At 41.4% G+C, this 63,270-nt stretch overlaps 1 protein-coding gene across 1 annotated transcript; it reads left to right on the plus strand.

Moving 5' to 3' along the window:
• The first annotated feature begins 15,757 nt into the window (after positions 1-15,757).
• On the plus strand, positions 15,758-40,670 carry SLC46A3 (solute carrier family 46 member 3). Its single transcript, XM_004604552.2, has 6 exons — positions 15,758-16,198; positions 16,884-17,096; positions 25,759-26,629; positions 29,229-29,312; positions 35,955-36,111; positions 39,503-40,670. The coding sequence occupies exons 2-6, from the start codon at positions 16,908-16,910 to the stop codon at positions 39,585-39,587; spliced, it is 1,386 nt and encodes a 461-aa protein (XP_004604609.2). The 5' UTR covers positions 15,758-16,198; positions 16,884-16,907; the 3' UTR covers positions 39,588-40,670.
• The last annotated feature ends 22,600 nt before the right edge of the window (positions 40,671-63,270 follow it).

Consider the following 63,270-nt stretch of genomic DNA (forward strand, 5'->3'; position numbering starts at 1 on the left):
GAATGACCCAAAAGAACAGAAAACTCAGAGTGAAATGTCTTTGTGAATTTTTTCCAGGAGGAACAGATAGATCTCTTTCTCCCTCATTTTTTCCTTCCACATTTCTTCTTTTCTCTCACCTGCCTTCTCTTCCTGTCCCTGACTTCCCTTGTTCTCTCCCTCTCTGTGTACCTCTCTGTGTATTATCTGTACAGGTTAAATAATAGAATCTCCTTGTTTAATGTAAGAAATCTGAGTTTCCATCCAAAGATAATAAACTTAAATACCAAATAGCTACTGCCTCTCTATAAATGTTCATTGCCTTTTTTTGCTACAGTATTTGCACTGTGTCTCCTTGATAGGCAAATGTTTTGTTTTATTGTAGGTTCTTGCTTGCCACAATAACTATGAAATCCTTCCTGCGTCAGTCTATCTTGGAGTCTAATATTATAGACTTCGGCCAGTTTTCAGGCATCTTGACAAACATTCCTCCAAAATGAGAGAAGCACAGAGCTAATTGACCAAAAGTGGCAGATAACCCTGACTCAGAGACTTGACTAGTAATAAATGTGTTCTCTCTCACAACTCCAGAAGGAAAATAGCCCTCTCAAGGGAGAGAGAAAGAATTTTGCTAGATGAAATATGATCAAAGACCTGATAAGCTGGTAGCAAACACACAGAGCAAATGTGAGGGAAGTCCTGAGTGTAGCCAGTGAGGACAAAGATCCTTCATGGCATTTGCTGCCTTGTCCTCCTGGAGAAAAGAGAACTCAGGAATGTAAGAATTCAGGAAGCTGAATATTCTTGCTTACATTTCCCCTTTGCTTACTCACTGACTCCCAACTATCCCTTGACTTTAACCTGTTGTAACTAATTAGCCCTCTACATATCACACTAGTCAATGAGGCAAATTAAGTTCTCAGTGACTTAGTTCTTAGTTGTCACTTTTTGAAGAAAAGTTAAATTTGAAAACTTCTAATACCTATCCAATTCCAACATTGTATGACCCAGAATGATGTTTAGTAACAGAACCCAGGACTGAATTGTATCTCTTCCCATTCCCCCCTCTGCCAAATTCACATGTTGAAACTGTAACCCCAATATGACTGTATTTGGAGATAAGGTCTTCAAGGAGATGATTAAAGTGAAATGAGGTCATAAGATTGAGGAACAAGGTCAACAACTGGTATCCAATATAAGGGGAAGAGATGGCAGGGAAATGCATGCCCAAAGACAAGACTAGCGAAGATACAGCAAGAACACAACTGTCTTCAGACAAGGAGAGAGGTTCCAGCAGAAACCAATGTACTAACACTTTGATCTTCAAACACTGGCTTTCATACTGTGAAAAAATGTCTGTTGTTTAAGCCCCTCCTATCTGCAGCATTTTATTAAGATAGCCCTAGCACATTCACATACACACAAAGATGCATAAGCTCTTACTTCTTACTCATAGCTCAGTAACTAGTCATGATGCTCAAACACAGAAAAAAGGATGTGGTCAAGAAATATTTTTGGTCATTTGTACTTTCTTTGCTACAAAGCTTTCATCTTCTCTAAGGTTCTTTCCAGACCCCCTCTTGCCCGATATGGCCTACACAACTGTCATACGTGTTGGTTTTGTGCCTTTGCATTCCATAAGAATTAGTCAAGTGATTACCCTGAGGCAGACACCAACAGGCCCCTGTGAGCAAACCTCTGGGATTCCCCTTTAACTTCATCCAAATGAAACAACTCAAGCCCTAGTGGTCAGTTCTGTGGGTAAAGCTGAGAGACTTGCAAGGCCCTAAATTGCCCGGCTGCTGGCAGCACTGACATTCTCCCTCTGAAAAGAGCTGCCTCACGGGGAGTTACACCCTCACCCTCTCTCTGGGGGAAGCCCCTCCCTCTCTCCTTCCTGCTCACAGGCTCCCTGACCTCCTCAACAGGTTACATACACTGTCAAGAAGAGCTTTGCCTCAGCAGTCTGCTGGTTTTCACCTGTCCCCACACTAAATCCCCTGACTTCCTCCAAATCATGGTTCAAATTTCCCTTTCAGTGAGGTCAATGGGATTAACCTGACATGTGCCCTCTTGACTCCACCCTGGACACTTTCCTCAAAGTGCACGTACCCTGGTAACCCACTATATGCTTTCGTTTTGCTTTTCCTTTCCACTAACAGGTATGCACTCAGTTACAAGCAAAGTTTTTGTTTTACTCACAGCTGCTTTCCCCATGGTATGTTAAAAAAAATTATAAATTTTTTTCAATGGCCTGTGCATCCGCTTAAGTAAAAGAATGATTCCCTTACTAATCTGAACCAATATTTACATGCAAAAAGAATCACAGTGAAGAAAATTTCCTCTTGAAGAATTCGTACTGTCTCAACAGAATTCAAAATTTAGCACTATAAAGCAGTGGTATAATGCATAGAATATTTAACAGCCATGGTTTTTAACCAGCTTTCTCTCACTTCCTTAACTGCAAGTCACAAATTATTTTCAGTAATAGCCGAAGAAAATTTTATTTTTATACTTTACATTTGTTTTCTTGACTCCCTTTTAAGTTTTAGACCAACAAAAAATAAAAACAAATTTCCATTGGAAGAACTAAATTCTGTGAATCTACCATGTGGAAACTAATATTTGCCTATACCAAACAAAAAAGTCAAAACTGGGGAACTAACCCTTCCCCCCAAGGAAGAAGCACTGAAGAATTTGTGGACCTTTTTTTTTTTCCTTTTTTTTTTGGTGTTTGGCCAAACCTAGTGGTGCTTGAAGCACCAATTTGTTTGGGGGACCAAACCCACGTCTTCTGTATGCACTTCAACTCATGGAGTGATCTATCCAACGCTTATAGGCATATTACTATAACAACTACACATATCAATTCTTTAGAACAAATGCACAAGGGGTTTTGTTTAGGTTTTTTGGTGGAGGGAGAAGTAAGCAGTTAATGAAAAGAACTAATTAGTGTTGGCAAGTTTCAACTAATCTGGGTTATACATAATTAGTTACATATTTTATCCTCTGGTAAAAATCTTGTCAGTTTTATAGCTAAGATATCCCTTTTCTTTTCTCTTTTTTTTCTCATTTTTTTTCTTTTTAATTGGGTAAGTCACACCCAGAGATGCTCAGGGATTACACCAGGCTGTATATTCAGGTAACACTCCTACCAGTGTTCCAGTGATTATATGGAATGCTGAGGATTGAACTCGGGTTGGCTGTGTGCAAGGCAAAAACCCTACCCTCTATAGTATTACTCTGACCCCTATATCTCTTTCTTTGCTGGCTTCTCAAAGATAAATGAAACAATTATTGTTTAGTGAAGTCCAAAGACCTTTTTGATCCTCTAGAAAATGGCAGCAAGCAGTTTTTCCACAATGACTGTAAAAAATATAAGCGTGTGCATGGGGAAGGGTGATGTGTAATGTGTGTTTGCAGACTCTCAGGGTGGCTCTTTCTCTCTCTCTCTTTCTCTCCCCCCCCACCTCCCCGTTCGCATTTGGTGCTCTCGAGCCATTGTGTACGGACCAGATCGGGATGGCTCCTCCTTGTGCTCTGCTTCTGTATGTGCCGCTATGCTCTCTTCTATCTGTCTCTCTATCTCTGACTCTGTCTCTGTAGTCTCTCCCCTGGTCTCCTCCGACCTCTCTCTGTCTCTCTCATCTCTCCTCTGGTCTCCTCCAATCTCTCTTCTTCCGATCTCTCTCTCCGGATCCCTTCTGCTTCTCTCTCTGGAGCCCCACTCTCTATCATTTCTAACTCTGACCCTTACTTCTGACTCTGCCTCTATTCTCTCTCGCTCTCACTTCTGACTCTGTCTCTTACTTCTGACTCTGTCCCAACAGTATCAGTGATGGCAAACTCTTGGCCTTAAATTACAAAACTTGGATTACCAAGGAGGGAGGTGGTGGGGAGAGAGGATGGGAATGAAGAGACATACTAGAAGTAACATAAGGGCACTGGTGGAGGGTCTTGGGTACTTTGGTGGTGGTGAAGCATGGTAATTTTGTACATCACAACAAAAAATGTAAATATAATGTAAATATGTTACAGTAATAAATAACCTTATTGAGGTTAGGGCATTAGTGCACATGCTTTGCATGCCGGTGGGTCTGTGTTCAATTCCTCGGACTGCATGGTACTATTAGAGGAGGGAGAATATCTAAGCCAGAAGTGGCTCCTGTTGGGTATGGCCCCCAAATTTACAAAACTAAAAAAATAAAGACAAACAAAGCGACCCAATTTTAAAATGGACCCATTAGAATCAGAATATACCCATAGTACAGTGGATAGAACACTTACCTTTCACACAGTCAACTTAGATTCAAGGTCCAGCACCATCTGGTCCCCCAAGTCCCACCCAGAGTGATCCCTGAGTAGAAAACCAGAAATAAGCCCTGAGTACCACCAGGTGTGGCCCCAAAAGAAAAACAAACAAACAAAAAAGAAAAACAAACAAACAAACAAACAAAAAATTACCCACTAGACTCTCCCTCTGGAGAAGGCCAGGTTCTTCCTTGAATGTATAACACACTCTATTTTACTTCATAAATAAGTAAAATGACTCCACTGTTGACTGTTTTGCCAACTTGATCTTTTCCTGTCCTGTAAGCCTCCATTCATCATTTATTAATTCTGTCAAAGTAATAGGTACTTATAATAAGTATTCTGTTGACCTGGTTTTGCTCTTAAAGAAGCCAAAGTCTAGTTCTAGACAGAAAAGTAAAGAACAAAGAACATAGTGATGACACAGATTGGAAACTGCTCTAATAAACAAGGCATCTAAGAGTATGTTGGAGGAGCAAGGAAGTTTTCTTATGGCTATTGATCTTTGGTTGTGTCTGGCTCTGATTACACTGACTGACTGGGTAAGGTTAGAAAGGAATAATGAAAGCAACCATAGGTCAGAATGTTAGGTCATTGGATCAGAGTTCAATGTGTCTGCACATAAAATTCTAGGTTGAGAGTAGGGCAGGGAGTGGTTAAACCTCTGAAATTGAAAACTGAAGCTAAAGGTGTAGGAAGAGGTCAATGTTTTTCAACTGTCTTAGGAATTTTATCCTGACAGCAACCTAACTACCTGAGTGGAGAGGAAGTAACCGGTTCTACAACTGAGATGGATTGTTTTGGCACTGGTAAAAATTTGCTGAAAAAGGACAAGATTGAAAAGTTAGAAGGACCAGAAGTGGAACTGTTGGAGTAGTATGAGAGATTGTTTTTCAAAGCAGTGGGTAGGCCAGGCCTGGGAGTAGACAGTGGAGGGTGAAAAGACAGGACAGAGACAGACATGATATGCATGGAGGGATGTCGACTTCTCTGCTCAGTGATGAAGGAAGCAGCGCTGAGAGGACACAGGCTGATTTATGTTGCTCACTCATGCCCCTTGCAGTGCCTACATTACCTATTTGTTCTTGCAAGTTGTCTAATTTTCCCAAAGTAGTTTTTAAAGTATCAAACATTGTTTAAAAAATATTTCTAGTGCTTATTCATTAAGGTAAAATTAGTTTACAAGAGAGTAAATGTTTAAAGTGTTTTAGGGAGCCAGAGTGAAGGTACAGGGTTTAAAGTGCTTGCCTTGCATTCAGCAGACCCCCAGTTTGATCCCCAGCATGACATATGGTCCTGATGCTCTTCATATTGGTTTTTGCTTGGCATTTAGTATGTTTTATATTTTTGTTGTTAGAAGATTATTTGACAAGGCATGTAATGGTAATAAAGGTCTCTGTGCTCAGGAGTGACCCATTGATGGTGCTTGGAGGAGTAAATGTGGTGTTGGACCAAACTGGACCAGCTGCATATGAGGCCAGTGTTTAATCCTTATACTATCTCTTTGATGTTAATCTGGCTAAAATTTAGACTGTTACAGATGCAGTTAGTGGAGGCTTCTAAGTATACAGAGCCTGTGTCTTTAAAGCTCTTTGAACTGTAAACCACTGCTATTGTACTGGAGTTTTACTAATGGCACTAGATATGAGGGGAAGGAAAGAATTCTTATATATCTTGTGACTAAATGAGATTAGTGAATTTGTGTCCCCAAACTGCAACCTTCACAAGACAAGTATTTATTAGTTTTTATTTCCTCCTGTAGGTGAGGCAGGAAAAGACTAGAGGGTACTATAGTCAGGGAAATTTCTTCCCTAAGCAGAACAAGTCTTTTCCTTTTGTAATGGGAGGGCTCTAGGCCATTTTACAATGAGAAATATTAAGGTAGCATTCTTGATTATTCATCATAAGAATGTGGTAGTCCCTGGAATTAAAATCCACAAAAGCAAAAAGACTGTTTTCCTGCCCTCCCTCTGTGAAAACAGACTCTAGGAGTTTCTTACTCTTAGGCCAGCCTACACTCATTTCACCAGAGATTCACCAAAACTGCCATATAAATAATTTTGCCCATCTGTGACTTCAGCACCTTCTGTTCCTGTAACTCTGCAGTCACCTTTCTCCAGGCCATGGAGTTGTATGCTGAAATCTTTGATGGGTACAAGATAAGATACTGATTTTTCAGCGAGGTCAGCTTTTCTTCTTTTCTGTTAGGAATAACATTGTTCCAAGTTCTTTACACATAGAATCTGAAGCCAGAAGTCCTTCGGGACATTTCTATGAAATAATAAAGCATAATAAACAGGTCAGAATGAACTAGTGGAGAGAATGAAGCAGAAAGAGTCAAAGATGACAGAAGATGAATGTCAAATAGGGTTAAGGAATTGAGAGAAGGGAGAAGATTATTAGAGAATGAAATGATTTTTAAATTTTATTTATTTACTTTATTGGCTTTTGTGCCACACCTGGCAGAGCTCAGGGTTTACTCATGGTCCTGTGCTTAGGGATGGATCAATCCTGGCAGGGTTTAAAGTCCATTAATAGCAAGTGCTGCTTTATTTTCCGAATAAAGATTATGTTCTGATTATCTGAAAAATATTCTGCATGTTGCTAATTTGTTGTAAGACTTGCAAAGGGATAAAAGAAAGCAAACCACAATTAAACTGGTCAGAACCAGTGTGAATGCTGAGAAGATAAACTGGGACAGCAGCAGGTTAATTCCAAGGATTTACAGATCTCTGTGTGCACAAGACAGTAGAACGATAAACATGTTATTTAATCAGCATTATCTTTGATTTTTTATTTCACTTTTGGCTAAATGTAGGTGGCTGGATTAGAGGACAGCTATATTATTATAACCTTCACTGTTTTATGAGTCTGATTATGTATGTTTGTCTATTTGTCCTAAACTTTCTACAAGTTCCTCCCTTCATTTCCAAGAATCATTTCTCCACTCAAGATAACTTTTCCAAACAAAATATTCTTAATTGCTTGTAACAGCTGACTTCCATCTGTCTTATCTTATATCCTCTAGGACAGTTAAAGAATGTCAGGTTGCTATGTTGCTGCTGATTCAACACTAAAATTCACAGAATCTCTGGAAAATATTAATCTTTAAGAAGTCCTAAGGTCTTTTTTTTCCCTGGTTTTGTAATGAATAGGAATTGTTTTGCTCATAATTGCTTTTATCATTTTAATTTTATTTCTTTTTGAATAAGCTTTAAATTAATACATGCTCACTGTTAAAAATGTGGCAAATTACAGCAAAAATTTCTCAAATACTTGTTCACAGATGAGAAGTCTCTGGTGATCTTGGGAGGTGGATGGATCAACTTCCAACAAAGATCCTGGAGTCTCTCCCACACCTCAAAGACTCCACCATGCCTCCAGCCAGACTCCATCACCACAGGACTGAACTGCACAGAGAACCTAATCTGCTGAAAATTTCCGTTACATAGGGCTTTGCGGGGTGAGGGAGGCACTGAAAACTCCAGGCCTTCTCAGAGTCTAGATGGGTCACCTTCCTCACCTCCAGGAGCCCTGACGGACACACCCTGTTTCTGCCCAGTTAAATATTTTGTTTTTTTTTAAATAATATCGCCAAACTCTACAACACTGACATCCCAGTAGTAGTACACCAGATTGGATGGAATACAATGTAGAAGCCAATCAATCTTGAATATCAAATCATTAATACAGAAGGCTTAACTTGCAACAACAGCTTAGTAAACACTCAAACAAGGGCTTACTGTTCCCATTTTAAGATACAACAATTTCCACAAATTTTCTTCTATGGAAATATTTTTGATCATTCTGTTAGCCATTGGTAACAAGCAATATAAAATAAATTACTGTGGGTCCGCTATAGGGGCAGATTTGAGTGGTGGTTAGGAAAAGGGAGGTAAAGTGGCAGTGGTGGTGAGATTGGTGTTGGAATATCGAATGCCTGTAACAAATCATCATGAACAATTTTGTAAACCACAGTGTTTAAATAAAGTGAAATAATAATTTTAAAACATTATTTAACATTATTTTAAAACATCATTTTACATAAAGACATTAATAAAACAATCCTGTTCACAATTGTACATCAGAAAATCAAGCACCTCAGAATCAGCTTAACTAAAGAGGTGAAGGAACTATACAAGGAAAATTACAAAAGACTACTTCAAGAAATAAAAGAGGACACTAGGAAATGGAGACACATCCCCTCCTCATGATTAGGGAGGATTACCATTATCAAAATGGCAATACACCCCAAAGCACTATACAGATTTAATGTGGTCTCTATCATGATACCCATAACATTTTTCAAAGAAATAGACAAAACACTCCTGAAATTCATATGGAACAATAAACCCCCACGAATAGCTGAAGCAGTTCTTAGGGAAAAGAAGATGGGTGGCATCACCTTCCCCAACTTCAAGCTCTACTACAAAGCAGTAGTAATTAAAACAACATGGTATTGGGCTAGAAACAGACCCGTGGACCAATGGAACAGAGTTGAATATTCAATCACAGACTCTCAAATATATGACCACTTTATCTCTGATAAATAAGCAAGAAATGTGAAGTGGAACAAGGAAAAGTCTCTTCAACAAGTGGTGCTGGAAAAACTGGATGGCTACCTGCAAAATAATAAACTCTGATCTCTGTCTAATGGCAGGCACAGAAGTCAGATAAAGTGAATTAAAGACCTCAATATCAGACCTGAATCTAGAAGGTACATGGAGGAAAATGTAGGCAGAACCCTCCAAAACATTGAAGCTAAAATCATCTTTAAGGATGAAACACCAGGGGCTGGAGTGATAGCACAGAGGGTAGGGCGTTTGCCTTGCACGTGGCTGACCTGGGTTGATTCCCAGCATCCCATATGGTCCCCTGTGCACCGCCAGGAGTGATTCCTAAGTGCAAAGCCAGGAGTAACCCCTGTGCATTGCCAGGTGTGACCCAAAAAGCAAAAAAAAAAAAAAAAAAAAAAATGAAACACCACTGACCAAGCAAGTGGAAACAAACTAATGGTAATACATCAAACAAGAAGCTTCTGCATCTCAAAAGAAAGAGTGATCAAAATACAGGAATAGCCCACAGAATGGGAAAGAATATTTACCCAATACCCATCTGATAAGGGATTAATATCCAGGATATACAAAACACTAGTAGAATTGTACAAAAAAAACCTCCAGCACCATCAAAAAATGGGGAGAATAAATGAACAGAAGTTTTCTCAAAAAAGAAATACAAATGGCCAAAAGGCACATGAGAAAATGTTCCACATTGATAACCATCAGGGAGATGCAAATCAAAAAAATGAGATATCTCGCACCACAGAGACTGGCACACATTCAAAAGAACAAAAGCAACCAGTGCTGGCATGGATGTGGGGGGAAAGGGATGCTCTTTCACTGTTGGTAGAAATGCTGACTGGTCCAGCCTTTCTGGAAAACAATATGGACATTCCTTCAAAAATTAGAAATTGAGTTTCCATATGACACCACAATACCACTTCTGGGAATATATCCCAAGGGTACAAAAAAGCACAGTAGAAATGGCATTTGCACCTATGTGTTCATTGCAGCACTGCTCACAATAGCTAGAATCTGGAAACAACCCGAATGCCCGAGAACAGATGAGTGGTTAAAGAAACTTTGGTACATCTACACAATGGAATACTATGCAGCTGTAAGGAGAGATGAAGTCATGGAATTTGCTTATAAGTGGATGGACATGGAGAGTATTATGGTGATTCAATAAAAAAAAGAAAGAATAATTTTTAAATATAGCAAATACAGAGAACAATGCTGTCTGATATTTAATACACAAATAAAAAGTATTGACCTTACCACCCAGATATAATTGCTATTAACATTTAATAAGATACTTGGTGAACTATTTTCTATGCTCTCATATTTATAATGATATTTTAAAGTTGTGATATATCATATACTTCTTTTTTCACTTAATGTTGTGAAACTTTTTTCACATAATTACATATCTATGAAAATATAGTATAATAGCCTTTGTGAACATACTATTATGAATGTGTGCACTATTCCAATATATGTAACTATGGAATATGTGTAACTATATATTGGAATAGTGCACACATATATTCTAATACATATATAATTAAATTATTAACTATATTATTAATTTTTGTTATTATTAACTATACTATTAACTTTATTATTAACCCGCTCCTGGCTGTCTTCACCAGGCCCCTCGGAGGGGACAGGTTGCTTCCCCCTCCTCCCCCTCCGAGCAGAGCCTCTACAGTTGAAGACCTCCGGAAGCCAGTCACGGCTATGCTCAAGGCCACTCTCCACATGTTTGGACGAGCCTCATGCATGAAGGAACCGGCAGAGGAACCCAGGTGTGCAGGACCCGGGGCTGAGATCTCCAAGGTTGCTCGGATCAGGACAGGGCTTCTTCCACCCAGATTCCCCATTTTCCAGTCACACCCAGAAACTGCCCCCAGCGCTGTGTAATCCCATCAATGGCCAACATCCAGAGACTAGAAAACCAAGCTCCCAGAAGTGACATCTAATAGCCTAGTTCTCCCTCTTGGAAAACCTAACAAGCTACTAAGAGTTTATTGCCCGCACAGGAGAGCCTGGCAAGCTCCCCGTGGCGTATTTGAGATGCCAAAAACAGTAACGATTGATCTCATTCCCCTGATCCTGAAAGAGCCTCCAATCCCTTGGTAAAGACAAGTAAAGAGAGGCTGCTAAAAGCTCAGGGCTGTGTATAATTGAGACATTACTGGAGCCTGCTCGAGTAAATAGACAAACAATGGGATGACAGTGATAGTGATAGTTAAATTAGTATTATTTATTTAGTCCTTTTCAAGTCTGAACAACCTTATGATAACAGTAAAAGTAAATTTCTTATTAAATCACTATTATCTTTTTTTTTTTCTTTTTGGTTCACACCCGGCAAGGTACAGGGGTTACTCCTGGCTTATGCATTCAGGAATTACTCCTGTCGGTGCTCAGGGAACCATTCCTATAACTTCTCAAACACAGTGGTATGCATATTTGATCAAGTAAGATTTAATTAAAGCCTAAGAATAATTGGATACCAACCACGTGCCACACTAGGAACTTTCACATATATCCTATTTTACTGCTGTGATTGAAATAAAGTCGTATTTCTGTTACCGCAAAAATCAAATCATAGCTTCTATTCTGACTGAGTAATCTGTTCTTTATTCTATAGGTTCTCCTTTTATTATAAAGTAGGCCCTTTGAGGTGCTTTTTTGTTCAGATACATCAGTCTAGTTCCTTTCTGTTGTACAGAACAGAAAATGAGAAGTCTGATCTGACCACCTAAGTTTCCAACCTCTGCTTTGGTGAAACTGGTACAGAAAACAGAAGTTCAGCTCTCTCAGCTGTCAGAGAACAGCTCTCAGGTTACTGGTGACAGTAATACATATACTGGACCCTGGTTACCAACAGTTATGCTACACAATAGGAAATTAGTTTCTCAGTTTTGTCATCTATAGTGACACACTTTATTTCCAGTAAATTAACTATTTCTCTTAAAGAGAAATAGAAATCCTAGGTCAGGATGTGGTACAGCACTACGATTCTGTTCCTAATTGATGCTAAAACAATCCACCCTGGAATTGGGCCTGGTTTACAGGTTCAGGGCTTTTACTCCACCACTATCAATGCAATCACATCTCTCATGTTAGATGTCTTCTTTAGGACCATCATTCTTTTCTGACCTCTCAGCTTACTGAGAACCAACCCAGTTCACCAGAAGTATTAAAGTAACCTAAAAACCCAAGGACAAAGAGTCAGGATTCCTGATCTACCAAGAAAGTTCTCGTATCCTTTGCACACTGGCCTGCCTCTACTCCAGGAAACTCCAAATATCACACGCCAACACACTGATGACAGAGTCCTTGGCCTTAGCCAAGTCCTGAAGTGCATTTCGGCCCAACTATCTTGGGGGCCCACTTGTCTTGAAACCACACAACTATTAGGTCTAAATAAAACTACTATCTTAATGGCAGAGCGATGATAATATTTTGGTAACCAAAAACCAAATATGATACCTGGTCTGAATTTGTTGGATAGGTAATATCATTGACTAAAGCAGGGATTTATGAAGTAAATCAGAATTACACGAAGGATGGTAGCTGTTTGAGACATTTATAGCAGTATGTATTGGTTTGTAAAAATATTGAGGCAGAAACTATAGATGTTGAGTTCAAGAGAAGCAGGTAAATTTGAGGCTTGACTAATGACTACATATGTGTATATGTATATGTATATGTATACATGCATGTGGAATAAGTGAATCACAAGTTCCCAAGTGTTAATATACACACTTGTAAGTGTAAGTGTTATTGAATGGGGAGAAGAGGAGATAAAAGAGAAATTTAGGTACTTTTGAGAAACAATCCCTGGAAAAAAAACAAGAAGGAGTTCACAGAATTGTAGAGATTCAGAATCATGTCATGGGACCAAATGAAGATAACCTTACTAGGAGGAGGAATTTATTCAACTGTGTCCAAAGCAGTGGTGTGCAAAAAAGAGAGGAGTTGAAGCCCCAGCTCTGACTTTCCAGCTAAATAAATTCCCAGCTAAATGAATTTCCAGGCTAAATAAAACCTCCTTGTATCTGTTGGGGCATATTATCCACCAAGGTCATATGTTTCCTTTCAACAAATTGTGCTTGAACATGTATCATTAGACTCTTATCTGTGGGGTATAAACAATAACCTACTAAGCAATAACTGTTATTATGGGCCTTTTCATCACATTTTACTTTGTTGAATTCATCAAAAATGAAAAGGTCACTTTTTTTCTTTGAAACCAACAAAATTTAGAAGCTACTAATTTTGTTTTTACTTTGTTTTGCTTTAATTTCATTTATTACAGCACTGGCTATTTTGAGTCCAGTATGTTCATTCGTTTGTCAGATGAGACAATTCTTCTACAATCTTTATTGGAATTGTATTGTATCGCAAAAGATTTTACAATCTTTATCAAAATACTATTAAAACTTTTAGAGCAACATAATACAACCTGGCTTAGTCTTCACTTAGCTTGGGAATATCTTTGATATATTTAGTCTTTCCATTTTTTTTTCCTTTTTAGGGGCAAACATTCTTAAGGTATCTCTATTTGTAACTAATATAAGAAGAATATAATTACAAGCACCAGCATCAAGTACTACTACATGATAATTCATAATATGCTTACACTAAAATTTCTAGGTTATTAAAGTGGAAACATACAGTGTCAAAATCCTCCTGAGAATTCCTGGATAATACACTAATTCAGAAATGCTCCTCTGGAGATTGCTCCTAACTGTGCCCTCCTCCTTGCATTGCTAGGCTTTATTTTTAATGCCAAAGTCTGGGAATCATTGAAAAACAGCAATAGTCATTGGCAAAGGGCAGTTTCAGGTCAATGATGATCTCCATGAATTTTGTCTTAAAATAATTTTTATTTCCTTTATATATTTCCATTTTTAACAAAAGAAATGGGAAATTCTTTGGTAATTAATCATGGTATGTTAACTTATTCCATCCAAAAGGCCTAGTACAATAAAAGATTCTAATTGATTAATAGTTTATTAAGGATTTATTGATTTCATATTCAAGAAGCTGATATTACTTGGGCAAGGGGAGAAAAAGGAAGCAATAGTTCAGTGGGGAAGGCACTTGTTTCACATGTGGCTAACCTGGGTTCATTCCCCAGTACCTAATATGGTTCCCCCAGTCCCCATCAGATGTGATCCCTGAGTGCAGAACCAAGAATAAGCTCTGAGCAGAGGTAGGGCAGGTGTGGCCCCCACAACAAAGTAAAAGACTTGCATAAAGATCATTATCATCATATAGATATGCACTGGAATCAATTAAGAAGGCCTGGCTTTCTTCTTTCTTTGTGGAAGAGTAAGAACAACAAAACATGAGTGTAGATTGAACACTAATTTCTCCTGCCTTTAAGAAGGAATATTTTAGGCCAGGATGTGTCTCAGTGGTGGACTGTGTGCCATGAATACGCAAAACAGATTCCCAGTACCATGTTGAATGTTTTTGAGGTTTTTGTTGTTTTTTTTTCATTGCTGCTTTTTGTTCTGGTCCACATCCAGTGGTGTTCAGGGCCTACTATTGGCTTACACTCAGGAACCGCTGTTGGCAGGGCTCCAGGGACTATAAATGGTCAGCTGTGTATATAGCTGTACTACCACTTCAGCCCTATTGTTAAGGTTCTTGTAAAAAATATCTACTTTTTTAATGTGAGGGGAGGGGGGAACACATGACTGGCTGTAACTTGGACACAGCAAAAGTGACAAAAAAAAGTGACAAAAGATAGCATCTTGTAAATGCCTCTTCCTTTCTGTTTATTTTTGGGAGAAGATATGGTGTTGGGACAAAGAGACAGGAGTTATTTGCTAATATTTCTTTCTCTTTCTGACCATGTGATAGGATTGCACATTTCCTGATGGGCCTTTGCCTTGTTTGGCCTTTTCCAATCAGAGGTGAGCAGAAGTGTTTCAAATATTAGAGGGGGATGTCTTTCAAAGTTGGTGCCCTATTTTTCCTATTCTCTTCTGTCTGCCCCATGCTAGCAGTAATATTCAGATGAGAGCTCCATTCATCTATTCCTGAGTGATGGAATAGATAAAGAGGTGAATGAATAGATGAATGGATATAGGGTATAGTTGAACAAGACAAACAGGTATCTTGAGAGTTAAATAAACTTTTAGTGGTTGAAGGTAGGGAGATTTGGGGCATAATCTCAGCTTTCTGGATTCTGTTGGAGCCATTCACCTGAAGCAGTAGTTTTATTCCTGAGAGGATGATTACAAAGCCCACCCAAGGTATTTAGAAAGTAGATTCTGCTAGCACCAAATTAAAAACTATTTTAGTGGTAATAGGATTATGCAGGGACTTAGAACTCTCCAAAGCCTTTTTTTGGCATCGTTAATTTCACATATTCCTCCTTGTGTTCTTGTGGGAAAGTCAGACACCGCCTCTGCCTTCCACTCTTCCGATCAGAATTGGCTGCTCCCCCTGTCTCCACCCCACCTTGAATACACGCCAACCTACCACTCGGCACAACAGGCTGCAATTGAACTACATCACCGTCTCCCTAGAAGAGTGTGGCTCGTTCTTTCCTATATATCTTCTTTCCAGGCTCATACTAAATGACCTCCTCAACGCTCATTGAAGAAACGTTGAAGAAAGTGGAGTGGCACTTTCAAAGGTTACAAGCTACTAACCGGCCATCCAGATTCAAATCAAAGACTTTTGACCCCGGCGGTGACTTGACTACCCATTGCTCAGAGAGAGAGAGAGAGAGAGAGAGAGAGAGAGAAAGCAACAGGGCAGACGCCTCCAGAGGCGGGCACAGGAGTGACGTCCGGCCGGACCAATCAGCATGGGGGGGCAAGGGCCAGGCGGCCCAATCACGAGACGGCCGTGCTGCCACTGACAGTTTAGGCCGCGGCGGTACCGGCGCCCCGGCTACCCCGCCTTCTCCTCGGCGGGCGGTGGGGCTGAGTCACGGCGGGTGCAGGCCGGACCGCGGATTCTGGAACCAAACAAACACGGCCCGGCGACACGCCACCCCGCGGGAAGCAGCCCCCAGAGCTCGCGGGGACCGAGCGCGCCCGGTCTCCCGAGGAGCAGTCTCGGTGCTGCGCGGCGGACCCATCGCCACAACCCTCGGGGCTCCCCTGAGCATCCCCCACGGAGCCGTGCATTGGGTCAGGTCGAACAAAATTGCCCCCCGTATCCCAGCAGGACGAGGCCCCGCCGCCACCTGCTTCCCCGGGAGCACCTGCAGCTCAGGAGGCGCCGCGGGAGCGCGGGGCACCCCCCGCACGGAGGAGTGAGCCCCGAAAACGGCGCCACCTGCGCCAGGGTGGCGGGAAGACTGTAACCGTGGGGTGAGTTTGGGGGTTTTGTTTTGTTTTTTAAAAACCCCTTGCGACCGGGAACTGCCCGCTGTTCCGCGGGAAGATCAACAATAACAAACAGTGGCGCAAGAGGCGGTCCCCGAGGAGAGGAAGCCGACTGATAGCCCTGATGAAAAGCTGTCCACCGTGCACAGTGCGGTAGAGAGGGATGAGGGCTATGGCTTGTTGAAATTAGTGTTTTTGAAAGATCCTCTTAAAGGCACATTGACGTTAAGGGGCCCTCCTCTTTTTGTTTGTTTTTGAGCCCCATCTGCGGTGCTCAGGGCTTACTCGTGACTCTGCGCTCATGGGTCAGTTCTGGAAGGGCTCGACTCCTGGCAGGTCTCAGGAGATCATCTAGGCAGGGTACTTGGGGTGGAACCCAGTTCGGCTACCTACAAGGCAAGTCCCCTGCCCCCTATACTTCCTCTCAGGCCCCTAAAACAGTCCTTCTCTTAAAAATGGGAAGTAGGATCTGATTCAGGTTTACTTAGTATAGCCCCCATTCCAGATGCAAAAGCCACTCAATCAGGAAGCGGTTCCTGCTTTTTGTTCCCAAGCTAGCTTGTTTGTTTACACCACAAACTTCCCTAGCATTAAAAACAAGCCTCTTGGAGAAGAATGCAACTGATTACCTTCCTGGTTTTATTTTTTCCCCCTTCTTTCTCTTTTTTAGAAGTCCCCCACCTAGCCAAGCAAAATGAAGGTTGTACTTGTTGAGCCCGCCATTTGCCTCAGCGCATTTGCTCTGACTTTAACGAGTCCACTCACAACACAGTATGTGTACAGGAGAATATGGAACGAGACAAGTAACTACAGCATTGCGCTTGAGAGTAATATTTCTCAGTGTGAGAAGAACAAAAGCAGCCCGATTTTCACATTTCAGGAGGTAAGACATGTAAATATCCTCTAACATTGATCCCTCTGGCGGTCACCATAACAATCTCAATCTAAGATTTATTCTGTTTGCACCTTGTTTCAAGTTACCTGATACCTTTAATCTGCCTCTTTTACTTAACCCCGCCCCCCTCCCCACACACTCCACACACACCACACACACACACACACACACACACACACACACACACACACACACGCACGCACCGCACACATTGGAGGGAAGAATGAATTAGGATAGACGCAGGGGTGCTCCAAGGCTATTCCTGGCTCTGTGCTCAGGAGTGACCCCTGGTAATGCTCTAGGGACCAACCATATGTGATGCCAGGGATTTAAACCCAGGTCAGCCGAACAAGCGCCTTCACCCCTATGCTCTCTCCCTGGCCCACAGGGCCCCTTCTATGACACAGATCCTTGTTCTTTCAGAAAATCTCAGCAAGTCTCATCTCCTCTGAGATGGTCTCCTGTCCCTTGCTTCCCACTGCAACCCCCAGAAAACCTCCTGAACCTGGGATCAATCCTTGGTGGCTGGAGTGGGGGACGTGTGATGTTTTTGCCTTTTTTCTATTTGCTTTCTTTCATTTCCTTCCCCTGCAAGTTCATGACCCTGATTTCAGTGATGCCTGATAGTGGCCCGAAACTGAAGGCTGGGACAGCCCTGAGTGCCCGTCAGGGTGGGGATGGGCAACCTAAACTGTTAATGTCGTATGTGGCGTACGGAGTTTGCACTTTTGCTCTGGGGAGCCTGAGGCTTTGTCAGCTATCACAGAGTCTTTCCTTCTCCCTCTGCAACCTCCTTTTCTTACCACCCTCTGGATTTGTTTAGATGAGCAGCACAATCCACTGCTCCTTAGGCACCTTGTTGTAATAGGTGTTACTCGAATAGGATCCTTCAGTGCTTTGTGTCAGAGATGGGACCCCAGCTGTGCTCCTCCTTAGTCTTATGTTAGGCACTTTTGAGCCATTTACCAGTGACCAAGGGCAATGGAGAGAGCATCCAGATGGGGAATATTTTTTTTGTTTGGGGGCCTCCCCATCAGTTCTCAAGGCCTATTCCTGTGTGTGCTCCTGGCAGTATTCTGGGGACGACCATATAGGATACTGGGGATAGAACCCAAATTGGCCCTGTTCAAGGCAACTGCCTTCTCCAGTAGTACTGTTATTCTAGCTCCAGAGAGGAATAGTTTTTCTTAACAGAACATACTTCTGACTTTGAGCACTTCCCCTTGGGCATATTTTGTATTAGCTAAGAGTGGTTCTGTCTCCCAGGGGATGAGAAAAACATAAGGAAATGCCAACGACTGGCCTGTAAGACTTTATTCTCCATAGAATAAAACTCTGGAGACTAAGATTTTTATTCTCCATAGAATAGAACTCCGGAGACCAGGGAGTGAGTCTGAAACCTCAGAGGGAAAGGGAAAGCTCCAGCACTTCTGAGCTGTCCCGAGAGTATCTACTTATAAACTCCCTGCACTGGGGCCCAGCTGCTGAGCACAGTACCGGTAGTCGCCCCATTTCCATGGAACTGGTTCTTCCTGGGCAGCCAAGCCATGGTAAAAGCATGGCCTAGAGTGAATCCACAGCTAGAGAGGGCCTGACATCCCCCTCCCTGTTTGGCTTCCCCTTCCTGTTCATGGGTGCATTACTTCCCGTGCACAGGGCATGTCAGTGCCTGGGGGAGACTCTGGGCCTTCCTGCTCCAGAGGGCCAGGAACAGAGGAAGGAATAGAAGAAGAGAGCACTTTAGTGCCTGGAGGTATCTGCTGCCAGGCTCCCTTAAGGTGGGAGACACAGATCTTAGCCCCCCACCCTAGGGTCTCCTCTCAGCAGCCTCACTGAGTGCCTGTTGGAGAGTCTCAGCCCCAGGGAAGCCGGCCTGACCCAGAGCAGGAGGCTGCAATGTGAAGTTTCACATACAGATTTTTTAATTGAATTTTAAATGGAATGGATTGGCTATTATTTCTAAATTGCTCTTTAAATTGGTTGATCGTCAAGCAAAAAGCTCTGGTCAAATTGCTGCTCCAGGTGCTTTCGCTTAGACTAGGGAACTGGCGGTCACCTTCCTCAGCCTGCCACCCATGACTGGAATGGACATCAGTGGCATCTCAATTTTAATTCCAAGGACAGGAGAATCTTTTTATTTCCCCGGAAGCACTGCTGTCATGTTAGTCCTTCCTTCCAGCCTCCTGCTCAGCATCTGAGAGAACACTCTCTTCCAAGGACTCCTGTTCACTGTTTCCCATAGTCTCTCCCGACACCCAGCTCTGCAGGGTGGATTTCATCTAGTTGCTCGTGAAAAGAAGTAACCCTGAAAATAAAAGCTGTTCTAGTGCAAGGTCACCCCAAAACTAATAATTAGGTACTTGTTTTCAGTTCAGATATTTCTGCCCATGCTTTATAAGGAACCGTTGTGTATAGGAGTGGACAATATGCTAATGTGTTGCTTTTCTCCCTATAATGCCATATTTACTTATCCTTCTTGTACAAACCAACGCACATGCATGTATATGAAAAAGCCCCCGACATCCCATATGGTCCCCCAAGTCCTCCAGGAGTAGTCCTTGAGCACGGAGCCAGGAGTATGCCCTAAGCACAGCCAGGTAAGACCATAAAACTAAAAAAAACAAGATATTAGAATTTCAGGGCACATACATAGGAATCAACTAAGCTATTTCACTTCACTATAACATTTTGAAAATCTATGTCGAAAAGTATTTCGCTTAAATTGATCTAATCTATTTTCAACACCGTGATTTCTGACTTAAGTTACATCTGTGTACTTCTCTTGGGCAATGAACAATATCAGTCTCTAAATCAGCATTTCTCAGCCAGTGGTCAGTGACCCCCAATATACCCTCAGGATATTCCAAGGGGCCACAGCTGAAAGTCAGGAAAATTGGGGCTCATGAAACCATAAAACCAGGGAGCCCACTGGAAGGACACAGGGTCATAGGAAGGAAATAAAGTGGGAAGGGGGGCAAAAAGAGGTTGAGCAACATTGCTCTGAAGGGCCTGTTAACAAAGTGGCCAGACTGAGAAGGAAACTCTTAACTCAGGGCAAAGAACTAAAGCATTATAGGTGTATTTTGTTGACTTTTGTGGAGGAAGAAATTTTTAAGCCCTTTATCATTCCTTTGCTTGTTAAGTGATTAACTTTGAAGTGTTAAATTGGCCTATGGGATTTGTTCTAGGACATTTAGATAGGTACACTGCAAATTGAAGCAGATAATGATAATCAATAGACCAAAAGATCAGGACATTCTTGCTCAGGAATTGATGTATAAATCTATTTTAAATTATTAACACACCTGGCGGTGCACAGGGCTTACTTACTCCTGGCTCTCTGCTCAGGAGTCACTCAGGATAGGGCTCCACTTGGGGGACCAAATGTAGTACTGGGGATCCAAGCTGGGCCTGCCGCATTCAAGGCAAGCACCTTGCCGCTATACTCTCTGGCCCCAATGCAAGTTTTGGCTTGCATTTTTAAATCAATAGATTTAATGAATATTTTTTATTCAACAGAATTTTATATATATATATATATCATCATCATCATCATAATCATTATCATCCCATTGATCGTCAAATTTCCCGAGCGGTCTCAGTAACATCTCCATTCATCGTAGCCGAGATTTTAGAAGCCTTTCTCTGCTCGTCCTTCCAACAATGCCGCATTGTAGGCTCTTTCAGGGTCAGGGGAATGAGACCCAGCTTGTTACCAGTTTTGGCATTTTATTACACCATGGGGACCTTGTGAGGCTCTCCCATGTGGACAGGAAACTCCCGGTAGTTTGCCAGGTTCTCACAGAGGGAAAAGTAGGCTATAAGATATCACGTGGCTGCCAAGCGGCCTTGCGCTTCCAAGAGCTTGCTTTTAAGTCTCTGGATGCGGGCCATTGATGGGATTACACAGCACCAGAGGCAGTCTCTGGGTGTGACTACCTAGCTACTGTGAAATGGGAAATCTGGGTGGAGAAGGCCCAGTCCCGATCTGAGCAGGCTTGGAGGTCTCAGCCCCGGGTCCCACACACCTGGGGTTCCTCTGCCAGTACCTTCATGCGTGAGGCTCGTCCGAATGTGTGGAGAGGGGTCTTGAGCATGGCTGTGGCTAGGCTCCAGAGATCTTTGGCTGCTAGGAGCACTGCTCAAGGTGGGAAGAAAAGCTGGAGCCCATCCCCTCCGGAGCCCATCCCCTCCGAGGGGCCCTGGGGAAGACATCCAGGTGCTCAGGCAAGAGACTCTCTGCATATATATATATATATATATATATATATATATATGTATATATATATATTTTGAAATCGTAACTTCCTTAAATAGGAAATATTGTCCTTCAACTGATGTCTCCCATCTGCCCTTATATATTATATTCTATTATGTACAGTAATTATGTGTACTTATTATAATATTCTATATAGTAATTATAAGACTCCAGCACTTAAGAGGTACAGACACATACACTCACTTATTTATGTCTTCAGTTTGATTTATAATCACAGATAGGTTTGAGTCACTGTTAAAATCTGTATTTTAGGTGCTGGAGCGATAGCACAGCGGGTAGGGCATTTGCCTTGCACGCGGCTGACCCAGGTTCGATCCCCGGCATCCCATATGGTCCCCCAAGCACCGCCAGGAGTAATTCCTGAGTGCAAAGCCAGGAGTAACCCCTGAGCATCGCTGGGTGTGACCCAAAAAGCCAAAAAAAAATCTGTATTTTAAAAGCACTGCATATGGTCCCCTGAGCCTGCCCCTCAAGCAGAGCCAGGAGGATCCTGAGCATGGCCGGGTGTGGCTCCAAAAAAAAAAACACAGTGAAAAATTAAATCAAATCTGTATTTTAAAACAGATCAAGTCACAGATGATGAGAGAGGTCTATGTTAGTGATTGGGTTAGGAATAATGATAGGTAGATGTCGCGCGCCGCTTCGTCCAGCGAAGAAACACGCAACTCGGAGATCCTTTTGGCTGCGATTTATTTAGGAACTTTCTCATGCGTTGGAGAAGAAATCAGGAAAGGGGACGTGGAGTAAGGCAGAAAAAGGGACGCATGAGGGAGAACCCACTAGCTAGGTGACCTCCCCCCTTATATACCTCTCGCTGCCTGCTTATGCCCACGTGTCCGCATCTGATAGGTTAGTCACAGCTTATGGGCGTGGCAAGACATCCTGTTTCCTTATTAGGAGTTGTTTTCGAAGCACACAGGTGTTGATTACAAAGAGCGCTACAAAGCATGGTCCCATGGTGGCTCTCCACAGGTAGATATGGGAGAGAAGAGAGAACACAATGGAGAGATGCATTCTTTGCATGTGGGAGGCCCCAATACCTTATGAGAGTCCAATCACCACCTTGGGTGACACCCCCTCCAACAAAGCCCCCCACAGCATAGCACAGAGCCTGAAGTAGACCCTTAGTACTGCAATATGAACCCAAAAAGCCCGGGGTTGGGGTGGAGAATGATAGTAGATACGATAGTAGATAAAGAGAACACAGTACTTGGGTGGAGGGGTAGAAATGGGAGGAGGAATCTAAAAGTGGAACATCTTGTTGGGAATCTGATTAAAAGATAAATTACTCCATTCTGCAGTATTTACCTAATCCAAATGATACCTGTAATAGCTTGGAGATGTGCTAAGGAAACCTAAAGTAGTAAATATGAAGAGCTCAAACCACATAAGCCTGGACTGCACAATGGCTCTGTGCAGTACCTTGCCACAGCCCTCGAGGGAGGGATGATGGTTTGCTTCTTGTTAGAGATCAGGGTCTCCTGTAGTTTGGAAGGAGATAAGGAGAGAGAGGGAGAGGGGAGAGAGAGAGAGAGAAAGAGAGAGAGAGAGAGAGAGAGAGAGAGAGAGAGAGAGGGAGGGAGGGAGGAAGGAAGGGGAGAAAGAGGAAACAGCTAGTAGGATGCTTTCCTTGCACATACTACCCAGATTCCATACCCAGCACCCATATGGTCCCCCCCCCCAACTCAGCCTCACCAGGAATGATCCTAAGTATGGCCCCCAAACAGGAAAAAAAAAAACAAGAATTACAGAAGCCTATTTCACAAAGTATTCGGTCATTCAATTACTATCTATCAAGTGTCTAGCCTGTGCTGAGCTGTGTTCTAGGAACTGGTGATACTATAGGAAAGCAGATTTCAGGCATCCTTGGAGCTTGGCCTGGAGTACTGAAGGCAGACAGTGAAGTTGGTGGAGTCAAATGCCAGGTCTCATCTCTAAAAGATGTACATATCAGAAGGGATAGGAGGATTGCTTCACATGGAGTGATCGGCCAATGCAGGTCCTGAAGGGGCTTGTGGCAATCAGGCAGAGGTAACAAGAACAAAAACAAATGAGCTCAGAGTGTGTTAGAGTTAGACTGTCAACTGAGAGGCGTGCAGAAGGTGGAGAGGAAAGCAGAGAAGACTCGTCAGTCCCTGCACCGTGGCAAGGAGTTTAGTTTTACTCCAGGGTGGGGAAGGCCACTGGGGACTTGGAAGCAGAAGAATGACAAGAGCTGATGTAGCTTTGATTTTGTTCCTGCCTGCTGTCCCTCGCTCTTTTTTCTTGTTGCTGCTGCTGCAATGCTCAGGAGTTATACACTTGACAGCAGTGTGCGGGAAACCACATTGTGGCCAGGCCAGCAGTCACAACGTGGGGCGGTGCTAGGGAGCAAATGCAGCAGCTTCGTGCATGCAAAGCAGGCTCTCTGCCACTAAGTGGCACTCCCAGACCTTGGTGTCTATTTCTTAATATCAGTTTAATTGCTGTGTAATGAATGGCCTGATTTGGGATCCAAATTCACCTGCTCCAGAGCTTAAGCTCTTAGTGAATGAGGACTCTTAATCAAGCTCTGCTTCAAAATGATCATATGTTAAGGTTAAGAGGACAGGAGGGAGAGATGACATCTGGGAATATCAGAGAAATGCAGTTTGAACTTGACTCTGGGCTCTGCATAGGACATCTGAGCATCTGAGGAATGAGTGTGGGCTAATGCTGAAAAGTGACTTTGGACCATCTCTTGGTGACTTAGCACAGACTCTAGGGTGTGAACTTGGCCTAACAGGAAAAAGGAAGATCCTGAAACTATAAGGCAGATGAAAGACTTGCCATGGTGTGGTTTTACAAAGATGTTCCCAGTCTCATAGTGGGTCACCTGCAAAGGAAGCCTGACATTACTAAATTGACTATATGTCCAGGTAAAAACTAAGCAGAACTGTCAATTCCAGCAGCAACATTGGGACAGTAGGTTGGGAGAGCAAGAGAAGTTCCAGGATGGGGTTGGGGGCGGGGCTAGGGGTGGGGAGTGAGAGGAGTAAGTGGGGATAGGAAAGACTCTGTGGCTAAGGCAGGAGTGAAGACAAGGCTAGAAAGCCAGGATGACAGAAGATTTGCATTTGAGTGATTAGAACATTTCCTATAAATTGCTTAAATTGCATGAATATGTAACAATTAAAAATAAGCTCACAGGAGCCAGAGAGATAGTACAGCAGGTAGGTCACTTACCTTGCGCACGGCCAACCCAGGGTTCAATCCCCACCATTCCATATGATCTTCTTAGCCCCAGCAGGAGTGTTTCCTGAGTGCAGAGCCAGGAGTAGCCCCTGAGCACTGCTGGGTATGCCCCAAAATCATTAAAAATAAAAATTAAGCTCACAGTGTAAGAGAAATCATCATATAGTATTTGATATATTTTTGTTGTCCATCAGTTGTTGAGGATGTTTTCTAACTACTCTATGAATCAATCTTCTTAGGAATATATTAAAAAACAGTGCACAGTCTCTATATTAAATGCCTTTAAACTACCCCCTCCCCTCTCCTCCCATTAGCCTGTGTAAGAAATGTGACAGCTTCTGATCTGTTTGTGTCCCTAGTGGTCTGTTTATTTTGGTTCTCAAAGGAGTTGAATTTATCTAACTCCCCAGCTCATCCTTACTATCTGTAGTCCACGTAAAACTCCTCTTTGGGTTTGGTTTTAAACTCTTTAGTAAATAAAAGAGTAAATTTCTAAGTGATGTAAGTGGAAGCACAATGAAAAAGAAACTGAATATTTGCTACCTCTTTTGTTTGATACTCATTTTCCTTTAAATTAGATAGAAATATCTATCATGGGGAAGGTATTGCTCTTGGTTTAGAATAGTGACCATGATCATTTAATGATAACTGTTAATAGAAGGGAAACAAAAACATTATATAACTTGTCCTGGAGGTCTTGGGCTCTATGGATCCTCTATACAAGATAGACCTTCATCATCCATCTAAACACACTATCTTCTTTCATGGCTAAAATCCACACCCCTCCCCCACCATCCCCTGGGGTACTTGACTACAGTGACTGAGTATTGTTCTTTTTCATGTCACACCTAGTGGTACTCAGGAGACTCCTGATGGGGGGAGAGTGGGGAGAAGACTGACCATTGAACTCAGGTCACATGTGCAGGGCACATGCTCTATATACTCTACTATGGCTCAGTCCCTAGCAGCTGAGTCTCTGTGATTGTATCACTTCTTGACATCTGCTTTGTGAGCTTCATGAAGAATGAAGCTCTGCCAGGTCTACACACCAGAAAGACCCCATCTGTGATCTATTGGCAATGTCATCTAAATAAATGTGCACTACTCATGTTGTCTAAATCTCTGAAAACACCTTGTCTTCTTTGTATTCCTTTATAGGAAGTTCAGAAAAAAGTGTCTCTTTTCAGTCTGCAAATGGACATGAGTGGATTGATCCCAGGCCTGGTGTCTACGTTCATACTTCTGTCTTACAGTGATCACCAAGGACGAAAGTTTCCTATGATTTTGTCTTCTGTTGGTGCTCTTGCAACCAGTATTTGGCTCTGTTTGCTTTCCTATTTTGCCTTTCCATTTCAGCTTTTGATAGCATCTACCTTTATTGCTGCATTTTGTGGCAATTCCACCACATTTTTGGGAGCTTGTTTTGCCTACATAGTTGACCAATGTAAAGAACAGAAACAGAAAACTATTCGAATAGCAATAACTGACTTTATACTTGGACTTGTTACTGGATTAACAGGACTGTCTTCCGGCTATTTTATTAGAGAACTAGGCTTTGTGTGGTCATTTTTAATTATTACAATGGTTCTTACTGTCAACTTAGTTTATATTGTATTTTTCCTTGATGACTCAAAGACAGAGACTTCATCTCAGAGTGGGTCCAGATCATGCAGTGAGGCCTTAAAAAACCTGTTTTCCCAAACTTACCTGCTTTTTAAAAATGCTTCTGGGAAGCAGAGATCTTTGCTTGGTTTGTTACTTTTTACAATGATGAGTTATTTTTTCGTGATAATAGGCACTTCCCCCATTTTTATCCTGTATGAATTAGATTCACCACTCTGCTGGAACGAAGTTTTTATAGGTTATGGATCAGCTTTGGGTAGTATCTCTTTTTTGAGCAGTTTCTTGGGAATATGGGTTTTCTCTTACTTTATGGAAGATATTCACATGGCCTTCATTGGAATTTTGACCACCATGGTGGGAATGGCTATGACAGCCTTTGCCAGAACAACACTGATGATGTTTTTAGGTGAGTTGCTAATGGAGTACTTGATGCATATGTGAAATGTGTGTTTGATGTTTGTAGAAGATGAATTTAGTCTGTTGAGAAATTTTAATAGGAAACCTTCCATGTAACCCATTTTAGATTTTTAATTTAATAATTTTTAAAAGTATAGCATTCTAGTTTAATTAAAGTTGTTTGATAAAAGTTAGCCTGCCAGAAGCTAGAAGCTAAATGTTTAAGAAAAAAATAATTCACCAGATAACCCTGATTTTACAAATTTGTATATTTACCAAAACCTTATTTTGAGGAATATTCTTTTTGTAAAAAAATCTTTAATATAGTTGTCACCAAACTAAATATTTTTTAAAATGCTTCTTGAGGACCTGGAGAGTTACCAGCTCAGTTACCTGCTTCAGATTGAACTGGAATCCCCAGTTCAACCCCTGCTTCCTGTGCTTCCCTCCAAGAAACAAAAACAAAAACAAATGATATAAAAATGCTAAGACACTTTCAAAAAATCTTAAGACAATTGTATATGATATACTTAAAAGATCTGTAAGAAAAGACATTGTGGGGCTGGAGTGATAGCACAGCAGGTAGGGCATTTGCCTTGCACGCGGCCAACCCGGGTTCAAATCACAGCATCCTATATGGTCCCCTGAGCACCATCAGGAGTAATTCCTGAGTGCAGAGCCAGGAGTAACCCCTGTGCATCACCGGGTGTGACCCAAAAATTTTTTTAAAAAAAGTCATTGAATATATTCAAGAAGAAAAATTCTTTGACAAGGTTTTCCAAATTGGTCCTTCTGCAATTGATCACCCCAATAAGTGGTTTTTGATGAATCACTTTTTGCAAATTGGACTGCATTCTTACCTACTGAGCTCATAAGTGGTTTTTGTACGACTGAAGGGAGATACTGCATCTAATAGAGCTGTTGGATCTGTGATTTGGAATTTTGGGGAAATTTAATCATTCTCTACAAAGCGAGTATTGACCTCATGCTACCTTGCAGAGACCAACCAGGATTGGACTTAATTTTTATCTATAGTACTAGTTAATCTAATCCAAGTTACTTACACCTCATTTTAATTAATTAACTCATTAATTAATTTGTTTATTTATTTGCTTATTTGGGTCACACCTGGCAATGCTCAGGGGTAACTCCTGGCTCTGCACTCAGGAATTAAACCTGGTGGTGCTCAGGGGACCATATGGGATGGTGGGAATCAAACCCCAGTCAGCCGCAGGCAAGGCAAATGCCCTACCCACTGTACTATCACTCCAGCCCCTACACCTCATTTTTAATCTGTAAAGTGAGTAGAGTAGTATTCAGAGGATAATCTTTTTTTTCTTTTTAAAATTCTTTTTTTTATTAATAGTTTATTTTTAATTAGTGAGTCAACGTGAGGGTACAGTTACAGATTTATACATTTTTGTGCTCATGTTTCCCCCATACAAAGTTCGATAACCCATCCCTTCACCAGTGCCCATTCTCCACCACCCGTAAACCCAACATCCCTCCCACCCTCCCCAGTCCCATCTCCCCCCACCCCACACTGCCACTATGGCAGGGTATTCCCTTTTGTTCTCACAGAGGATAATCTTTAATAGAAAACTCTAAAGCACTTAGCAGAATGTCTCTTCTCAGCAAATGCCAGCTTTTCCTTCTCTTAAAGTTCTGAAGGCAAATTAATTTAATGTATGTGAAAACACATTGAAAACTTCAAAGTTATCCTCAAATGTAATATATTACCATTTAATATATCTTTTTACAATAGGTTTTTAAAATACTCTATTAAGCAGGCTCTTTTCCATTGAGTGGCATTCCCAGGCCTAGATGTTATTTTTTAATAACGTTCTAATTGCTGTGTAATGAATGTCCTGATTTTGGATCCAAATTCGCCTGACTTTAGAGTTTAAGCTCTTAATCAGTGAGGACTCTTAATCAAGCCCACTTTGAAATAATTATTGTTATATGATAATGTTGTTACATATTATTCATAATATATATTTTATGTATTATAAATTTAATATAATATAATATGATATAATATCATCAGGCCCTGGGCATGTTATGCCCTGAAAATACAACTATTAAGACTTATAATTTAAGACTAAAAATAGTTTGTGTCATGAAAGCTATTTAGCCACAAGGAGGAAGAGCAAGTTAAGAAAGAACCAAATTATCAATAAATGAATCAAAACAAGAAGTGGTGTGGACACTGAAATAGAAAGGGAAAAAAAAGGAAAGAGACAAATAATAAAATCTAAGTGACAGTCACATTGATGAATAAGAGGTTATTCATTATTTACATAGTAATTTAGAAATTAGCAGATAATTCCCATTTGGTAGATAATACAGACCTGAACCAGAAAAACAAAAACTCCCACAAACCTCTGTTCTTAGCATTGCAATAAAAATTCTGGAATAAAAGAACCTTAAATAGATTCATCTTTAAGCTATTTTCATTCATTAGCAGAATTATACAGTTAATTCCATCTTTAGAAGCATTGATTGCATTAGGATGCTTACTGAAAATGAAATATTTAGAGAGAAAATATTCCCTCTGCAAATGAACCTTTGGTTTTCTGATGAGCCGTTTCCAACTCTGTCTCTCCCAGTCAGGCTGCCATTCCTCTTCACTATTGTCCCCCTGTCTGTCCTGAGGTCCATGATGTCAAAAGTGGTTCGTTCTACAGAACAAGGTGAGTGTCATATGCTCAAGGGATATAATGCTACCTCAAATCTAGACATCATCAACATTTGATTCTTCATAGTATTCTACAACTCTTTTTTTATCTTTTCTTGTTTTGGGGTCACACCCAGCAGTGCTCAGGGCTTACTCCTGGCTCTGCTCAGGGATCACTCTTGGCAGGGTTCAGGGGACCATATGGGATACCAGGAATCCAAGCTGGACCAGCTACGTGCAAGGCAAGAGCCTTTTCTGCTGTATTATCTCTCTGGCCTCTATAGCTTCCTTTCGAAGAGAATATAGGAGATAAGAGGTACACGTGTTGGTAGGAAGAAGCTTACATAAAGGCAGGGCATGGTGTGCCCAGGGTCTAGTGCTGAGAGAGCATGCTCTCAGCTTGCCCTCACCAGAAAGAGTGGAGTCCTCAAGCCAGGTGTATCTGCCCACTGGGCTCCCAGCATTTCTGGAAGACTTTCTGGTACTTGAGTCATCACAGTTCCCAGCCAGCGAGCTCCGCAACAGATTCATATTGCAGAGAAAGTTCCTGGATGACCCTTTTCCAACCCTTTCTCTTGAGGGTTGACTTGCCCCCTATGCTTGCTTCTATCAGAGGGAGAGCCCACCAGGGATTGTTGTATAGCTGCCCAAACTTCCCTTTTCAGAAACAGAAAAAAAAATGGTGTCCTCCTAGAAATTGCCCTCCTAAATCAACAAACAGCAGCTCTCCAGTTATACCAGAGGCCTCTACCACCATCCTGGGTTGGTGCACCCATCTTGGAAATCACTGCTTTACAGCCTTGATTTTATTTAAAGTATAACAGATTTTATTTGGAAGATTTTAGGAAGGGGTGTGTGTATGTGTGTGTGTGTGTGTGTGTGAGAGAGAGAGAGACAGAGACAGAGACAGAGACAGAGAGAGACAAAGAGAGAGACAGAGAGACAGAATAACATGCTCCAGAGAGAATGTGGGCTTCTCCAGAGTGGAGAGGGAGTGACAACACACACCCAAGCATCAGGTAAGAAAGTCTAAAGGTGCATATCTCAAGAGGGGAAATGCGGGTGACATGTGTGCTCGGGTACCATACATGCTCGGGTACCATACATGCTCGGGCACCATATGTGCTCGGGCAACATAAGCATGCTACAGCCTTGCTTCTTAAACTGAGGGGGGAATCACACACTGAACAAAGGCAATGCTGAAAGATTTTTTTAAGGCAACTGTAAAAGACATTCCACCTTCATAAACCTGATCTGGCCCTGTCTCAGTTTCCCTGTCCCTGTCATACCCCCACTCAAATCCTGATCACCAAATAATCATTCCGAATCAGCTGCTTACTGAATTCCAGGTGTTTCTGGCAGCGCCTGCCCATGCTGCATTTCTCGGGTGAAAAATAGGCTGGTAAGTGGGAAGAGATTAAGCCCTGCTTAAGTTCCCACAAGTGTGGTGGTTTCCTGCTAAAGAGTGGGGATAGGATTTGGGGGGAGGAGAAAGCGGGGGAAGTTCTGAAATTAAACAGTGGGTGATGGTTTGCCAACTCTATGAACATATTGATAACCACTGAATTGCCCAGTACCAAAGTGAGTATTATATGAAACAACTTTTATCAATAAAGTTATTCAGGAGAAAAACATTTTACTTGTTTCACTTAAAGCAAAATTTTAAATGCATGTTTTAAAATAAAAAACTGTGCACATTTACCTTTTTCCTATTTTGTTTACTTGTAAAGACTTTTTTAAAAGTCAGTTTATACAATTCTTGGGAAAAAGATGATGGGAGGCATCACCATCCCCAACCTCAAACTTTACTACAAAGCAGTAACAATTAAAACAGCATGGTACTGGAACAAAGGCAGAGCCGTAGACCAATGGAACAGGGTGGAATATCCCTACACACAACCCCAAATGTATGACCATCTAATCTTTGATAAGGGAGCAAGAGAAGTGAAGTGGAGCAAGGAAAGCCTCTTTAACAAATGGTGCTGGCACAACTGGACAACCACATGCAAAAAAATGGGTTTAGACCTTGACCTGACACCATGCACAAAAGTCAGATCAAAATGGATTAAAGACCTCAACATTAGACCACAAACCATAAGGTACATTGAAGACAAGGTCGGCGAAACCCTCCACGATATTGAAGATAAGGGTATCTTCAAGGGTGACACGGAACTAAGCAATCTAGTAAAAACAGAGATCAACAAATGGGACTACATTAAACTAAAAAGCTTCTGCACCGCAAAAGATACAGTGACCAGAATACAAAGACTATCCACAGAATGGGAAAGGATATTTACACAATACCCATCAGATAAGGGGTTGATATCAATGGTATATAAAGCACTGGTTGAACTCTACAAGAAGAAAACATCCAACCCCATCAAAAAATGGGGCGAAGAAATGAACAGAAACTTTACCAAGGAAGAAATACGAATGGCCAAAAGGCACATGAAAAAGTGCTCTGCATCACTAATCATCAGAGAGATGCAGATCAAAACAACTTTGAGATACCACCTCACACCACAGAGACTAGCACACATCCAAAAGAACAAAAGCAACCGCTGTTGGAGAGGATGTGGGGAGAAAGGGACCCTTCTTCACTGCTGGTGGGAATGCCGACTGGTTCAGCCCTTCTGGAAAACAATTTGGACGACTCTCAAAAAATTAGATATTGAATTCCCATTTGACCCAGCAATACCACTGCTGGGAATATATCCCAGAGAATCAAAAAAGTACAATCGAAACAACATCTGCACATGTATGTTCATCGCAGCACTGTTTACAATAGCCAGAATCTGGAAAAAACCCGAATGCCCCAGAACGGATGACTGGTTGAGGAAACTTTGGTACATCTATACAATGGAATACTATGCAGCTGTTAGAAAAAAGGAGGTCAAGAATTTTGTAGTTAAGTGGATGGGCATGAAAAGTTTCATGCTGAGTGAAATGAGTCAGAAAGAGAGAGACAGACATAGAAAGATTGCACTCATCTATGGTATATAGAATAACAGAGTGGGAGACTAACACCCAAGAACTGTAGAAATAAGTACCAGGAGGTTGACTCCATGGCTTCGAGGCTGGCCTCACGTTCCGGGGAAAGGTCAACTCAGAGAAGCGATCACCAACTACATTGCAGTCGAAGGCCATGTGGGGGAAGGGAGTTGCGGGCTGAATGAGGGCTAGAGACTGAGCACAGCGGCCACTCAACACCTTTGTTGCAAACCACAACAGCTAATTAGAGAGAGAAAGCAGAAGGGAATGCCTTGTCACAGTGGCAGGGTGGGGTGGGGGGGAGATGGGATTGGGGAGGGTGGGAGGGACACTGGGTTTACGGGTGGTGGAGAATGGGCACTGGTGAAGGGATGGGTTCCCAAACTTTGTATGAGGGAAGTGTGAGCACAGAAGTATATAAATCTGTAACTGTACCCTCACGGTGATTCTCTAATTAAAAATAAATAAATTAAAAAAATAAATAAATAAAAATTAAAAAAAAAAAAAAATAAAAAATAAAAAAAAAAGTCAGTTTATACTATTAAATGTAGTGATAATTAAAAATATTTACATTTTGGCACTTTAGATTCTAAGTGATGAAGATATATTTTGTGAGTTGTGAGTCAGTTGTTCCCATATCAAATAATTTGTTTACTACAAACATAAAAAATTGCTTTGGTGGTGTCAGTGTTTCTGAAATGGAAACTATCACCAATCTTCATTTTGTTTGCTTGTGAGGGAAGAGGGGACACACCCCAGAGTGCTCAGGGCTTACTCCTGGCTTTGTGCTCAGGGATCACTCCTGGTAAGCCTGGGGAACTATGTGGGATGCTGATTGTTGAACAAAGGTCAACCTTGTACAAAGCAAATGACCTATGTGCTGTACTATTTCTCTGTCCTCATTCATTATTTTTTTTTACAGTGGATATTATTTGTGAAAACTGCACTTAAATAATGAAAGAAAGGAACACTGCTGAGGTTTTCACTGCCTGTCACTTTCTATTCCTTTAAATCATAAAAGGGACTAACGTGCATTGGGGTGAACGGTAAACTGCACCCACCAAGGCCTCTTACCTGCACATCTATGTGCTTTTTGTATAACAAATTGAAATCCATAAAAACAGGCTGGATTTTTGAAATTCAGTTTCAATTTTTGGGTTTTTTGTTTTATTTTGGTTTGGTTTGGTTTTGGGGTCACACCCATTGACACTCAGGGTTTACTCCTGGCTCTGCATTCAGGAATTACACCTGGTGCTTGGGGGCGCATCTTGGGTGCTAAAGATTGAACCCAGGTCGGCCACATGCAAGGCAAGCACCCTACCCCCTGTACTATCGATGCAGCCCTTAAATTGGGTTTCTTTTTCATTTAGAAAGCAATCACACTAATCGTTAAATCAATTGTTATCTCTCATGGTATTAAACATGATGAGCTTCTCGGGGAAGGTCAGCAGGAAGCTGGTGCTACTTTCTAATAGTGCAGTTTGCTTGTGTCCTAATAGTTCTTGAGCTCCCTGGCCAATCTCCCATTCAGAATGGACTCAAGCCATTGCAAAACAGGATGAGTATTGGGGTCTGTCCTCCAAGGCACCACCCCTGTCTGTAGCAAAGTATTAGTAATAAAATCACTGGGCTAGAGAGAGAGAGAGAGAGGACAGTGGGTAGGCCACTTGCCTTGTCCATTGAGCAACCTGGATTTGATTCCCAGCATTCTGTATCATTCCCTGAGCCTGTTAGGAGTAATTCCTGGATGTAGAGCCAGGAGTAACCCCTAAGCCCCGATGGGTGTGTCAAAATTAATTAAATGAAAATCACATATATAAGATTGCTTCCCAATTAAAACCGACAGTTTCCATAAATAATAGAAACAACCGGTTTATATCCCATTTAATGATTAATAACTGGGCTCTTGAATGAAACTTTGATTCACTTGTTTGACAAGGAAGTATCAAATATGTACTGTGTGCCAGGACCATGAGGCCCTGGGTATAGAGCAGTGAACAAAACAGATGTACACTTGGCATTGGCAAAGCTTTGTAGTCCGAAAAAAGCATATAAATGATAACACAATTTCAGAAAGCATATGCTTGTTTGATGAATGAGTTTTATAATGAAGAATTGGAACTTTAGTGTTTGAAAATATGCATAATAGAATGAAAAGCTTAAATCAATAAAGAAAATCAATATGCAGTTTAAAAGATCAAGGTCATGAATACTTGAGACAATATTTTTTTGTAAACAACAGCCCCTTTATAAAAGATTATCCTCAAGCCTGCATTTTTCTTCCTATCAGTCTAATTTTAAAAATTATGTGATATTCTTTTTGTTGTTATTTTTGTTATTTTGGGTCCATACCCAGAGATGCTCAGGGCTTATTCCTGGCTTTACAGCACCAGGATTGAATTGGGGTTAACCATGCATACGGCATGCCTTAACCCCTGTCCTGTCCCCCTAGGTCCAGAATCCAGACCTCTTTGTATTTGGTAAAACACCTAAGAGTGGAGGCATTTGTAAGCTGGTTCAACAGAAAATATAGTTCAAGAACCACATCCAAATATAGGATTATTTTTACTAGAGTTCAGAGTAATGATTTGGGGGGTCTAAATTTTGCATCACTTTGGAGGTAAGGCTCCGATTTCAATTACAAAAATGTAGGATAAAGTAAATCAAGGACCAAACACAATGACCTCTTAGTATTTGTATTGCAAATCACAATGCCCAAAATTAGAGAGTAAGAAGGATTGTACCTGCCACAGAGGCAGGGAGTGGGGTGGGGTGGGGATGGCAGGTGGGACACTGGAAACGGTGATGGTGAAAAATGTGCACTGATGGAGGGATGGTACTCGAGCATAGATTGACTAAAACGCAGTCATGCAAGTTTGTAAGTGTATCTCACGGTGATCCAATAAAACTTCTTTTTTCAAAAAAGGAGGATAGAAGCATCTTTCTTTGCCTATAGCTGTCACTCTTCCAGATCTAAGAAGTAGTTTAAAAAGGATTCTCTACTGGACTAAAGCAATAGTAGAGCAGGTAGGGTGTTTGCCTTGCATGCGGCCAACCCAGGTTCAATTCCTAGCATACCATATGGTCCCCCAAGCACCTCCAGGAGTAATTCCTGAGTGCAGAGCCAGGAGTAACCCCTGTGCATTGCCGGGTGTGACCCAAAAAGAAAAATAAATCCACTGCCGTCCAAAAGGGGAAACATCCACTGCCACGAACCAACCTTGGGATATGGGCTGTCTGGGAAAGTTGCTGGGAGCCTGGAGGCACTGAGTTGGAGGCTGTGATAGGGATGAGAGGCAGACAGGGTCTAGACAAGCCACTGGCTACTGTGTCTTCAACATCAAGCCCCATTTTTTTAATTTAAAATTTTTAATATTTATTTGGGGGTGGCCACACCCAGCTATGCTCAAAGCTTACTCAAGGCTTCCCGCTCAGGGATGTTCCTCAGGAGACCATCTATGGTGCTGGGGAGCGAACCTGGGTCAGCTGCAAGACAAGCTCCTTGCCCGCTGTACCATTTCTCTAGCCCCCATGACCTCAGTTTCTTGACTGCAGATTGAGCAATTCACTCCATGTTAGTTCTTTTCAATGCATGTTGTTCCATATTCATTTTGATTTGTTGATTCATTACAGACTTTTGCTTTTTCCTTGCCCCAACTCCAAACAGGTACCCTGTTCGCTTGTATTGCTTTCTTGGAAACACTCAGTGGAGCCACTGCAGTTACTGTTTTCAATGGGATTTATTCAGCCACTGTTGGCTGGTATCCAGGCTTCATCTTTCTGCTGTCTGCAGTTCTACTCTTAATTCCAGCAATAAGTCTATGGTACGTACTTCTTTTTAGTTATTTTATCAAAGGACAACTGGATTGAGTTAACCTTACTAGAAAAATTATGTAGCTATAAAGTCTTTGCCTTAGATATACTTTACTGAAAACTTTTATTTTTTTTTTAATTTTTTTTTTTTGCTTTTTGGGTCACACCTGGTGCTGCACAGGGGTTACTCCTGGCTCTGCACTCAGGAATTACTTCTGGCGGTGTTCAGGGGACCATATGGGATGCTGGGAATTGAACCCGGGTTGGCTGCGTGCAAGGCAAATGCCCAACCCACTGTGCTATCACTCCAGCCCCCTACTGAAAAACTTTTAGAATGAAAATATTTGTCAGAAATTTTGGTGACTGGACAAGACTTGGCTGACCAGAATCAAGAGAAAGAAAGATTGGATTACATAGAGATTCTGAGAAGTTCCACCTTCTCAGACAATAAGTTAAATTGATATATTCAAATTATTATTTTCCTGTAGTATAATATCCCCTGATGGTCAAAGATGACTATAAAAAGACATATTTTAATATGGATTATTGGATAAATGAAAAGAGAAGGTAATTTACACTAAGTATTAGGAATTGTCTTTCCAAAGATTTGGCTTAAGGACTCACTTTGATATTAAAGTCTGGATAGAAAGAAAGTACAAAATTCCATTTATAAATTTAAAAAAATTAGAAACTTAAACATTAGAGAAATATTTCTCTCTCTTTGCTTTTGCAATTGACAAAGGAAAGTTTAAGCCAGCTTGGTAGGTTATTGCTAAAGTGCCTATGCAAATATGGTTGACAGATTCTGTGAGGCCAGAGCACTGAACTGAGAGTTTAGTGATCCTTCTCTTTGGAGTTTTGCCCTCTTTCTCAGGCCCATAGGAATCAGCAGAGGGTAGGACAGAATCGGGTCTCCCTCTTTGCCTAAGCACTATGGGTGTGGCTTTAAGGGAGAAAAACCTCTCACTTGCACAGACACAAAACCTATCACAACCAAGGACACCCTTAAGGACTGGCCCCCACCTTCTTTATTGTTGCAGCCCTAAACTGCCTGCTGATGACCTGGAGTAGCAAAAGACAGGATAGTTGTATGTGTACTTCCTCTGTGTTATGATGAAAAGTTATTTGACTAGTTATTTGAAAAAGGAGTCTCATCATTTATTTATCTATTGCACTGTAGCACTGTCATCCAGGTGTTCATCGATTTGCTCGAGCGGGCACCAGTAATGTCTCCATTGTGAGACTTGTTGTTACTGTTTTTGACATATCAAATACACCACAGGTAGCTTGCTTGGCTCTGCCGTGTGGGCAGAATACTCTTGGTAGCTTGCCAGGCTCTCCAAGAGGGACAGAGGAATCGAACCTGGGTCGGCTGTGTGCAAGGCAAACACCCTACCCGCTGTGCTATCGCTCCAGTCCCATTTATCTATTAGATTGGAAAAATTGACTGTAACATCTGCTGCTAGTGAGCATATGATAAGAATATAAGGTAAGTCTATGTATTACTTATATTAAGTCTTACTCCTTATTGTTCTTTTTGGAAAGTAATTCCTGGATATGTATCAAACGCTTTTGAAAAGAAAACAACTAAGTGTATTTGACACAGTGATTCCTTTTAAAAACATATTCTAAGGCAATGATCAATGTAGTCCAAAAGTTATATGTAAAGATGTTTTTAAGGAACAAAATTTTCAATGAACATACTGACTAACCATAGGAGATGCTTAATGAAGATACATCCATATCACAAAATGGGCCTTTAGTAAGAGTTGCACAGATGGTGAAAAGAATAGTAGGTAGCTTCAACTTTATTTTCCATGTATTAATAGTCTATATAACCCATTTTACTTTTATAATTTGAAAAATGAGTACATGTGGATAAAAGGCAGTTATCTTTTTAGTAATGCTTCTAATAATGTAAATGTAGATGATAATCTGAGTTTTTTTCAATCCCATGCCATTTAGTGTTTTACATTGAAAGGTACAGGACTGGAGAAATAGCACAGGGGTTAAGGAACTTGCCTTGCATACTACTTACCTCTGTCCAGTCATGGCACTGGATATGGACCCCCAGTCACCTCCAGGAGTGATCCATGTGCCTTGAGTATCCCCTTATGTCTGTCTAAGCCCCATCCTCAAAAAAGAAAATTATGTGTATTTTAATCACTTCCAGATACGTATTCCCAGCTTCAAGTATAGCTACTGAGCATAAACTTCAGTAGTAGCTTTAGTTAAAATGTTCCATGTGAGGCTGGTCTTTCATTCTGGGCAACTCAGAGAAGGGAACACCAAGTAAAATGTGGTCGGAGGTCATGCGGGGGAAGGGTGATGCGTGCCAAATATAGACTAGAGACTGAACACAATGGCCACTCAACACCTTTATTGCAAACCACAATACCTAATTAGAGAGAGAGATCAAAAGGGAATACCCTGCCATAGTGGCAGTGTGGGGTGGGGGGAGACGGGACTGGGGAGGGTGGGAGAGATGCTGGGTTTACTGGTGGTGGAGAATGGGCACTGGTGAAGGGATGGGTTCTCGAACTTTGTATGGGGGAAACATGAGCACAAAAATGTATAAATCTGTAACTGTCCCCTCACGTTGACTCACTAATTAAAAATAAATAAATAAATTATTTTTTAAAAAGCAAAAAATAAAAAAATAAAACGTTCCATGTGTTGGAGCTGTAGCAATAGTACAGTGGGTAGGGCATCTGCCTTGCACACAGTGACCTGACTTCAATCCCTGGCATCCCATATGGTCCCCCATGCACTGCCAGGAGTAATTCCTGGGTGCAGAGCCAGGACTAACTGCTGAGCATCTCTGGGTGTGACCCAAAAAGCCAAAAAAATAAAAGCTTCATGTTAACTATGTGGAGCGGGTAGGAGTCTGGAAAATATTGATGCACAGTAATTAAAAATACCAGGATGCACAGCTGGAGCAATATTTTAGCAGGTAGGGTGCTTGCTTTACATGTAGCACACCCGGGTTTGATCCCCAGCACTCCATATGGCCCCTGGAGTACAGCTGCGAATGATCCCCTAGCACAGAACCAAGTGTAAGCCCTGAGCACAGTTGGGTGTGGCCTCCCAAACCAAAACCAAATGAAATATCAGGATCTACCTTGACATGATTTACTAAAACCCATGTAGTCAGGGTTCTCTCTGGCTTCTCTCATCACAACTGCATCCAAGCTGTGGGTTGCATAATTTCTCTCTCCGTTTTCTTTATGGGATGCTCTTTTTTCCTCTCCCTGGTTAGTATTTCCTAATTAAAAAAAAAAACCCAAACTTTGTTTCTCCTTTACAAAAAAAGCAATCCAACTAAACAGGAAAGAGTGGCATTATAGATTCTTTATGTATGACCTTGGCCTTCATTTTTATGTGTCTCGTTTGCTTTGGCAGTGTTGTCAAGTGCTCCAACTGGAATGAAGGAAGCTACGTCGTTCTGACACAAGAGGAGTCCAATGAAGACACTTCAGACAGATGATAGATTAACTGAAATTCTTTTTTTTAAAAAAAAAAAGCTCATACCACTAGCTCCACAATCAATACTTCATGACTAATCAATAAGTGATGTGTTCTTTCTTCTTTACTATACAGTTATAGAAGTCATTCCTGGATCTAACTTCTAGAAGTACTATGCACTTTGAGCACTTTATGTATATCATGTGATCTATTTCTAATACATAGATCAAATCTCTTTTTTTATTTATGAAAGAAACAAGCTGGATGATACACAGAAGGATTGAGAAATGATGCAATCTAAAGCAATAATCCCCCTTATATTCTCTAGTCTTATTTTAAGACGAAGGAGAGCTCTTTACCTCAGTTTCTTGATCTGAAAAATGGGTTTCTGGCCACTCTCAGGGATCATGAAGGCAAACCATAAATACTCTGATGCATCATTCACTAACAGAAAAATAATGAAAAGAGCTTCAAATATTTATGATCTTAACCTCTGTTTGAATAATGCTTTTATAGAGCCCACCCAGGTGCTATTCATAAATTCAAGAATTTTAATTGATGCAATCTTTGAAAGATAAGTCCATATAAGAAGACGTATTTTCACTTTACCTAATATGTTTAACTGGTAACAGGCAGAGTAATATTTCTATGTGTAACACAGGGATAACTGGGTAACAAATGAAATTGTTTCTGAATACATATCAAAGCTATGTGAAAACAACTAATTATGAAGTAAGCAATATAATAAACCCAAAAGTCATTCCTTGTCTCCCAAAGGATTTCCTTGTTCTGTCATATTCCTTGTTCTGTCACACATCCTGGGGCCTACCCTGGTCTTTGGAAAGCCAAAATTCTCTCCTACTTCCTATCTTTCCTCTCTTAGAAATCTTTGAGTCTCCAACAAAGCAGTGCATTTTCTTTGTAGCCTTCTTTACATTTCCTCCCCTCTTGCCGTCTCCCTTTCCCCAAGTCATCATTGCGGGTGCTTTGATGCTAGCACTTCCTGCCATCTTGTGATATGTGGTCCTCATACTGGATGATGAGTGCTTTAGGACAGGGTCAATCTTCAGTTCTTCATTGTATCCTCAATAAATGTAGGGTTGAATTAAATGACTACAAAAATGTGTTCTTTGTAAACATGATTTAAAACAACATATGTACTGTATTTTGTGAGGAACATACACAAAATAGCCTGCAATGCTTGCAGATGTACTGGGAAAATTTGACCCAGACTCTTGGTAAGCTGGTATTTTCACCACGTCCTTCAATATCCAATTGAATATCCAATATCCAATATCCATCTGTAGTAACATGAAAGCCTCTTGAAGTACCACTGAATGATTAACCTCTTTGTAATCTTTTGAAAGCAAACAGTCTTCTTTTGATAAATCATTGCTTAGTACATTTCCTTGAAAGGTAATCAATGATTACTTAAAGATAGTACTCATAATTTAAAATACTAGAAATTCTTAGGCTGAGGAGATAGCACAGGGGTTAAGGTGTTAACCTTCTTGGCTTCTGGCTGACCCCTATTCTATCGCTGGCACCACCAAAGGATCCCCTGAGCAGCATCAGGAACAACCCCCAAGCTGGAAGTAGTTCCTGAGTGCTTCTGCATGTGGGCCAAACTAAAAAATTGAAATACAAATAAACTAAAATACCAGGAACCAGAGTGATATTACAGTGCATGTGGCCAACCCAGGTTTCCTGGTACTCCAGATGGTTTCCCCAAGCTTGCCAGGGGTGATTCCTGAGCACAGAGCCAGGAGTAAGACCTGATTGCTTCTGGGCTTGACCAAAAAAAACATAAAATAAAATAAAATCCTAGAAATTCTTATTTTTATTAAAATAATTTTATTTAGCTAGTATCTTTTCGCTTTGTCACCCATGTAAGAACTAAGAACTGAATGTTGAGCCAGAGAGATAGTCCAGTGGGTAGGGTGCTTGTTTTGCATGCACCTGACTCTGATTTGATTCCCCAGCCACCCACGTGGTCCCCGAAGCCTCCCCAGTTGTGATCCCTGAGTGGCAGAGTCAGGGGTAAGCCCTGAGTACTTGTGGGTGTGGCCCCAAACAAAACACAAGTAAAAAGAATTGAATGAACCTCAAATGTATATTTTCCCTTTCCTTCTATTCCCAAACCAAAAGAAGTATTACTAAAATATTTTCATTGTGCTTTCCATATCAAGTAATTCTGTCCTCTTAATCACCCTGAAAAGTAGATCTTCATTTTCTTCATTTAACTGACAAGGAAGGTCTCAGAGCTGTCACTATCCTTATTCAGCTCCACTAAGCAATGAACATTGATGTGGCATTGCTAACCTCTTTAATGCTTCTTTAGGGTGTGCACGTGGCAGATACCCAACAGCAAGAATCATACAAGGGATGGTATGAGATGTCCCCAGAGCACATTAGCACTCCATACTAACTGAAAACTGTTTGCAGTGTTGTCTTCCCCACCCCTTCCCTTTTCAGTTTTGAAGTTGGTGCAATGACTCAGCGGTTGCACACATGCTTGGGTGTGGTGTGGTGGGGTCATGCTCTTTGCCCCTGTGTTTGGGTATTTCTTTTTCAGTTGCAGTACTTGAATGGGGCACATTTATTATTATTATCATCATCATTATTATTATCATCATCAGAGAGTCTCTTGCCCGCATGCCTGGCTGTCTTCCCCCGGGGGCCCCTCGGAGGGATGGGCTTCAGCTTCCCTCCCCACCCCGAGCAGAGCTCCCAGTGGCCGAAGACCACCGGAACCTAGCGACAGCCATGCTCGAGGCCCCTCTCCACACATTCGGACAGGCCTTACGCATGAAGGTGCCAGCAGAGAAACACAGGTGTGTGTAATCCCATCAATGGCCAACATCCAGAGACAAAAGCAAGCTCCCAGAAGCGCGAGGCCTTGTAGCCTACTTTTCCCTCTGGGAGAAACTGGCAAGCTTCTGAGAGTTTCCTGCCCACATGGGACAGCCTTGCAAGCTTCCCATGGTGTATTCATATGCTAAATCCAGTAACAAGCTGGATTTCATTCCCCTGACCCTGAAAGAGCCCCCAGTGTGACATCCTTGGAAGGGCCTAGTCAAGAGAGACTTCTAAGATCTCAGGGAAATGATGAATGAGAGGTTACTGAGCCCGCTCAAGAAATCGACGATTTAACGGGATTTCGTGATTCGTGATCATCATCATCATCATCATTATTACTTGATTATTATGATTATTACATCATCATCATTATTATTATTATTATTTGCTTTTGAAGCCATACGTGGCTGTACTCGGCTGACTCCTGGCTCTGTGCTCAGGGATCACTCCTGGAGGTGCTGAGTTGGGGAGCATATGTGGAACCAGAGATCGAACCCGAGTCAGCCACATGCAAGGTAAGCACTTTACCCTTGGTATGACCTCCAGTCCCACGGATGTTCAAAGTTTACACACACCAGGCTGCTGTGTGGTCAGAAACTGCTATCAAGCCAAGGAGCTCAGATAGCAAAACCACTGACACAGAGAGCAGAGCTGCCAGCATCATGCACAGTATGTGCCTCAGCACCAGGGACAACCCCCCACACTCACTTTTCTAAATCAGATGCATTAGTCTCTGAGCAAGTGCCTGGGCCACAGCAATGCCTTTTCTGAACTTAGATAATAAAATGATCTATATTGTCCTCATCGGCTCAGCATTCCACAATTTTCATTTTTCAGCTCAGTTGAGATCACAGATGGTATTAATACAGAAGGATTAGCAGATGGTTTCTGGTTGAACAAAAACTATTTGAGATGTAGGAAGAGAGCTGGGTTAATGTGGCCTACGGTAAAAATATAGCATAAATAAGCTTAACCAGGGGTCAGAGTGATAGTACAGCAGGTAGGGTGTTTACCTTGCACGCAGCCGACCCGGGTTCAATTCCCAGCATACCATATGGTCCCCCAAGCACCGCCAGGAGTAATTCCTGAGTGCAGAGCCAGGAATAACCACTGAACATCACTCGGTGTGACCCCAAAAACAAAATAAAATAATAATAAGCTTAACCATCTCCAACATGTCTATGCAGACAGATAAATAAATGTGATGCTAAAGAACCTAGAAAAACTCACAAGCTGATAGAATAGTTGATAGATGCAAAAATTTAAAAATATTTATATATATTAAAAATTTTAAATATGCACATACACAAACATATATATATAAAATATCCCTTAATGTGACCTAATTAACTGAAAAAAGAATATCAATAGAATGACTTGTCATATCTCTCCAACCCTCAACTTCTTCATTCAAAAATTTTGTGTGTGTGGTATTTGGGCCACACCCAGCAGTGCTCAAGTGACCACATTTGGTACTAGAGATTGAACCTGGGTCAGCAAGGCAAGTGCCCTATCCTCTGTACTCTCTGTAAAGTCCAGTCATCTGTGTGTTATGGATTATTTATTCCATGTGTTCGCTGCTTTGAATACAATTATATTATTAGACATTTTTGCATCCATAGATATTTTTTATTTAAATCCTTATTAATGGAGACTTTTAAGCAGTATCTATAATATTTTCTAACACAAAGCCAATATCCTTTCTCAGGATAAAACACACTTTGATACTTCTACAGGCCTATTGAATTCCTTAAATTTTATTTTATTTTATTTTAACTTTTTTATTAATCAATCACCGTAAGGTACAGTGACAAACTTATGAACTTTCATGTTTGCATTTCATTCATACAGTGATCATTTACATCCCTCCACCAGTGCCCATTCTCCTCCACCAATGTTCCCAGTATCCCTCCCATCACTCCCACCCCATCCCCCACCATCCCACCCTGCCTCTGCGGCAGGGCATTCCCTTTTGTTCTCTCTCCTTTTGGGTGTTGTAGTTTGCAATAGAGGTATTGAGTAGCCATCATGTTCAGTCTATAGTCTAATTTTGTCATGAATCTTTCAACCCAAGTTGGTCCTCCCAACATCCTCTACTAGGTGTTCACTTCTCTATCTCAGCTGTCTTTTCCCCCAACCTGTGAGGCCAGTTTCCAGGTTGTGGGGCAGACCTCCTGGTTCTTATCTCTACTACTCTTGGGTGTTAATCTCCCATTCTGTTACTTTATATTCCACTGATGAGTGCGATCTTTCTATATCTGTCTCTCTCTTTCTGACTCATTTCACTTAACATGATACTTTCCATGTTGATCCATTTATATGCAAATTTCATGACTTCAACTTTTCCAACAGCTACATAGTATTCCATTGTGTAGATGTACCTAAGTTTCTTTATCTAGTCAACCCTTCTCGGGCACTCTGTTTTTTTCCAGATTTTGGCTATTGTAAACAGTGTAGAAAAGATATCATTTCTACTATACCTTTTTGCCTCTCCGGGATATATTCGCAGGAGTGGTATTGCTGGGTCAAATGGGAGCTCAATCTCTAATTTTTAGGGAAATGGCCATATTGTTTTCCAAAAGGGCTGAACCAGTCAGCATTCCCACCTGCAGTGAAGGAGAGTCCCTTTCTCCCCATATCCATGCCAATACTGGTTGTTTTTGTTCTTTTTTTTTTTTTTTTTTTGCTTTTTGGGTCACACCCGACGATGCACAGGGGTCACTCCTGGCTCATGCACTCAGGAATCACCCCTGGCGGTGCTCAGGGGACCATATGGGATGCTGGGATTCGAACCCGGGTCGGCCGCGTGCAAGGCAAACGCCCTACCCGCTGTGCTATCGCTCCAGCCCCCTGTTTTTGTTCTTTTGGATGTGGGCCAGTCTCTGTGGTGTGAGATGATATCTCATTGTTGTTTTGATCTGCATCTCCCTGACGATTAGTGATGTAGAGCATTTTCTCATGTGCCTCTTAGCCATTTGGATTTCTTCTCTGAGAAATTTTCTGTTCATTTCATCACCCCATTTTTTGATGGGGTTGGATGTTTTCTTCTTGTGGAGTTCAACCAGTGCCTTGTATATATTTGATATCCCCTTTTCAGATGGGTATTAAGTGAATATCCTTTCCCATTCCATAGACTGTCTTTGTAATTTGGTCACTGTTTCTTTTGAGGTGCAGAAGCTTCTTAGTTTAAGATAGTCCCATTTGTTTATCTCTGTTTTCACTTGCTTGACCAGTGATATGTCATCTTTGAAGATACCGTTAGCTTCAATGTCGTGGAGGGTTTTTCCGACCTTGTCTTCAATGTACCTTAGGGATTCTGGTCTGATGTTGAGGTCTTTAATCCATTTTTTTTTCTTTTTGGATCACACCCGGCAATGCTCAGGGGTTACTCCTGGCTCTGCACTCAGGAATTACCCCTGGCATTGCTCAGGGGACCATATGGGATGCTGGGAATCGAACCCGGGTCGGCCGCGTGCAAGGCAAACGCCCTACCCGCTGTGCTATTGTTCCAGCCCCCTCTTTAATCCATTTTGATCTGACTTTTTTACATGGTGATAGGTAGAGATCTGAGCCCAATGTTTTGCATGTAGCTGTCCAGTTTTGCCAGCACAATTTGTTAAAAAGGCTTTCCTTGTTCCACTTTATATTTCTTGCTCCCTTATCAAAGATTAGATGATCATATTTGAGGGGGGGGTGTCAGAATATTCAACACTGTTCCACTGGTCTGCGGCTCTGCCTTTGTTCCAGTACCATGCTATTTTAATTATTACCGCTTTGTAGTAGAGTTTGAAGTTGGGGAGGTTGACTCCTCCCATTTTCTTTTTCCCAAGAATTTCTTTAGCTATTCATGAGGGCTTATTGTTCCATACAAATTTCAGGAGTGTTTGCTCCACTTCTTTGAAGAATGTCATGGGTATCCTTATAGGGATTGATTGAATTTGTACAGTACTTTGGGGAGTATTGCCATTTTGACAATGTTAATTCTTCCAATCCATGATAAGGGGATATCTTTCCATTTCCTCATGCCTTTTTTTTATTTCCGGAAATTGTGTTTTGTGGTTTTCTTTATACAAGTCCTTTACCTCCTTAGTTAAGCTGATTCCGAGGTACTTGATTTTTTGAGGCACAATTGTGAACGAGATTGCTTTGTTCATGTCACTTTATTCTCTCTCATTATTTGTGCATAGGAAAGCCATGGACTTTTGGGTATTGATTTTATAGCCTGCAACTTTACTATACAAGTCTTTTGTTTCTAAGAGTTTCTTGGCAGAGGTTTTAGGGTTCTCTAAGTATAGTATCATATCATCTGCGAATAGTGAGAGCTTGATTTCTTCCCTTCCTGTCTGACTGCCCTTAATATCTTTTTCTTGCCTAACCACTATTGCAAGTACTTCCAGTACTATACTGAACAGAGGTGGAGAGAGTGGGCATCCTTGTCTCATCCCTGATCTTAGAGGGAAGGCTCTTAGTTTTTCCCCATTGAGGATGATGCTTGCCATAGGCTTGTGGTAAATGGCTTTGACTATATTGAGGAAAGTCTCTTCTATACCTATTTTGGTGAGAGTTTTCATGATAAATGGGTGCTGGATCTTGTCAAATGCTTTATCTGCATCTATTGATATGATTATGTGATTTTTTATCTTTACTTTTGTTGACATGATGGATTATGTTGATTGATTTCTGGATGTTAAACCATCCTTGCATCCCCGGGATGAATCCCCCCTGGTCATGGTGTATGATCTTTTTGATGAGTTGTTGAATTCTGTTTACTAAATTTTGTTGAGAATCTTCACATCCGTGTTCATCAGGGATATTGTCCTGTAGTTTTCTTTTTTTGTGCTGTCTTTGTTTGCTTTTGGTATTAGGGATATATGAGCCTCATAGAAACTGTTTGGGAGGGTTTCTGTTTCTTCAATTTCCTGAAAAAGCTTGAGAAGAACAGGCAATAGGTGCTTTTTAAATGTTTCTAAAAATTCACTAGTAAATCGGATTGCTTAAATTTTAAACTCTCTTCACTCTTACTAAATTTTACATTTGCAGGATTTCTATACCTCATGTAAATCTTAAATGCATCAACACAGAATTGTTCATAATATTAACTTTTTAAAGTTATATATCTGCAAAAAGTATTATTTTATTGATTTATCAATTTTACAATTTTGTGAAATTCTAGGAAATCAATCCATTCACCTATATGTATAGTTGTCACCACCTCCACAATGAGAGAGAGAGAGAGAGAGAGAGAGAGAGGTAAACTCCAAATAAGATGAAAAACGTAGTGCTGGAGTTGATGGAGTGATAGGATAGTGAGCCAGGAGTAACCCCTGAGTATCACAAGGTGTGGCCCCAAACTAAAACCGAAACAAAAACAAAACACAAAAAAATAAGATAGAGGTATTGTACAGTGGGTAGGGTTCTAGCCTTGCACATAGCCCACCTAGATTCAATCCCCAGGACCATATTTAGTGCCCTGAGCACCACCAGAAATGATCCCTGAGTGCAGAACCAGATGTAAGCCCTGAGCACTGTCAGATGTGGCCCAGCAAACAAAAATAAGGGAACAACAAAGGTTCAAAGTAACCAGAATGGAAGATTTTGCCTATAGAACCAAGCTTACACAGGGCTGGGTGGGCTAAAGGGGGTCCCTGGGACATGGGTGGGGGAAAGCAGGCTCTCCAGTGGTGGCTATGATGTTGAAATGTTGCATGAAAAGTGTGACAATATTGTAAATCCTAGTATTTCAATAAAAATGGTTTTAAAGGAAGAGGAAAAAATATTTTGCTCTAGATGTGGTATATTTAGCTGCCTTCTCCCCATACATGCTGAAGAAAAGGAAACATATTTTTTGTTTGAGCCCCTTTATCTGAACTCCATAAAGACAAGTTCTTTATCAGCTTGATCTTAGTCTTTTGACAAATTCTATCATGAATGGATGTTACATTTTGTTTAAAAGTTTTTTCTGCATCCATAGATATTGTGTGATTTTTTTCCCCTTTAGTTTGTTGGTAGTGTGGTTACTAGTGTTAGTTCAGTGTGTTGCCTGACACAGTGTGGTTTATAATGCCGAGACTTCTTGCATTCTCTGAATGCACTCATGTGGTATGACTCACTAATGTTTTGTTGTGAAAGTTTTGTCTATGCACATGATTGGCAGAGTCTGTAGTGTAAACAGACCTTTCTAGACCTAAAATAAAGCCACATTTGTGGCTTGCCATGCTAGAGGACAAAACAAAGACTTTTGTGTCCCTGTAAAGGTTCTGTTTAACCAGAAATGGAGAGCATTGGGTCCAACAAGTCCCCCAACACCACACCAACTCTAGTTTGCTCTATACTTACTTCCTTTTCCTTATTTAGTCCTCTAAAGTCTTCCATGTTCTCAATGTGGTGACTTGGCTTCGGAAAAGTTGTTTGTCCTTGTCAACAGAAAACAAATATTTGACTTATTTTCATCATTTAAAAAAAACAGTTATTAAAAAATAAAAATAAACAGTAATTTACAGTCTGAGGGGGTGGTACAGGGGTAAGATGTTTGCCTTGCTTGCAGCCAGCCCGAGTTCAATCCCTGCAACAACATGGCTGGGCACCCCCAGCACTGCCAGGAGTGACCCCCTGAACACGGAGCCAGGAGTAGCACCTGAGCTACAGGGGGTGACCCCCACAATTGCACTCTAATCTTCTTTGTTTGATTTTGCATTTGATAAGGTAAATCTCATAAAATGAGTCTCATTGCTGAGCAGCTTTTAATATGTTTTTGCTTGAGGAGAAAGTAGAGTTCAGTGCCACTGCCAAGAGCTCGTATCTGTGTTCATAAACAGCAAAATTGTGGCTGCTTTTGGGGCTAGAGCATTAATACAGCAGGTAGGGCACTTGCCTGGCATGCATCAATCCAGGTTCAATCCTTGATATCTCTTATGGTCCCTCCAGGAGCATGCCAGCAGTAATTCCTGAGTGCAGAGCCTGGAGTAACCTCTGAGCATTGCTAAGTGTGACAAGAAGGAAGGGAGGGAGGGAGGAAGGAAGGAAGGAAGGAAGGAAGGAAGGAAGGAAGGAAGGAAGGAAGGAAGGAAGGAAGGAAGGAAGGAAGGAAGGAAGGAAGGAAGGAAGGAAGGGCTTGCTATGTCCTTCTGTTACTTCATAACATTATTGAATGTCCCTGAGTACATATAAGCTATCAGTTGTGATTTTATTTTTATTTTTTGGGTTTTTTTTGGGGGGTCACACCTGTCAATGCACAGGGGTTACTCCTGGCTCTTCACTCAGGAATTACCCCTGGCGGTGCTCAGGGGACCATATGGGATGCTAGGATTAGAACCTAGGTCGGCCGCGTGCAAGGCAAACACCCTACCCGCTGTGCTATCGCTCCAGCCCCCAGCTGTGATTTTATAAGGACCAGAGCTGATGTAATCATGATTTATCTTAGACATTACTTAATGAATACATGATAGTCACAGAATAATTTGTCTCATATTTGGGATAGAAAGAAACAGCAAGAAAATAACTTGCTAAAGGCAATAGGAATGAAGAGCATGAGAATTAGTCATCAGTGAGAAGTGGACTACTAGGAAAGAATACTAGGACAGTGGTGGTGGAAAGTGGTCAGTCTGAAGTAGGGCAGGGTGCTGAAAAGAGGTGAAAGTGCCTGCAGGCTGGGGAATGAGAGGGAAACTAAGGACATTGGTGGAGGGAAGTGGGCACCGGTGAAGGGATTGGTTGTTGCCTGAAAATCATGAATAACTATGTAGTTCACAGTGAATCATTTAAAAAGTTTTTAATAAATAAATTTAAATGTGCTTCGTGGGACTGGAGAGATCGTTCAGCAGGCAAGGCTCCCAAACATTATTTGAATTGAATCACCATGAGATACACCCAAGCATATTTCTTACTGAGGTATGAAGTCTTATCTTTCCTTTTACTTCTTTCTTATAAAGTGTTTGAGTGGTTGAGAAAGGGGTGATTCACATTGTCTTTATGAAAAATCATGTTATGGAATCTAGAGAGAAGAGCATGATGAAAGATTAAGAAAATAAAATATTTGATATTTGAAAAAATTGTTTGCCTCTTGAAAAACACCAGTAAGAAAATAAAAAGTCAAGATTCCAGAAGTAATTTGCAACATGTCTATCTGATAAATGCTTTACATCTAGCATAGAAAGAGCTCTTACAACTAATGAGACAAGCAAGCTAGTTATTTTAAAAAGCAGAATAGAGATAAAATATTTTAAAAGTCAATTTGCGAAATAAACATATAGTAATGTTCAATGACATTAATCACAAGAGAGATGTAAACTAGAGCCACAATGAGGCACCACATATTCACTGCGAATGGCTATTTTTAAAGTGTGGCAATACCAAGTGCTAGTGAGGATATCAAGCAACTAGAATGTTCATCCATCTACCTTATGGCTTAGCAATGCTACACCCAAGACAAAAGTAAACACATACCCAAAGACTTGCACATAAATATTCATAGAAGCATCATTCATAATAGCTCAAACCTAGCTGTGTCTTCTATAACCTTCAACAAATGAATGAAACAAGATAGGGTATATTTATATACCGGAATACTAATCGGCAATAGAAAGAACAAAACTACTGATATACTTCCACAGCACAGAGAATCTTTTTAAATTGTACAAAGCAAGAAATGCCAGATACAAGATGATACATGCCATATCACTTTATATAAAACATATGAAAAAGCAAAAGAAAACAAGTTAAACTGTCAGAAAGATCCATGATTGCAGAGGGCGCAGGGCAAGAGAGCAGAGCCAAATAGGCAGAAGAGCTTTGGGAAATGATAGACACATCCTACATTTTGCTTGTAGTTGTACAATTGCATACATTGGTCAAAACTTCTCCAACTATCGGGGCCCAAGAGACACCACAGAGTTTAAGGTGTCTTCCCTTTAAGCAGCCAACCCAGTTTGAATCCCCTGAACCACATATTGTCCCCTGAGTATCTCCGGGGATCACTACAGAATGCAGAGCCAAAAATTAGCACCTAGCTGTGTCTTATATACCCTTCAACAGATGAATGTAACAAGGTGGGATATACACACAAACTCTCTCTCTCTCTCTCTCTCTCTCTCTCTCTCTCTCTCTCTCACACACACACACACACACACACACACACACACACACAGAGTAGCTTCTCCAACTATAAACTTAAAATGGGCACATTGATTCCATGTAAATCAGATCTCAATGATATTAAATTAGAAAGACTATATCGGTGTTTGGAAGACAGTCCTAGTAAATGTTTAAGATCTTTGCTAAAGATGTAGTTACCTCGCTTATCTCAGGGAAGACAGTGAGGTCACAAGTGAACAGGGGACTTAGGTGAAGTCCAACATTTCTGTCCTTCAAGTTATTTGATTATCTCCCTCTTCTCCAGCTGTTCAGAGTGGATGAGCAGTATCAGTATCATAGGTGTGAAAATTACCCTGATACACTGTGCTCAGGCCTGTCACTTCCACTTATGTGGGTCTGTCTTGAATTCCGTTTCACAAAGACATCTGAGTTTAGTGTCTTGAAAACTATTTTGTGTAAGGACATCATATTTTATCACTTAAATCACTTAAATATTCAAGCTTTAATTCATTATAGTGGCTTTGTACTGCTGCCTCTCTATGAGCAATAGTACAGAGGTTTCTAATTTTTTTTAAAAGAACTACCATATACTTATGGGGCTAGAGCAATAGTACAGTGAGTGGGATGCTTGCCCTGCACACATCAACCCTTGTTCAATCTCTGTCACCTACGTGGTCCCCTGAGCCAAGAGTAACTCCTGCATGCAAAGCCAAGAGAGCCCCTAAACACTGCCAGGTGTGGGTCCAAAACAACAACAAAAATAAGTCTCATTTAATTCATTAATACTACTCCTTGATATCTATCTATCCTGAGAATACAAATACACTAATTTGGAAAGATACGGGTGTACCTGTATTTGTTGTAGAACCATTTACAAAAGCCAAGGTCTAGAAACAACCCAGTGACAGAGAGTAAATAAAGAAACTATACTGTATTCCTGGAAGGACAGAAGAGACACATGGCTTCAATGAGAAGACTAGGAAAAGGTTAAGAAAATACTCGAAAAAACCCTGCAGATAAAGCCACAGCCACAGCAGGAAGGACAGTGTGTCTGCCAGCGAGGGACAAGTCACCTCACTCTCCTCCTTTGCTTGTTCTTGAGTCCAACACAGAAGGAAGTTTGATTGGCTGACCTGGGTCACAAGCTTACCTCCAGGAGGCACCAGGGCAGAGAGGGGGACCCTCTCATAATTCTAGAGGGAGGCAAGACAACACACAATGGAAGAAAAGCTACTCCCCAAAGACTTTGGTGTTGTAGGGCCTGAGAACGGATGCCAGACCGTCAAAGATAAATGAGACTTACAAAATGAAATCATAAGTCAAGGAATCTGGTTGGTGACCTTGTCTATCTTTGGCTTCAATCCAAACCCTGGAGGTATTCAGTCTCAAGTGAGGGAGGGCATAGAGAGCCTTTTAAGGTTAGTTTAGTCCCTAAATGAGACTTTGGTCTGTGATCAGTTTATCTTCATTCAAAACAAGGAAATAAGAAAATTAAAACGGAACAAGATGTGCCTTCATGATGATACTGGCACCAGCAAATATGAAATGGGAACTGTTACAGGAGAGGGAAATGAATGTTATTTTGAAAATGGCTAAAAACAAAAGTTAATTTAAAAAACAAAAAGAAAGCTTTCTTTCTCTCTTTTTGAGCTTTTGGGTCACACTGGGAGATGCTCAAAGCTAACTTCTGGTGGTGTTCAAGGGACCATATGGAATACTGAGATGGAACCCAGGTCAACTACATACAAGGCAATTAATTGCTCTACCCCCTGTACTACCTCTGCACACTTTAATAATTTTTACAACGGGACAACAGTGATACAGACAGTGATATTGAGTCATCCAGTAATTTTTATTGGCTTATCTGCTATATGTTCCAGTTCCTTATGAAGCTCGTCTGTGATAACAGCAACCATATGGTGCCAGGGATTAGAGCTGATATCACTGGGATGCAAGGCAAGGGCCTAATCTCTGTTTAACCTTTTGGCCCCCAAAACAGACAAAAAGATTACTCAAGTTGGGAACTTAATAGAGACTTAACTTAGTATTTCCACAGTGACAGTGCTGTTTTTCTGAATGCCTGAGGATGCCAGGAACACCCACCCTCTGAAGATGTCTTAACTGGGACGTAGAATATGCAATGCTTGGAGCTCTTAGATTTCAAATTTACTTTCATTTTAACTTTTTTAATTTTTGAGGCAGGGGGCAGTCAAGGAATTAAATACTACTCCTTACATGGACCAGTCTATTTTCAGAATTGAGAGACTGGTTTTAAAAAATAATTGGGCAAAACAACTTCTTGCAAAGTCCCAAAGGTAGTATTTGTTAGGAAGCAAAATCCTACTCCAAACGGCAACTCCAAAATCAGTTTTAGATACAAGGTACTTCCATAGGCACAGCTGGAAGGTAGAATGTAGTTCATATTTGTAGAATGTTATCCCCACCAGGTCAACCTGTTCTTGTCCACACAGACCCCTCCCCATGATGACCCCATTCAGCAGGAAAGGGCCAGATCAGAGTCAACAAGCTATTTCCAAAATGAATAATTGGCAGTGGAGACTAACAAAACTACCATAAAGGAAAAATATTTTCAGAAAACAGCTTCTCCTTTGGTAAGGAAGCCACAGGAAAGAGGTACTTTTAGCAGGAATCAACTTCCTTCAAGGCTCCAACCTCTGTAGATATGGAAGGAAGAACTAGCATGGGGACTGAAACCAAGACAGAGATCAGTATTAGAGGACAGCTGTTCTTGCCGCAAAGGATAAAGATAAGGACTATTTGTCCGTCCCTCCCCAAACCCATCCCTTAACTTCTTTAGGTTTGCAAAGAAGACAGTGCCCCTCCTGGGCTCATGAGCTGTTCGTCCTATAGGCCACTGGTCTGAAATCGACCCCTTCCTAAGAATATGCCTCACCTCTCAGACAAGTTCATTTGAGGATGGGAGTTAATGCTGATTCAATCTGCCAACAACTTGCTTTTCGCTTCTGTTTTTGGACGACACCTGTGGGTGCTCAAGGCTTCATCCTGGCTCTGAACTCAGGGATGACTCCGGGAAGGACTTAAGGGATCCTGCGTGGTTCTGGGGATCAAACCTGGGTTGGCCACTTGTAAGACGTGTGTCTTACACTTGTACTCTCTCTCCGTCTCTTCAGCCCCAGCCTTCCAATTTCCGATGGATCCATCAGTATTAAAACTTTCTTTTTTGAAGTTTTTGGGTTTTTTTTTTTTTAAGTCACTGTAACTTAAACCTTTGGTTCCTCTGTTACCTTCAGGCCAATCAAAGGGGTGAGAAATTAAGGAGTTTTATGGGGCTGGAACTATAGTGTAGCCGGTAGGGGGCTTGTCTTACACAGGGCCAACCTAGGTTTGACTCCTAGGACCCCCATATACCTCCCCACCACCCACTCCAGGCAGGACTGAACCCCGAGCACCCACAGGTGTAGACCAAGAACAAATAAGAAAAAAAGGGAAAGTTTAATTGGCAACCGCTGGCAGGTCAGTTGAGTATGAATTCGAATCCTCAAAACAATCGTCTGAGAGGTGAGGCATTTTAGGAAGGGGCGGCTTTCAGACCAGTGGCCTATAGGAAGAACATCTCCCAGGGGGCGGAACCCAGGAGGCGCACTGTCTTCTTTGCAAGGCTGAAGAAGTTAAGAGTTGGGTTTCAGAAGGGGATGGACAAACAACTTTAGGAGTGAGTTCTGAACACAGCCAGGTGTGGAAGGAAGAAGGGGAAGAAGGACAGAAGGAAGAAAGGCAGGCAGACTGACTAAATACTAAATATAAAGAATAAAATTTAGGTATGATAGTAATAGTATTATGATTGTATTGTAGCACTGTAGCACTGTCTTCCCATTGTTCATCAATTTGCTCGAGCGAGCACCAGTAACATCTCCATTGTGAGACTTGTTACTGTTTTTGACATACTGAATACGCCACAAGATGATTGTATGATTGTATTAGCTTGATAAACTGAAAACACAGAAATTTGTCTGGAATTCCTTTCAAAATAGTATTTAGGGGGAAAGTAGGTACAACATAGCTAAAATGGTTTGCTATAAGTAAATTATGAAAGTAATTATTTACCTGATGATGGTAACATGGATTACATTCTAAAATTATTTTTTGATGTTTGATCTAGTTCCTCCTTTTAAGCCACAGTGCAGATTACAGCAAGACTTAGGCTAATTTTGCTTGTGTGGTCTCATGACTTTCTCAAGTAATTGGGAAGAATATGAATAATAGACATTTGTACCCCCCATAGCAATGTGATATTTATTTGGGCATAACATCTATGATAACTATGTGCTTCTAAGGCAACTCAAGTATATTCAATATTCTATGAAACACATAAATTAGTAATGCTAGAAATTAAACACTTTAATTTGAATGTAATCTTCAAATTGGAGTTCTAAATCTTCATTAAAATGATTAGGCTTAAAGCATCAAGAAGAGTAATGATAGAAATAAATTAGGAAACATTAAGAATCTATGAGCCTCTAAGGATGCCTTAGAAAAGAAATGGGGGGGGGGGAAATAAACAAATCTGAGTCTCTGCAAAAAAAAGTAAGTCTGCAAATAAATGCTGAAGGAATAATAAAACCCTTTCTTACCCTCACTCCTCACCAGTCCTCAGTGACCATTGTTACAAACAGTTAAAGCAGATGTTTCACGAGAGCTCAAATCCCATGGTGAAAGGCACTTGGAGAATAAGACATAAACAAGATCTCAAACTTTCACTTCACAGATTATTTGTGAATTACAATAGGAAAACTTTTATAATGGAAGGTAACCGGTCATTAGCCAAGTGAAAGGGACAATGAGACTCCTAATGAGAACTATGTCTTACCATCTCTTCTAATCTTCTTGCCAAAAGTGTTGATTGTGAACACATTCATGGGGAAATAAGAGATACTGGCAACTGGTGAATCTACATGAAGGTTGTATTGAGTATTCTTTACATTGTATTTTCAGTTGTTTGAAACTTTTCAAAATAAAGAATGAAAAAAAATTTCTATATAACACAGGAAACAAAAAGAAGGGTCTATGTCTGAGTTAGAATAAATTCATCTCTCAAAAGTAAATGAGCTTGGCAAAGCTGAAGTTAAAGCCATATCCTCTCTGTGACCTCTATTTCATTAGAGATGAACAATATAGTTTTTTCCTGTCTACATTAGGTCAAGACAAAGTACAACTGACAAAGCACGTTTACTGGTTCCAGAAATAAATGAATGATCTAAAAACAAACTCTAAACATTTTCGAATATTTTAAAAGAAACAAAATTTAAGCCTTTTCTTCTTTTATCCCTGAGCACAGCTGGGTGTGATCCAAAAATCAAAGGGGAAAAAAGGGGAACTAGCCTGTATTTTTTATCTTTTACAGTGGCTAAACTGCAGAGTTGAGCCCACAGAAAGACCCACCCTATGGTGCATCAAATAGGCCTTTTCATTTTTGTCAAGCTCCACACATTTCCCATCAACAGATCTACAAACTGTTATTCACTGAAGACTCCTTAGAATGAAACTACACCATTCCTTAGATCTATCCATATCTTTTCCTTCCGCTTTCCCCAAGAGTGGGTGATGAGCGCATACACAGCTGGGTGCTTGCATACTTGGTGCTCACTGGGGTTTGCTCTTTCAACTGCAGTGCTCATATACACTTGGTTGTGGTGTGCCATGTGAGTATGGTAATGGAGGTACCAGTGGCAGCGCCTCTGGGATGGCACTCAGCACAGGGGTTATGATGCTGGGATCAAACTTAAGAACTCAAGGTTGCAAGGCAGGCACTTTTATCACTGATATCACTGAGTTAACCCTAGGCCCATTTATAGCTTTTATTTTAAATTTTATCATTTAGTTAAAAAAATAATTGTAGGGCCAAGAGACAGCACAGTAAAATGTTTGCCTTGTACATGGATGATCAAGAATTGATTCTCAGCTCCACATATGGTCCCCTAAGTGCCACCAGGAGTGATCCCTGAGCACAGTGCCAGGAGTAACTCCTGAGCACAGTGTGACCCAAAAAACAAAAAAACAAATTGTAATCAGGCATAAACCTCTTAAGTACACACTAAATCAAAAATTAGTATTTTACCAGGAAAAAGACAAAACACATGTTGATTCTTGAAAAAAAATCACTCTTGATAACGCCCACTTGAAAAAAAAAAAACTGAAGAGTTAGAGAGGGAGGCAAATATCTCAGAGGTGCCTTCAACGCTGAAGGAACACAAGTAATTCCCCAAACCCAAGTCAATATTAAATTGTTAAAATTCTAAACCTTAGCAAAATTTTCAGCACTGAGATATACCAGGATTAACTGATGCTGATAAATGTTACCAGGTCAAAAGCATGCAAAAGCAAGCAAGAACATAAATCAAAGATTTTAAATCCTAGAGAACTGTGAAAAATACACTTCTTTCTGAGCTCTACCCAGACTTGCCCTACAGAAATGTGAGAGCTTCAGACCCTACACATTTTTTCACATATATGTATATATGTGTGTATATATATATATGTATATATGTGTATATATATACACATATATACATGTTTATATATGTATATTCAGGGATAAGAATGACTGGTGGAAGCACCCAGAAAAGGTAAAAGGAAAAAGAGAAGCAGAAGACGTTGGGAAAGTAGACCTAACCGCATTTAGAGCATCTGCATTGCCATTTAATACTCGATAGTACCCTCTACTGGTCAGGAACAGCATCTAGAACTCCTAGAACTAAATGTACAAATGATCTTAATAGTTTATGGAAAATATACCTGGGTATGATCATTAGTGACCCTTCAATATTTCTATATATATTTTAAATAGTCTGTACAATCAATTGGCAAATACTAATAAATATGGCTCAAATTTCATCTCAACAAGACCAATTTCTTTAAAAAATCTTTGTTTGGGGCCATATCCAACAATGCACAGAGGTTATTCATCTGCTGCACTCAAGAATCACTCCTGATGGTGCTCAGGGGACCATACTGAGTTCCAGGGGATCAAACCTGCTGGACTATCAGTCTGATCCCCCCAAATCAAACTTTAAGATTTTAACCAATTAAAATTTTAACCAAATGATGCTTGGGTGTGAGGAGCAAAGATGGCAATCATTTTACAACATTCAGTAGCACTCTCTGAGAAGATATAAAAGCTAGTTTTGACTTTGAATTAGGATTTTAAAAATCGTACTACTTTCATACTTACAATTCATTATACTGAAGTCAATGTTCTATTTAGAGTTTCCCAAGGAAGGGTGTTAAATTCCCACCCTTCACCACCACCCACAAAGGCCAACACACACACACACACACACACATACACAAACACACACACATACACACTGGAGGTTGTGGCAAAAATCCATGTGGTAGTAACAGATAAGGTTTCAACTGGGCAGTACTTTGTTCCCTTAAGGAAGGTAGGTTTCCAGAGGGCGCTGAGTGCTTTTATGTTTTAAAGGGGGATGGTAAACCTATTAAGTTTGGGAACCTCTAGATGTAATGTTTAGCAATATCCCTGACCTCTAACAAATACCAGTCGGAACTCCCAACCCACCACTCTCACAAGTTGAGACAACCAAAAGTTTCTAAAGATTTTTAAATATTCCCCAGCCCTAGAAGGGAGGGACAATATTGCCTATAGTTGTACATCTGTGCCTCCAAAATCTCATTTATCTATATATCAGATTCATTAAAAGAAAAACCCTTTTATGTGTTTGTGTGAAGTATGATATTTTTTATTGAAAAAAATATTCTTAGAAAGATAGGAGGGAAGAGAAAGTGAGTAATACATGTTCAAAACAGAACACAGGCTTCCCCAGAGTAGAAAAAATGGATATACATGTTCAAGGGAGAACACAGACTTGAGAGAGCAAGCCAAAAATACTTCTTAAGAAAGATAATAGCGAGTATTTTTTCGTAATTATAAAATTTGTTCACGAATGCAGAATATGTAACTGTAAGCTAAAATTTCAATTATTTTAAGCTTAAAAATAATCGAAATTTTAGTGTACAGCTACATACTATACATGTTGTGGGCTGGAGCCATAGCACAGCGGGTAGGACATTTGTCTTGCACACTGGATCACCTGGGTTCGATTCCTCCAGCCCTCTTGGAGAGCCCAGCAAGACACCGAAGGTATCTCCCCCACACGGCAGAGCCTGGCAAGCGACCCGTGGCATATTCGATATGCCAAACACAGTAACAAGTCTCACAATGGAGACATTACTGGTGCCCGCTCGAGCAAATCGATGAACAATGGGATGACAGTGACAGTGAAGCATGTTGTGATTAAGAAAGTTACTGGGGGGGCTGGAGTGATAGCATAACGGGTAGGGCATTTGCCTTGCACACGGCCAACCTGGGTTCGATTCCCAGCATCCATTATGGTCTCCCGAGAACCACCAGGAATGATTCCTGAGTGCAAAGCCAGGAGTAACCCCTGAGCATCGCTGGGTGTGACCCAAAAAGAAAAAAAACAAAAAAACCCAAAAAAGTTACTGGGGGTATAGTGCTACCAACAGGTAACCTGTGCCTGCGGGGCAAATGCATCAGCAGCCTGATGGTGTCTTCAGGCTTCCTGATACCCCAAAATTGCCACTGTGACTTTGGCCAGACCCCAACAACTTGGGACTAAGTTGACCAAGAAATTAAAGGGCCAAAAGTTATGTATGTGGGAACCACACCCACAAACAACCTCCAGCTCAGGTATACAAGCTCGTGGCTTTCTCAGAGTTGGGATGGGCTACCTCCCCGCAATTCCTAATACAGAAGAAAGCACTTGCAGTCACCCCCATGAACCAAGTCCAGCACCACCCTGTAAGCTCTACTACTGGCCTTGCTTCAGAGACCCCTAAATCTCGAAAGAGATCAAAAGCCGCAGTTAAGCTCAGACCCACGCATGGCTGAACAGACCCAAGTAAATTGGAGGGGGCGGGTTGGCCTGTGACCACCCAAGCAGAATCCCCGGCAGCCACTTGCTTCCACAATCCAAAATCACTGCCATATCCCCAGCCTGACTCCACCATCTCTAGAATGGAGCTCACCAAGATAAAATCTGCTGAAAATTCTGTAATGTGGATCTTAGTGCACCAACAGCCCTAGCCCAGAGACACAGAGGCAAGTCTCGGAAGATACCGCAGTACCAGAGATCTCTCCAGGCCCCATACCAAACCAATATCACGGGGACTCCAGATGGAGCAGGTGCAGTCTCCCTATCTACTCCAGATGGAATCCTGGTGCCCAAGAGCTTCCAAAAGCAAGGCCGAGGTGTGCAGTTTCTAGGACTAAATCTCCAGGCCGCATGGCAGCAGAGGACCTGGGCTGTCCTTCCCCATGTCCCCACAAGCTCAGAAGACTGGCTGTCATGCCCACAATTTGCCTCTAGGCACCATCTTATTGCCCCAACAGCCCTGGCCCAGAGACTCCCAGTTGAATCCCAAAATGGATTAGTGCCATACAGAGATGTCTCTGGAACCCAATCATTTACAATCTAGAAATTTACATTTACATTCGCAGCTACATGAGTTCTCATGATATTCAAAATGAGCAATGGAAAATAAATTATCTAGCATCTGCCCCTGATAAGTAGGCTTGAATGGTGGTGGGAAAATTTGAGCAAAACATAATGCCCCAAATTTGAGAGAGAGAGTATTGGGGAAATTGTCTGCCATAGAGGCAGGGTGAGGACTGGGATGTGAGGAGGAAATACTTGGGACGTTGGTGGTGGAAAATATGCATTGGTGGAGGGATGGGTGTTCCATCATTGTATGGCTGAATCTCAAACAAAAGCTTTGTAACTCTATCTCACGGTGATACAATAAAATTTTTAAAATGTGGAGTTCATGCCCAATTCAATCAGCTTAATCAATGGCTGAACAAATAGCAGTACTCCTACATTTAAAAAAAAAAGTTACTCAGTGTTACTTGGTAGTATACTAAATACATGTTTATTCTATAGAGCATAATGATTTAATCTACTTTAGCTGGCTGTGCTAATTGTTAATTTAAATACAAGGTTTTAATAAACCCTGTGAACCTATACTTTTTAAACTAAATCAAGTAGGGGGTGCGGTGCTGCCAACAGGTCAACCTGTACCTGCAGGGCAAATACATCAGCAGCCTGATGGTGCCTTCGGGCTTCCTGACACCCAAAATTGCTGCTGTGCCTTTGGCCAGACACTTGGGACCAAGTTTACCAAGAAATTAAATGGCCAAAAATTAGGTAGGTGGGAACAATGCCTACAAACCACCTCTGGCTCAGCTCTACAAGCTCAGTTATTGGCCTTATCTCAGAGACCCGGCAGTCTCTTGCCCCCACGCCTGGCAGTCTTCACCAGGGCCCCTCAGAGCAGGGAGGGTTGAGTTTCCCTCCCCGCCCGGAGCAGAGCCCCAGCAGCTGAAGACCTCCGGAACCCAGCCAAAGCCATGCTCAAGGCCCCTCTCCACACGTTCAGATAAGCCTCACGCATGAAGGAACCGGCAGAGGAACCCAGATGTGCAGGACCTGGGGCTGAGATCTCAAAGCCTGCTAGAATCGGGACTGGGGCTCCTCCACCCAGACCCCCCATTTTCTAGTAGCTTGGCAGCCACATCCCCATACTGCCCCGGGCACCGTGTAATCAATGGCCAAGATCCAGAGGCTATAAAATAATACTCCCAGAAGCCTAGACCTCTTCTAGCCTATTCTCCCTCCCAGGTAACCTAGCAAAGTACCAAGAGCATCCTACCCACATGGTAGAGCCTGGCAAGCTCTCCGTGGCATATTCAATATGCAAATACAATAACAATGATGGGTCTCATTCCCCTTACCCTGGAAGAGGCTCCACTGCTGGGAAGAATGGGTAAAGCGTGGCTGCTAAAATCTCTGGGTTAGGGGCTGGAGCAACAGCACAGCAGGTAGGGCATTTGCCTTGCACACGGCCGACCCGGGTTCAATTCTCTGCATACCATATGGTCCTCTGAGCACAGCCAGGAGTAACCCCTGTTTATCGCCAGGTGTGACCCAAAAAGCAAAAATAATAATAATAATATCTGGGCTAGGACCAATGGAGACGTTACTGGGCACCCACTTGAGCAAATTGATGATCAACAAGATAACAGTGATACAGTGATATAGTGATCTCAGAGACACATAGACCCATAGATAAAACTCAAAAGAGATCAAGAGCCACAGTTAATCTCAGACCCACACAGTGGCAGAACACACTGGGATAAATCGGAGGGGGGCAGGTTGGTCTGCTTGCCCAAGCAGATCCCTCAGCAGCCGCTTGCTTCCACAATCCAGAACTGCCACCATACCCCCGGCCTGACTCCACGTCTCAGAACGAACCTCACCAAGGCTGAATAATCTGCTGAAAATTAGGGCATGCAGGTTCTGTGACTGAAATCTCCAGACTTTCAGAGTTGAAATGGGCTACCTCCTCCACTTCCCAGTACACACGGAAGCACTGACAGTCACCCCCACAAATCAACTCTAGTGCCTATAATCTCTATTACTGGCCTTCCTTCAGAGACCCATAAATAAATCTCGAAAGAGATCAAAAGCCAGAGACACAACAGCGAGTCCTGGAAGACACCACAGAGCCGGAGATCTCTCCAGGCCCCATACTGAGCCAATTTCACCAGGGTACCCTAACTGGAGCAGGTGAGTCTCCCCGCCTACTCCAGATGGAATCCTGGCAACCAAGAGCTTCCACAAGCAAGTCCCATGTATGCAGGTTCCAGGATTAAATCTCCATGGCGCCACATG

This window comes from Sorex araneus, chromosome 1 (genome assembly GCF_027595985.1).
Source record: "Sorex araneus isolate mSorAra2 chromosome 1, mSorAra2.pri, whole genome shotgun sequence".
In the NCBI taxonomy this organism is placed as follows: domain Eukaryota; kingdom Metazoa; phylum Chordata; class Mammalia; order Eulipotyphla; family Soricidae; genus Sorex; species Sorex araneus.

Bases quoted from the DNA above. Each gene is read 5' to 3' on its own strand.
- SLC46A3 (XM_004604552.2), top strand. From the start codon at position 16,908: ATGAAGGTTGTACTTGTTGAGCCCGCCATTTGCCTCAGCGCATTTGCT. The intron at 26,630-29,228 runs GTGAGTTGCTAA...TGTCTCTCCCAG, and splicing joins AACACTGATGATGTTTTTAG to TCAGGCTGCCATTCCTCTTC. The intron at 29,313-35,954 runs GTGAGTGTCATA...AACTCCAAACAG, and splicing joins GGTTCGTTCTACAGAACAAG to GTACCCTGTTCGCTTGTATT.